The sequence below is a fragment of the Ascidiella aspersa genome, chromosome 3 (assembly GCF_963924565.1).
Source record: "Ascidiella aspersa chromosome 3, kaAscAspe10.2, whole genome shotgun sequence".
NCBI classification, from domain to species: domain Eukaryota; kingdom Metazoa; phylum Chordata; class Ascidiacea; order Phlebobranchia; family Ascidiidae; genus Ascidiella; species Ascidiella aspersa.
In genome coordinates this window covers 21,616,785-21,686,510 of record NC_139449.1, presented here as the reverse complement: position 1 = coordinate 21,686,510, position 69,726 = coordinate 21,616,785, and the positions used below count along the sequence as shown (strand labels likewise).

The window sequence follows — 69,726 nt, the reverse complement described above, 5'->3', positions numbered from 1 at the left end:
GATTTACCGATTAATAGCTCTAGCTACGTGTAAGTAGACGCTGGCTCTTAATGTGAAAGCCGACGGCTGCCTAATTCTCTTACACGTTCATTGTCAAAACTGACTCAAAATAAAAGGCCGATAAAATACCTGTCTTTAACAACTCTAGACAGATTTACTTCACTCAGTTGATATTGCTCGTTGAGTATATATTCACGAATCTCAGTACACACGATAAGTAACGCGGTGTTTCAAGCCGCAATTATCAAAGCCGTATAAAGAAGAATAGGAATAGCATCAAGAAGAATGAATTGCGGAACGACGGTCACGCTCGCTTTGTTCGGGTGCTGGTCACCTCAGTGGACACCGATCACGTGCATAGTGACGTTAAATTAAGCAATGCTGAGTAATAATGCTTTATAAGGCTACAGCGAAAACAAAATATTTTAAAACAACATGGTCAACAATAATATAACCTAAAATTTATCTAAAATTAATCAATATATTGCAATTTAGAAATGCTGCATACTTCGAACCTTTGATATGGTGAGATCGTCACCGAAGGAATATTGATTGCAAGTAGGCCTAATAAGATTCTGATTGTAGCCTACTGCTGTTCTATTTGGCACCGGCAATGTATCCAACATCCAGATTAGAATTGTTTTGAGTGTTGTCAGAACTATGCGACCTCCTCAAACACGTGTATTTAATACTAAAACACAAAACAAAGTTAATTGTAAGGTGCCTTGCGATGGGATTTTTGAAAATATGCCCAAATGTTTAGTAATAGTAACGTTATGGAAGATTTGAATGATTGTATAGCAGTAAAGCTCAGTTTTGATTTTTCCAGTGTTGTAGCCTAATAACTTAACTAAAGTGCACGTTAAGTAACTGTTTTTGAATGCCTTGACTTCGGTTTGTTTCGCACACGACTTGCTTGTCCTTCGGTCATTGAGTCAACTGAATTTGAATGAAATTAAGTGTTTTTATTAAGCATTTTTTTAATTGGGGTATTTATCCTAATTTTTGCACTTGAAACAATTTGCCTACTCTATATTATAGGTTTTGGTTATTTTTTAGTAAGGTTGTGGACATAATCGGATGATTTTACCAATTTTAAAAGTTTAACATATTGCTTTTTATTCTAACAACTTGAGTACTTGACTTGGGCAACTGATAACTTGGACTAGGACTTGACTTGTCATTTGACTAGGACTTTACTTGTCATAAACATCAAAATTCTTAATGCATGTGGTTGGTTACAACTTAAGTTGTAAGATTTTACAATTTTTTGGCAATCCCTATGTTTCACTCGTTATCGCACCAATTAGATGAGACACAAACAAAATGAGATGAGGTAGGCCTATAAAAAATGCACGTGTTTAATTTTAGACAATAAATATGACTAACTAAACTACTAAAGCATATCCAAGACAAACCGTTTGGTTTCAAGCGACAATGCTTTATCCAACGAGTCCGGTAATTCTTGGCCCGCAGTTTCTGGCAGAAGGGTACAAACACCAGAGCCAAGAAGAAATATTCCACCCATAATGTAGAAGGGCACGCTGATGTCAATCACTTCACCTATCAGTAAAACCCATTTATACATTAAGAATACGTAGGCTATTGCTCATTGCTGTTAGCAGACAACTTATGGTTATTAGTACTGTGGGTACTTGTGGCACCATCAGCAAAAAGTGATTCTCTAAAAAAAGATGCTTTTAACGCAATTTGTATGAAGCGGTACTTCTCATCGAGTCTCTGCCAAAAAATCTATGTTATGTCGAATTTTCAATTGGAATAAATTCCAAAACTATCACGTAATGCATCTTATATTTGCCTTTAAATCTTATTAAAATCAGTATTTTTTTCGGCCAACCCTATATTGTGGTAAATAACGGTATTGGGCTATAACTTATTCTAAAATACATAAACATGTAGCCTCTGATTATATAGTGTTTAGACGTTTGCCTATTTTGCGGCCTGAGAACACTTATTTCAATAAAATTTTGGCAATATTTGCCGGCTATTGTAAAATCCACTCTTGTATAATGTAACACCGCAATGGAACCACTAGAAATCGTTCTCACGGAAAACGCACAGCAACTCACGTGATCTCCGCCGATAAGGGTCTACTAAAATTGGACAAACAACGCCCAAACCTTAAAGTAATCACAACAGTAGGTTTTCGTGTTGATTTATCACCACTCGTGTTTCAGTAACTTACACTACATGGTCAAAACATAAGTAACGATTTGTGTGTAACAAGGTAGTTGTGATTTTCAGGTGTAAAAAACATTAGCTTTTTGACTGAAATATTAACTTTGTGTTTTGCAAGTATTTTAAAAAACGTTGAAGTGCTTATTAATAAATTATATTGGAATTTCTTAATTACACTATAAGCTGACCGGCATTTGGTGTTACCTCGACAAATGTTTGAAAGATTTCGACAGCTATTTAACATATATGTTACTCCTAATTATTTTCTAAACGTCCGTTTTTACATCTTTGTTCGTGTTTTATATCGAACTTTACGTCAAAGCTCCAGCCACAAAGTCGTAGGCTACATTTTTCTTGCTTGTTATAGTTGTCGCCGACACATGTTCGTCAGATCAAAAAGGTCGGTGAGGTGAGATATAAACGAAGTTTTTTATTACAATAAACCTTAGCAGTCGCAGTGATACCGAAAACTGAGGATGGCCTGACCCCACGTCAAAAAAAGCTTAGTAAAAACGTTAATTAATAAATATTAAATATTTGAAAAACTTTAGATTTATTTGCGGAATTTTGCAGTCCGTTGCAATAAGTAATATATCAATTTGCATGTTTATTTAAAATAACAGAAAGCTATATTATCTATGCTACAAGGTACTGAAATATATATAAACAAGCTTTTGGCGCTCCCAACCCCACCTCCAAGTTTCGCACGCCAAAATTCTAGCAGAAATTCACCTGCGAAGACAATAAACGGTGCAAAGATGGATGCGATTTTCGCCGACATCGCCGCCAGTCCAACTGCCGTGTTCCTCAATAATATTGGAAACAATTCCCCCGTGTGCTGGATCGTAATGCAAAGTGATATGTTGGTAAAATACTTGGCCAACATAGAGGTCACCGTGCCGGCCAGCGGGTTCACTGCATATATTAAAACTTTAAGCGTTTTCACCAAATGCTAAAAAACAACACTTAAAGCTCGGGCCAATTTGTCAAAACAAAGGATAAACCTCAGGCCATGCACGTGAAAATGATTAAATTACAATAATCAAAAACTAACTGAAGACGACCGCTGTCCCCAAAATACCAATTGTCGTTGTAAATGCCTTGTGCAAAAAATATTAATTTCTCACTGTGATGTATTGGTGGTGTAAGTAAAGCCAATATGCTTCCAGCTCCCATTGCGAGCACGTTAGACGTCCGACGGCCTTTGCGGCTAACAATAAACGCCATTGTGGCTGCAGAGGCTATTTCAACCAGTGCACCGATCGAGCAATTTATATATGCGCTCCCATGCAAATTTGAACTGTTTAGATTAAAAGTAAAGTACCCAAGGTAGCCGACAATCCTGCGACGACAAAATAGCAAATTTAGAAACAAAAACTGAAACGTTAACTTCTATGCAGGCTAATTTGTGTTATGTTTCCTGAAAAAGTCAACAACAATAAAGCGTTCTTTGTAGCCTATTAAACTATCAACTGTATCGTAATTTTACAAAATTTTACAATTTTAGGTAGGCCTAATTATAAATGTAGATTGAAACTCATCTGAATTACTTTAACAAGTTACCATGAAAAGCAGAGCACTAAAAAGCGGTTTCGTAGTACGGAATTCCGGAACAAAAGACTTGCACCCATCCTCACTAGTGGCGTTGGATCATCAGTTTTGTGATTCGGCTTATACTAAGAACAAAGATAACTGGGTAAATTTAGATTACGACCTGCACCCGGCATAGCCTTTTACCAGCAAATTGTCTTCACTTTCCATTTTGTTTTCAGTGGTGATTGAACTTTTTAATTGCTTCCCCTTTTGAATTTCTGTCTTCCATTTTGAAGATTCAGGAATAAACCTATAGGTTGGCAATAAACTTAATAAGCCTTTCAAAGGATTACTGTAAACTGCCTTTCGCCTAAACTTTAAATGTGTAACCTATATCATGGGGTATTTTCCTGGGCTCCTGGGAGAGCAACATTAAGTGTTACCCTCGGTGTAAGGCAAAGTTAAAAATACCTTTTTCAAATTGTCCTTTTCAAATTTGTGACAAGTTAAAAAATACTACTAGCTATAAACGACACCCATCAGTATAACTAACGACTTACAAATTACTATAAGCTGGCATCCAAGTGTCAAAAAAGTTTTGGGACTATTACACAATATGAATTTTACTATAACTATCTGCGTCTAACCATATGCATAATGTGGTTAGACGCAGATAGTTATGTAAATACTGTAAAAAGTAGGCTACACATACCAAAGCACGGGAATATATGTCGCTGTCATAATCATTGGTACCCTGACGGTCCATCTCCAATCTTTGGGCAGATAGGAGAATGGAACGACTAGCAAGTACCCGAGGGAATACATACAGTTTACCTCTAACGACGACAAGAGTAAATCGCTGGAGTCGGAGAGCTCTTGGGCTGCGTAGAACGAATCAAACCGTATCACAATTTTTTCACAGTACATGTAAAGTATTGGAAAGTCTATGCGAATAAAGTATTTAATTAAACCTCACATTGTACCACATTTTTTACCACTGTCGTAGTCCCTGTAGCAAAAAGTTTAAACGGGAATTTAAGGGTTACTTATCGTGCAATATATAGGCCCAGTTATTAATTTTTATGTGTTTTTATCAGAGCTGCGGAGTCGAAGTCGGACGAGGGACTCACTACTCGAGTAAGACTACCCGAGTCCGACGTGTAAAGTCCCAGATTTGTAAACTGATACGGTATGGCCGTAAACTGTCAATGGTAAAGTTCGAATAGCAAATAGAATATTTTCCAAACGCGTATTGCGGGTTCGTTATTATATAACAACCCAATAAGTGGAATGTTAAATAACACCTTATTTTAGATACGCAGATGGGTGAAATATAGGCTGTATAGAAGGGGACGGCAACCTTTTTCTAGTCGCGGGCCAAAACCAAACTCAGAAAACAGCCTATATTTCACCCATCTGCGTGAACGCGCTAACATTCAAAGTTAATTTAGCTTAGGGATGGCACACCGGGCGAGCGAAGCGAGCGCGATTTTTTTGGTATACCGGCATTTCTTTTAAATTTCTTGCAAGTTTTTATTACATTGCCGAAAATAAAATAAAATGTTAAAAAATATACTTCCAACATTTTAAATACGTTTTTAAACAAACCGGATGTAAAATGATGTCACGCGGAGCGCGAAAATTTTTCGCACTTACGTAGTTAAAATTGTATGTGAAACGGACTCGTGTCTAATTGTCAAAGAGGTGGCGGGCCGGATGAATATTACATCGGCGGGCCGAGTCCGGCCGCGGGCCGTGGAGGTTGCCGACCCTTGCTGTAGTGTAGAGTAAGCCAGACTCGGGATCCTACGAAATCGCACATTTGGCCGGAGTCGGCCCGGGTTATTTTCATCCGACTCCGCTGCCCTGGTTTGTATCAACTGGTTCTTGATTTAACATAAACTGAATAAACAAAATCTAAAAATCGAAATCTATAGGCCTATACCTAGTACATATCCAACTAAGAAATGAGAGGTATTTCCCACTCCAGTTATAAACTGTAATAAAACAGCAGCTTCATAAGAACTGACGAACGACAAAAGTCCTCTTCCGAAACCACCAACAAGCAAAGAAATAGAGAAGACCACCTTTCTGCCATACCTAAAATATTCAAGTTAATTACGTCTATTTTTTTGTGATTCATAAAAATATGAAAATAAGAGTGAATGGAGACAAACGAGCCACTCCGGTGATGCAAAATTTGTTTGTTTGTTTAGTGTTTAAAGACGCTTTAAAAATTAATCGACCAATTTTGGTATTTGCCCATGTAGCTTTTGTCGTTTTAGGTATGTAGATGTGCCGTCAAATTGTTTCTATAGCTCTGTTGGTGTGCCGCAAATTAAAAAGGTTGTAAAAAGTTGTGGCCTAATTATTTTTTTAAAACATAACATTTTATTCCCCTTATCTTTTTTATTTTTGTTATAATAACTAAATAAAGAGAAAGTACTTTTGATTTATATATAAGTTTTTATACCGAATTAAACAATGTTATCAGATTGTACTCAGAATCACTTAATACCACGTACGGTATCTTAACTACATTAGACCATACCTGTCAGTAAGCGGACCACTTGCTAGATTTCCCATTATATGTCCAATCAGAAAGGCAAACTGAATAAACGGTTTCTTCCATGAATCCTTGCAGACCAAATTGAACTAAAATAAAACGATTTGAATATTGCCTGGAAATTAAATACTCACGCTATGCACGCATTGCTAAAACTGGTATGCAACCACGCCAAATGCTTTGTATTTGTGTCTATTGCTGCGATCCAGTTCAACATAGTTCATGCAATTGAGTTCAACAAGTTAGGAGCGAGCCCAGCGGTTCCCAAACTAGGGTCCGCGGACCAACTGGGGTCCGTACAACAGTTTCTAAGGGTCCGCAATGAGAATTAGCCGTTAATTCTTTAAAAATTAGGCATTAGCGAATGTTTTTTTGACATTAGTCCATGTTTTAAACATTAATTATCTGTCATTGTTATTATTCTTTATTTATCCTTTATTAGTCGATAATAAAGCGTGTTTGTTCATGTCTCTTGTGACATCATAAAGCATCTATTTTGATGTACTACCTGCTATCAGCGAATCGTTAGCATTAGTTAGAAAGTTGTTACATTAGAAAGAATCGTGACTGCAGTAGTGTACTACAAGAAACATGGGTCAACTGACTATTAAATTTTTATAGGGCCGCGAAATATCGAAGTAATTGCGAAGGGCCCGCAAGGCAACACGTTTTAAAAAGTTTGGGAACCGCTGAGCTAGCCGGATTTCACCGACAGCCTTCTTTCAGGCTTGTTATGATTACCGCAATTGTTACATATCCGACCAAGTTGAAAAATTGATCAGATTACGCTCGAGTGTTAATTCTAATCAACTGTTGGAAAACAAGCATTTCAGCATCTTTTCTTCAAGATTTATCAAAATAAAAACACAAATCCTACTGTATATAGGGCAATGCGGTTCGAATTTTTTTCCAAAACTATAATAGAATCGTGTTTTTCGCCGCACTTTCAACCATTCTCTCTAGCAGTTATTTTGCTACTTATAGATCACATAGAAAAGTAACGTTCCTCTTAATGTTACACTGTCTTCCTAAATCTATCTTCGTACAGCGTAAATTACGGCGTTACAAAAAAGGCTTCGACACTATAAAAACGTATTAGGTGCGCATTGTTGCACTTGAAGCCGATATATTCGAAATGTTTCAGAAGCCCTATAATTCAGTGGTTCTCAAGCTTTTTCACCCCGTGGACCCCTTTGGCCGCTATTTAAAGAAAAACAGCAACTGTAAACTTGTCAATCGAGAGTGTATAACCCCTTAAAATTGCAAGCCTTTTAGCCGCTATAATTAGTTCTTAATTATTAGTAATCAACTTTACTGAATGATATTTTCGTGAAAACAAGCGTTGTAAACAAGTCATTTTTAACAAATACCAAGTCAGGTCCCATCAAGACATAGTTAGAGTAAGACAATTTCGTCAAGTCCTTAATTGTTATAAAAATTAAACGGTTTAAGTATTAAAATTGGTAAACTAGTGCGATTATAAGCAGTAACTCAACTAAAAAATTAAACAAAGCGCAACATTTAGCAAGTGAATTGTTTGATGTGCATAAATTACGTCAAATAACCCAACGTTTTTAGAGAAAAATGCTTAATAAAACATCTTATTTCCGCGTAAGTCATTTGTCTGAAAGAGTTTAGTCCAGTCAAGGTATTTGTCCAAAAGTCTTAAGTCAAGAAAGTCATTTGAAAACAGTGACTTAAGTGCACTTAAGTCAAGTCATTGACTTAAGTCATTACAACACTGGTAAACAGGGTGCCTTTTGTCTGTAAAGATGTCAAAAAAACTGCGTAAAACATACGCAAGATATATGAGATTAAATTGTTTACCGAAAAAATGTTTTGAAAAATCAGCCGCTGGCCGGGTTAAAACGCTTCGCAAGCCGTAATTTGCCCAGATCTTGTTTACACCGACGAAAATTATACTTTTTTTACGAATTTTGTATGTACTATTGATTGCGGCTTCTTACCACCCAGCTATACATACTGCACAAAAAAACGTAGACTTACGTCGCTCACAAAAGTGCTGCCATAGCTTTGATCATATCGCCAACGTGAACAAACGGAAGTCGCGTTTTCTTCACACGCGTTGTTCGCTAAAGTTAGGTTGCTGAAATGTAATGAAATCGGCTTTATACATTAGAGTTGAAAAACAGCCGGTCTTTGACAGACTTTCATTTCGCAATATAAATACCTCTTTAACACGAATTCACATTGTTTTCTATGTTTGTTGCCCATTGGCAATGTGTGGTTATCTAAAAACGCCTGCAAAAACAAAGGTCTGCAATGAGATATTAATATTTGGTTGATGGTATGACAATTAGCATGGGCAAGGCCTTGTGGTTAAACTTGAAATAAATTACAATACAATAAATTACAAAAGTACTTTGATCCTTAAACCCGTACATATAAACTGATAACTGCGTCAGTGACGCAAGCGTAAAAATCCTATGTTGTTCTGTCGAAGCAGTATTTCAGGCTGTCGAAATTTTATGATAGGCATCATATTTATTTTACCACTATTTTTTCAACTTACTTGGTCAGACACGCAGCATTCGTGTTTCGGCGTTATGTCAGTGAGAACAGAACTGAACATAACAAATCCGCTGATGAGAAACGATACCGCAACTGCAACGACATGTAACCGTGATTTCCGGGAATTACTGCCTTGCGTGGTGCTGGCGGCCACAGTAACGGCGGAAACGTTACTTTGCTTAGTAAAGAACCGTCCATCTTTGTCTGCAGTTTTGTTACCAGTCTTCGACATTACACTACGTTATTAATTCTTGGTGGGTCAGCTATGGTATGTTATTCAACGGTTCACGACGAAAAAAGACGTATTGCTGTCCCTATGCTTACAGCGAAGTTTATACAAGCGGATTAAACAAAAAGAAAAGAAAAGTAACGAAATAACATTTACAACAGTTTCAGCAACATCCAAAGTCGAGTGGGTTTAAAAAGGTCAAACCCACCACGAAATACTCGCTCTTGCTTAGCTGTGTTCCATATAATAACTATACTAATCCAATAAGTTGCAATATTGCTCAGCTTTTCCGTCACGAATGAGTAGACAGCATAAAACCAACACTGTAAGTATTTTCTGTAAAACCATAATGTTTTAAAAAAATAAGTTAGTCTTAGGCTTATCGCTTTTATTTGCAAAAATAGACAACTCGATTTCTACAAAAATAGTTATTCTGAAACTCAGACCTGCCAGATGTGAAAACAAATTAACAATTTTTTGCAACCATTAGGAATCACAACTAAGATTTCATCTAAATTTGTTTTGCCAATATAGTGTGTGATGTTACTTTTATTGCAAATTCGCAACGATAAATAGTGTTGGGGTTCAAGTCCTCGTCCTCTCACTCTCATCCAACCAAGGTTACCGCGACTATATCGTGTGACAAAGCTAGCCGCGTTCAAAGATAGACGGTTCTCTTGTATATTATTTTGTATAGCCCATGCTAGGGTTTTGCAAACAATAAAACCTTATTTAATATACTTTAAAGCTATTAATAAACTTTAAAATGAGGCTTTAGCAACACAAATGAAATAGTCTCTGGGTCGCGACCCCTTATTTGCAGTTTATACGCACATAAAAAATGTCTAAAACTGGCAAAACGAAAAATCATGAGTTATAGTAAGAGTTGGCAGCTATTCTGTGTAAATTAATTATTATCAATTGTTACAAAAAGGTACGAAATGTTACAAACAAAATGGTACCAAATGTTAAAAATCTGTTTAAATTAACTGTTACCATTTGTTACAAAAAGCTACGGAATGTTATCAATTGATACCAATTGTTAGTAATTGTTGACAAATAAATTGACAATTCGTTTGCTGTTAGACGTTAAAAAAACAAACACGATTGATTCTGTGTCGCGCGTCGTGTTAAATATAATTTGTTGCACGTCATCATTCATTTGTGTGGTATAAGCGCAACACTGGTTTATAGTTAAGGTGATTCATTATTACAGTTTATTTTTAACATATTTCTTTGGTTATCTACCTACGACTGAATTTTCGACATCCCTTTACCTGTGTTGTAGCATTTATATTTTGTTTTCTATTAAAACTTGAGCATGATAATAGAATGGCATCATATATTGTTATTTCATGATAATATAATATACTTTTGAGCTTATTTCTGCGAAAACTTTATCAACTGTTAATGATTTTCTGAAAAAACAAAAATATATAAATCTCAACCCTTTGAGAGGGTTTAATTAAAACGAAGTTACAAAATACATTACGTTGTTACGAAGAGAAACATATAGGCGCTATTGGAATATGTGTTTTAACTAATCGCTCTGTTTGAAATACGCGAGAGTAACTGCTGATTATTTTGATTATATAAATAATTTATTACAAAGTTGCTAACGTCCATGCTTGCCTAAAACATCTAATACTCACTTTACAACTGAAAGGGGGAACTTGCTCCCCTCTGGATTTCAAAATGCGATTATTATTATTGTAAAGTTTTATTATTGCTTATTATAAGTCTAATTAAAGTATTTAAAAAAATAATAAACAACGACCAACCTAATGAAAAATCGACCGATAATGAATATTAACTCAACTAAAAAAAAACTGAAAAAATTGTGTGTAGTGAGATAATTAGACTTTAAACAACGTGTGTTAAACAAGTGTGTTTTCACGGTAGGTTTAGCGGTAGGCAAATGATGTTACCTGAAACTCCATATTTGATGAAGAAATATATAACCTTGCTTGTTTAGGGTTTACCATCATTAAACTTGCAGTACCAATATGAAAAAAATGCGGCGTAAAAGTTTTTAACTAAGCTTACTAAAAAAGTAGAGCGCAAACCAGGGGTCGTCAACCTTTCGTACGCAGTGTGCCAGTTTATGAATAGTGTCAAAACATTAACAACTCGCGTGCCAAACATTTTTCTATGATTGGTTTCGCACTGGCAATCAGGGCTGCGGAGTTGTTAAAAACAATCCGAGTAATTTGGTACTGCGCATGCCACACACATCGGACTCGGGTAGTTTTACCTGGTCTTACTCGACTCCCGAGTCCGACTTAGCAGCCCTGCTGTGATGTGACATCTAATTTACGTATCTTTTTTGAAATATACTTCGATGCTTTTAAGCCGATACCTAGAAGTGTTAACTATCAGTTTCGCTTTTTGTTGGTTTCTCAGTCGCACAAAAACACACGTGCTTACTTTTAATGTAGGACAGTGGTTCTTTTATATGGCAAATGTAATGAAAGAATTGGTTCGGATCGGACGATGTATTTTTTACAAAATAGTCAGATCTGCGTTTTGGAATTGTATACAAAGTATCGAACATCTCACATGAATACATAAGCTGTTTTAAACTGTATGTATTGCAATCCCTTTCATTTAAACTTGTGGTTCCCTACTGCTATTACACCGCGTAGTAACTTGTGTGTGTTTGGCTGTGGCAACCCTATCTCAGATAGCCCTGCATAGAACCATTGCCTTCGTTAAACCAACGACATATAAAGAGTTTCTGTGTCGTTGGTTAAACTGTGTATCATACCTACCAAGTGACGGGGCGTAGCCAGCCTAAAATTTCTAGCGAGGCCAAAAAGTTTGAACTGTTTTTGTTTAGCTTTTGCTATTGTATGGCCCATATCGAACACAAATAAAAATAATATCAACCCGTTTCTAGCAGCAACTGACTGAGTTTTAACGCAATACTCAAAATCAATTCAAAGAGCAAAAGCAAAATGACTAAAAAGTAATAAAACTAGAAATAACTATAGCAAACGTAATAATAACTAAATCGTTTGTAACGTAACAGTGCACGACAATTGGAGGTGTGGCTTGACTGTTGTAGTGCTGCTCATAAATACTAGAAACCAAATTTTTAACAACAATTTCAATTTTTTTTTGTGGGGGTGGGGGGGGGGGGGGTGGAATGGTCCCTGTGGCTCCCCGGGATACGCCTATGTACCTACCATAATTGGTGGCATGTTTCCGTACAGCTGTGTGGATTTGATTTCGACGCTATATCACGCCTTCATAGATAACTGTGTGTCGTACCACAACTTGTTTTTAAGTGCGTAAACCATTTTAATATGCATATGCACTGATTTTACCGAATTAAAAAAATACCTATTTTGCGAACAAATGTTTTATAACTAAATACAGTACTAACAACAAACCTTGGCCATGCGATCAAAAATCTGCCGCTTTTCGGTTTAATTACCTCATTTAAAAGTTCCAGCAAATATTGCCTGTTTGAATTACTTGTAAAAAAATATTTTTAACACTGCAACTTTTGATGTGTTTAAGTTTAAGAAATCATTGGGCGTGACTCACTTAGGGAAAGTGTACGCCCTACGTCATAAGGTTGTGTTGCGTTCTTCTTACTTGGTTTATTGATAGCTGTCGCACATTACTCGCTTTAAATCATTTCGTCGTATTGAAAGTTTAGATATTTTGGCACTGGTTGGCGCTGGTCTAGAATCCTACCACAACGTTGAAATGATTATTAAGCAATGCATAATATGTGGGTTAGGGTGTCGGTTAGTGTTTGGGTGTGGGTAGGTCAAGTAATATTGTTTAACACTATTACTGGACTCACCCAAACGCTAACAGGCACCCTAACCCAAATAATGTTCGTTGTGGTAGGATTCTAGACGAGCACCCACTGGTTTACAATCCTACCACAACGCACATTTTTTGGTTAGGGTACGGGTTAGTGTTTGGGTTTGATTGATAAAACCACCCTAACCCAAAAATGTGCGTTGATTTAATAATTATTTCAACGTAGGGGTAGGATTCTAGACCAGCGCCAATATTTTTATTATTGCTATTTCTACTACCATTTTTTTAGTATTTTAAAGTGATTTGCACAATATGAATTTTAACTCGGCCATCACGTTTTAGAGCATATGTTTGCGGTTTGCCCACCAGAAATCATAAAAAATATAGCTTTCTTTGGGGTAGTACTAATTTACGGAATGATGAATGGTCGGAACGCTCACTAATTTACGGATTTGTCGGAATTGAATGAATAGGGCCGAAACTAATTTGATGAATGATCGGAACGGAATTAACTGTCGGAATGAAAAGAACGAACTGTAGGAACAGAATGAACTGTCGGAATGAAATGAACGAAGCTGTAGGAACAGAATGAACTGCCGGAATGAGATGAACGAAGCTGTTAGGGTTAGGGTTGGGGTTAGGTTAGGGTTAGGAATGAAATGAACGAAGCTGTATGAACAGAATGAACTGTCGGAAAGCTTCGTTCATCTCATTCCGACAGTTCATTCTATTCCGACAGTTCATTCTGTTCCTACAGCTTCATTCATTCCATACCGTCAGTTCATTCTATTCCGACAGTTCATTCTGTTCCTACAGCTTCGTTCATTTCATTCCGACAGTTCATTCTGCTCCTACAGCGTCATACATTCTATTCCGACAGTTCATTCTATTCCGACAGTTCATTCTGTTCCTACAGCTTCGTTCATTTCATTCCGACAGTTCATTCTGCTCCTACAGCGTCATACATTCTATTTCGACAGTTTCATTCCGTTTAGGAACAGAATGAACTGTCGGAATGAAATGAACGAAGCTGTAGGAACAGAATGAGATGAACGAAGCTGTTAGGGTTGGGGTTAGGTTAGGGTTAGGAATGAACTTTCGGAGTGAAATGAACGAAGCTGTATGAACAGAATGAACTGTCGGAAAGCTTCGTTCATCTCATTCCGACAGTTCATTCTATTCCAACAGTTCATTCTGTTCCTACAGCTTCGTTCATTCCATACCGTCAGTTCATTCTATTCCGACAGTTCATTTTGTTCCTACAGCTTCGTTCATTTCATTCCGACAGTTCATTCTGCTCCTACAGCGTCATACATTCTATTCCGACAGTTCATTCTGTTCCTACAGCTTCGTTCATTTCATTCCGACAGTTCATTCTGCTCCTACAGCGTCATACATTCTATTCCGACAGTTCATTCTAGTCCAAAAGTTCATTCCGTTCTGACCATTCATCAAATTAGTTTCGGCCCTATTCATTCCATTCCGACCATTCAGTAAATTAGTGAGCGTTCCGACTATTCCGACCATTCATCATTCCGTAAATTAGTGTTACCCCTTTCTTTGTCCCATATAATTTGTGAAACTATACCTTTTGTGTCAGGTTACAGTTGTTCACCCATATACAATATTTGTTTTAGGTTTGCATAAATAAATTGTGTCGTGATTTAACCAGCTGTCCATAATAATAGTAAAAAGTAACATAGGGGCGCAGGGTTACAAATCTATAAATGTTCAAAGTAGAATCCCAAGGTATTCAAGAATAATAAGTTTCGAATTTGGAATAGTGAATCCTAAAGAATTATTGAACTTTTATTTTAGGGGGAAGACTATTCGTAAAATACCTTTTGGCTAAGTGTAGAAAGTATGGCAAGAGTTTTTTTTAACAAACCCTACCTGCACCCCCAATATCAAATATGTGACCAATTTCCTATGTTACACTAGTGGGTGCACCTTTGACGTGTGGTGCACCCTGTCAACCAGGGCTGGGGAGCCGGAGCTGGAGCCCGGAGCTCGGAGCTAAGCATTTTCTCTGGAGCCAGAGCCGGAGCCGGAGCCATTGTTATTATTTTTGTGGAGCTGGAGCCGGAGCCGGAGCCATTTTTATTATTTTTGTGGAGCTGGAGCCGGAGCCGGAGCCCTTTTTATTATTTTTGTGGAGCTGGAGCCATTTTTCAATTTGTGGTGCTAAAGCTAAGAAATTATATTTTGTTCCATCTCCAATGTTAGTTAGCCAAAAGCAATTTGTAAAACTTGCCATTGAATAAGTGACTGGTGGCACCGGAGCTGGAGCCGGAGTCATTGGGTGTGTGTTTGATGGCTCCGGAGCTGGAGCCGGAGCCAAAGGATATGAGTTTTACTACTCCGGAGCTGGAGCCGGAGCCAAAGGATTATGTTTTACGACTCCGGAGCTGGAGCCGGAGCTAATGCAATTTTGCGGTGGCTCCCCAGCCCTGCTGTCAACCCAATTATTTTTGGCCCTTTTTCAGATTTTATTTTTCAGATTTTGTTGAGATCTGCCATACTTTCCAAACAAGCCTTTTATTGACCAAGCAGGGTCTATTAATTGCAAAACTATTCAACAACATAATTATAGTGTTACCGAAAAAATTAAATTACAAACAATTGACATTCTTAACAACTGCCATTTAAAGAAGTGCAATACCATGCTGTTTACAAATTCAGTCAGTTTTATAAAACATGGTTCTGTTTTAGTGTTACTATTATAAACTGATGATTTATTGAAGTAGTCAAACATTGTGCTGCTAAGAACTTACTATTGCTAGTAATGTATTACTATAACTTGACAATCCTGCTGTAGAGTAACCTCGCAGAATACTGGCTTAAAATTGACCTTGAATAACCTTCTAGCATACTGTGCATGTTTTACATGGGTGTGTACAATTTGTAATATAAACTAAAAAAATTGACAAAATTTAATACGGGTTCAACTGAGGACCCAATATTCTCATTTGAACATTTCTAGCTACAACTGGCCACACACTTCACCCTGACAAATAGTGTGCTGTTGTTGACTTTTAGTGTCATAGAATAAAAATTGATCTTTTGGTAATTTATGACAAAATTGAAAAAAGTTTCAAGCTTAACAGTAAGAATCATAGGCCTTAATCCCCATCCTCAGTAATTATTCCCCACTATTGCAAAGTAAGCTATTTCACAGTTAATTTACCAATCATTGGGAAATTTACATATGTTACTTGTCTAGTCTACAATGGAAAGTATGGCATTTGCACTGCAAGATAGTTTTTTCAAGATACCAAACCTGCCCATCAAAAAATCAAATATGCACCCCAATTTATCCATAACATTAAACAACCAGGCTGCACTTTTTACCTTTAAATCCCAATTTGTAAACAAAACCAGATTTCATTTATTAACTTCTAGTTTTATTAATATATCATAATTTTCTTTAGGCTTATTGTTCAGCAGTGTATCTGAATGTCATATGCAGTTTTACAGATTTTTGTTTAAATTTGTGTTTCAATATATAAAAATACAGTACTTATTAAAGGTATTACAAAATAGTTAAACAGAAATACAGTGTCTGGTTATGTGAGCTTTAACAGATAAACTCTGTTTTGGTTTTCAAACAAAACAAAAAACTCATAAACTTGTTAATAACTATTTAGGTAAACGTCATGTTGCTACTACTGTTTCTCGTCACATTAGGAAGTTCGTCTCATAAGTTGAACTTGTTTTTTTGGTTTTAGAAAAATATTTAAGCAGCATTGTTGTTGTTCTGCTGACGGTTCAACTATTCTCCACCATGATTGGTGGTTTGTTTCTTTACAACCATAAGGGGGAGGTTTTGATTTCAAGAATATATCGCGATGATATAGGGTAAGTGTCAAGTTATAAAAACACTTTGGTAAATTTGTAAGAAAAATTTTTGCTTTTTTAATACAGGAGAAATGCTTGTGATGCTTTCCGAGTGAATGTAATCCATGCTCGGCAGAATGTGCGCTCACCGGTGACAAATATTGCAAGGACAAGTTTCTTTCACACTAAGAGGGGAAATATTTGGCTTTGTGCTGTAAGAATATTATTAAGATGTATACTACTAATAGGGATAAAACCAAGCTAAAACAGTTTCTTGACAAAAACAAAATGTTGTATGAAAATTAATCCAGGCTTTATAAACATATTTGAAATAGGTTTTAAACTTTTTATTAATAATACTGATGGAATACTTAAACAACTGAACTATATTATAAAAATTTAATTTTGTAAATCCTGCAAACCTGATTAGCCAAAAAGTTTCTTACAATCTAGTTGAAGTGTATTTATGTACCCTGTTTAAACTTAGAATTTGCAGGGTAATAGTTTTGCACTTGTCCGCACACCAATATATTTATAGTTTGCCCTTAGTGAGTGTTGATTGACACTCACTCTCCCAATGCCTAAAGCAAAAACCAGGTGGTATGAGACCTATAAAACTCGTTTGTTGATTTGTGACAAATTATTTTAAACAACAAGGACTTCGGCCAAATATATTCAACTGCAAAAATAATTTAAACAAGTTTGTGGCACCTAATAAAATTTCTCACGCATTCTAAAGTCATTTGTAAAAAACAATTAGACAGCATACTGTCAATTTTGACAAGTGTTATTTCGCCTGGGCTAGAACTGAGTAGTAGTCAGTCCCCAACTGAACAGTGCAAGTTTGAATTTAATATCAACCCTGGCTTGTTGCAGGTTACAAAGCAAAATGTCAATGCCGTTTTGGTGTTTGAGTTTCTCTACAAAATGATTGAAGTAATGCAGAGTTATTTTGGCAAGATCAATGAAGACAATATCAAGAATAACTTTGTGTTAATCTATGAATTACTTGATGGTATGATTTATTTGCTTTTAATGTTTTAGTGGGCAAAATAAATTATTTTATTACCAATTTGGATGTTAAGTTTTGTTTTTTAGTCATTTATGTGTTTCCATTGTATAAATTACCAACCTAATTTTCAACAGAGGTTCTAGATTTCGGCTATCCTCAGAAAACTGATACTGGTATTTTAAAGACTTTTATAACTCAGCAAGGAATAAAAACCCAGGTTAGTTACTTACTTAACTGATATTTTTTTTAAATACTTTTATAGATATAATATGTTTAACTTGTCAGTTGTCACTGAATTTATTCCAAAAATAAATTATCTTAATTAATAGTGCTTAACGTTTTACTTTTAATTTTTAATGAAGTGTATTACTATCGTAAATTTATATTAACTTTTAGCTAGAATATACATTGGGAACAAAGGTAGATATTTACAAAATGACTATGTATGTCGTCTACATTTTGTTCACTTGATACTTTCATTTATGTTTGTATTCTGTTTTAATGTGTTTTGTGCTTCATTTATCTAGTTCAAAACATGATTTCATTGTGCCCTTTGTATTGTTTGTCAGTCGTCACATGATTCAATAAAAAATATTAGAAATCATTTTTTTCAACTTTACCTTAATTGATTGTGGAAAATTCATTGAATATAAAGAATACCTATTTGCCTTTATATGGTAGATAAATGCACTACATAACACTATATTTAAATACACAAATTAACTCTGTTTCCAAATTTATCTATGCTTGTCTGGATGATTTTTTTTACCTCATGGAATAGATTAATACTATTGGATATATTTAACCTATTTTGCCTGTTATCAGGATGTCTATAAAAGCCCCTTAAAAAAACTTTTTGTACCCCTAAATTTTAAATTAACTTTATTTTAACCTAGCCAATATATCAGGCCAAACAAAAAATAATAGTCTACAGAAAACACCACAGTCATAGCATTTCGAGTCTGTTTATCAGAGCATAACACAATGTTCAGACCAATACATTAATCCTGCATATTCCTATCAAATCTATATTTTCTTTAATTGCTTTAAATCTTATATTTGCCTTATTAGACAAAGGAAGAGACCACACAAATCACTTCACAAGTTACTGGGCAAATTGGCTGGCGAAGGGAAGGAATCAAGTATAGACGAAATGAACTTTTCTTGGATGTGTTGGAAAGTGTCAACCTTCTTATGTCACCGCAAGGTTTGTCAACTGTTTGAAATTGATTGCAATATTTACAGATGGCATCAAGCAGCAATAATTCACAAATGATTTCACAACTGGGTTTCCATAGTTTTCTCTTAACAGATATGTTTTTGTATGCTTTAATTTATTTCATAAACTTAAAGGCTTGAAAATATATCAAATTTTTATACATCAAAACCTTCCATAAAACAGAATAGGTAGAAGTTCTTTAGCTTAATGAATTAAATCAGTTGAATTGTAGGTTGTAGCACATATTGATAACTGACAACACAGAATAGTGCAGTATTGCCCTTGGGAGGAAACGGGTATTGATTTTTGTGTGGTTCTGTACCAGTTGACTTCATTCTCCTAATTGTTAAAACTTACTTGCTATTAAATAATAGTGGGCAAGGGAACACTAAAAACAATCCATGGTAATGTTAAAAGATCAACTAATCGAAATTTAATGTAGATTTCACTTGCATCATATATTCAATACCACTTCTTGCTTACATTTATACACTTGGTATAAGGTGGTTATGTCATATTTACATATGAAAGAGTTTGCTAGCTTCAATTTCTGTTTTTTTATGTTAGAAACTAATATCAAATCAATTTAGATTTAACCTCAAATTTTATTGATTTATACTAGGTCAAGTTCTGAGTGCTCATGTAGCTGGACGTGTAGTAATGAAGAGTTTCCTTAGTGGAATGCCTGAATGCAAATTCGGAATGAACGACAAGCTTGTGCTGGACAAAAGTGCCAGATCACTTGATGACGCATCCAAAAGGTATTAATTTTTAGTTTATTCATATATATGTTTTCTAATTTGAATTGTTCTGTAACTGTTTGACATTGCTAGTTAAGCATAAAAAAGTTTGATCTTTTAAAATGGACCATTTTTGCAATATATTCATAATTCATCAACGTATAGCATTTTTTCTGCAGTTAAGATAATATTGCAAATTTATTTTTGCTTATAGCCATTGCTATACATGTCATCCTTATTATGTGTTCCTTACATGTTAAACATACTAAATATATATGTGTTATTTCCACCAGTGGTAAACCATCAATCGCAATTGATGACTGCACCTTCCACCAATGTGTTAAACTGAGCAAGTTTGAATCGGAACGAAGCATTAGCTTTATTCCAGCTGATGGAGAGTTTGAACTAATGAGGTATTTATCAAAATGGAGCGACCAGTGTTTTTCAACAATTAATGCTCAATCACCTGATCTAAGTTTTACCCTTTTGGTATTTAAAAGTTTGTGATCCTGGCAAATATTTAAAAACACAAATCACATTCTTATGTAAAAGTAAATTTTTTTTTATTGATTTTGTATTTTGACTGATACTTAAATCATGGTTTTTGTTTTCAGATACCGAACCACAAAGGATATCAGCCTCCCATTCAGAGTAATTCCTTTGGTCCGAGACATTGCTAGAACTAAAATGGAAGTCAAGGTAAACTTCTTATGTGAAGCACAAGGCTTTTCCATATCTACAATAAAGAGATTTCTAATTATATTATTGAAAGTTATAGTTGCTTAGAATGATCAGATGTTTGTTTAAAGCTAATTCCTCATTAAGCCAACAAACAAATATAAATGATTGGTGATACTGTTAGTTAAATCAATGTAATACATATGGTTAAAGGTTGTGTTAAAGTCGAACTTCAAACCAACCCTTCTTGCTCAAAAGATTGAGATCCGAATTCCCACCCCACTTAATACCAGTGGGGTGCAAGTTCTCTGTATGAAAGGAAAGGCCAAATACAAAGCTAGCGAAAATGCTATTGTTTGGAAGTAAGTCCACCTTATATAAAATTTATTGTGTTTTTATCCTAAGAAATAAGATGCCCAATATAAGCAACTTAAATGTTACACTATTAAAGTATGGCGTGTACAAGCAATATCCAACACAAACTAGCATCAGTGCTAATGCAGTTTACATCATGTTAACCTAACCTTCTTAATGTCATATTTCCACCACCTAGCTTTTATGAAATAATCAGTAATATTTGTGATAAAATCACTGTCTAAAGTCTGTTTTAAAGAAAAGTAGTAGCAGTTATATACTCATATTTAATATGCCCTCAACACTTTTAAGAATGAAGAGAATGGCAGGAATGAAAGAATCTCAAATAAGTGCTGAGATTGAGCTCCTGCCAACCGCAGAGAAGAAAAAATGGTCCCGACCTCCTATTTCCATGAACTTTGAGGTAAATATTTTACTATAAGATAAGCCATTGTAAGACTGAGCTGTATGATTAACTATTGTTTTTTTAGCCAACTTCCTTACTCTGAAGTTGCCTAATCAAATTACTGAAAAGAATAAAAAAACTTTTTTTCACTCAATAAAAGTTTAACGATGCAGTTTTTATTTTGCTGATTAGTGTATTTGTCTTAAACCAAAGTTGTTTAGTAACTTTAATATATCAACTTGCCTTAAGTCAGTAAAAAACTACCGTATTTATTTGTTTTTTGGATTTCCTAGTTTTGTTAAGGTTATAGCCACCCATAGTTATATCCCTGGAAAAATCATAGTTATATCTCTGGACAAATGCCCATGGTATAGTTAACCATATGTCCTATTTGTAATACTACAATTTTTTGTAATATTTCAATGCTTTTTTCAAAGGTTCCGTTTGCTCCTTCTGGTCTCAAAGTTCGTTACTTGAAAGTCTTTGAACCGAAGCTAAATTACAATGACCATGATGTTATCAAGTGGGTGAGGTACATTGGGCGAAGTGGACTTTATGAGACAAGATGCTGATGTTTTCTGGCAGTTCTGTCAAACAAATATTAACCATTTGTGATATATATTATCATGTCAATCACACTGAAGTTGCTTGGTAGATGCAGATTACCTGATGTAAGCAAAATGTTCTTAGCTGTATTTTGTTTGTTTCTCTGGTATTTTATACCTTACACTAATTTGACAAAAAAACACATTAACTTTTGTTGTTCACTGTCCAGACCAAATATCAACTCTTATATCTACATTCACTATTTAAAGTCATTTACATACCTGAACTTGTTTGAGTAGATAATATGTATTGTATTTTAATTGACTTGCAATCATATTTGCGTTAAGGCAACTATTACAAATTGTATATTTTATTTCTTACGATTCTGTATCAGCACCTGTCAAATTTATTGCAAAAATAAGGATAAAAATGTCATTTGAAATCGCAATTGAACAACATTTATGCAACCAGTTAATTTCTGTTCATCAAATCACATAAAAATACTCTCAGCCTTTTTTTGCAAAATACCTTGGGTGATTGAATTTGGTGGTGGAAAATTTGTGCTGCTGTTTAGAAGTGAAATTTTATCTTTTCTATGTATACCTATTGTATTTCATGTGACAATAAATCAAATCTATAAATCACCATTTGCTGTATTTTTATTTTTAAGAAAAAGTAAAGGCTTTAAAATTTTTTAAAACTTTGGACTAAAAGCAGTTTTTATATACAGAAAGTTACCATGACTTATAAGTCTTTGCCATAAAGAATGTCATTAGAAATAGGTGGATGTATCGTTATTGGTAAATATGACTTAGTTTTAACCTTTCAAAAAAATGGTTTTAACATCATTGCATGTTAATATACAAAACGGGTTCAAGGGTAAACTGAAATGTAATTTCGATTTTTTAGTTTCAATTTATTCAAATTCTAGGTAAATAAAAATTGCAGTTAACAAAAATATAAAAGATTGGGTATCGGTGTTGGCCAAAAGTGTTATAGCAGTTTATCTGTAGTATTCATACGGTATTGTATTACCTTAGCCTTACCCCAACTGAACTGAGGGCATCAACTGCCCATTGAGGATATTTTAGTGCATCTTGATAAAGTGTTTTAAAACTATTGGAAATAAATTCGGGAAATTTGTCTTCAATAATAGCATGCTGAATAGATTTCATCAGTTGAGCTTGGTAAGTTAGATTATGTACGGTCAACATGTGGCAGGCGCTTGGATGGTTATTTCTAAATAGCATGTGTACATAAGCACGTGTATAAGTCTTACAAGTATTACAAGGACAATCAGATTGCACTGGGGAAAAGTCTTTCGCAAACTTTGCACTTTTTAGAGATAGTTGGCCTGTAGGTATAAGAGCAGAGCCAAAACGAGCAGTCCTTGTTGGAAAGACACAGTCAAACATGTCGCAGCCGAGGGCAACACACACAATCAAATCAACTGCGTATCCAACCCCCATCAAATACCTTGGTTTGTTTTGGGGAAGTCCGTCAGTGCTGACAGTGACCATTTTCCAAAAATCATCCTTGCATTCACCACCACTTAATCCTCCGACTGCATAACCAGGTACAGATCTTGCAGTCATCTCTTTCAGGCACTCTTTTCTCAGATCCTCATCCAGCCCACCCTGAATTATTGGAAACAGGAATTGATCCTTAGTTCTTCTGTGAGAAGTAATACACCTGTCAAGCCACCGTACTGAGCGTAATGTTGCCTCCCTGAAGCGTTTTGCATCTGTCTCAGTGCTACTCACAACATCATCCAGTTGCATCATAATATCTGCACCAATGGCATTTTGTATGGCCATAGATTTTTCAGGGGAAAGCATCATAAGTGAACCATCCTTTGGGTGAGCAAACTCCACGCCCTCTTCAGAAAGTTTTGACAGCTTGATGAGTGAAACCATTTGGAAGCCCCCACTGTCTGTCAGTAATGCTCTGGGCCATCCCATAAACTTGTGCAGTCCTCCAGCTTTCTTTAGAATCTCTTCTCCGGGTTGGTTTCCCAAATGGTAGGTGTTTCCTAGCATAATCTGAATACCCATATCCTCCAGTTGCTTTGGAGTAAGTCCCTTTAGACTTCCTTGTGTTCCCACTGGCATAAAAACTGGTGTGTTTACTGCTTGATGGGGTAAAGTAAAAACGCCAGCCCTAGCTTTTGTAGTGCTGCATTTTGCGAGTATTTCCATTATGTACTTTTATGTTATGTTTAAGAAAGACAAAACAAACCGAGCTCTGTGAAAATCAGATATGTATAGATATACTTTTAAACACAGTTCACTTTAAAAAAGACCACTGGTAAACACCCTGATTGCAAAACCCAGTGTGGATGTGATATGGCAAATCACATTGTATAATGAAAAAAGTATTGTTAAATTACAACCAGAGTTATGGGACCGTATTATATGCGGTTGTGGAATGTGGACAACTAAGATTCTTTAAAATTGCAAAATAGCCGAAAACAGCGAACCAAAACGGAAAAAATGTATTTGTATTTTTTTTAGGCTTTACAATATATATATATATAATATTATTTACAAGTATCTGTTAATAAAATGTAACCACGCGTAAAACATTTTTACACAAAATCAAATCAAATCAAATCTGTATTAGAATTGGTAAAACCCCTAAACTGATGCTTCTAGCTTTTTGAAAAGGAAAACAAATTTAATGAACTAAATCAAAGTCGTCAAATTTCCTAATTAATAGCGTTACAAACTATAATATAACAACTGGCTATCATTATAATATATTCGTAGCAACGTTAATTAGGTCTAATTTGAATCTTTATATAAAAGAAACTTTTTTAGTTCAATGTAAGTAATAAATATTCACAAAATCAACACATTTACGTTTAAAAAAATAGAAGGTGAATAAGGATAAAGTCAGTGTTTTGAAAATGTAATTGGAAAAAATGTCAAATCTACATAAGAAGGTTATAACTTCGAATTTGCCACCTTTTCCCCCTCCATCACAGCGTATTCCTAATTTGCGACAAAGGTAACTTTAATGATATGGTATGATAGTTTTATAGTCATTTCTAAAAAATGCTTTTCACTTTTCAAATTTAACTGCACACAATGTAGCATAGATTTATGAAATAGCTTGTATAGCATTTAAAAATTGCTGTACACCCACAGTGTACCCACAATATTTCATACACACCGTTTGTAATTCATTTATTTTATTTTTAACAGGGCAGCAAACAGAAAAGATTTCTCAACGAAAACATGGAGGGAATACTTTGATTGTGATGAAAATATTGTTGTAAATGAAAACTCCTTTCACATTTACAAAAGTGGAGCTTCTGGCCCATTAATATGCTATCTCCATGGTGGTGGTTTCTCTGGTTTAAGTTGGGCCCTCTTGAATGTAACTTTTAACTATTTTTAACATATTTTAGATATTTTTTGTTTTTTCAATTCTATGAAAAATTTGCAAGGGGTTCGCATTACTATAAGGGATGAAACAATGCCTATATGATTGAAAAAAATTACTTCAACTATGAGCAAAGAATTTGCTTAAGTTTTGAATTTTCATGTGAACCATAGAGTAATTCTTATTTTTTTACTTGAGGTTTGTAGCTTTTATTCCTTGGGTTTGTAGCTTTTAGGCAACAATGATGGTGTCTTTTTGACATACCATATTTACTGTTTTAATTAAAGTTGTTTTAGATCTTTTAAACCTTGTGTGTGTTTTATTTTTGGACCCTAATAAACAGTACAAATATATATTATACTTTAACCAAATTCGTACTAGTTTACATTTATACTAATTGAATAAATGTGCAATTTTACACGTTTTTGTATGATAAAATTGTCAAAAAAAGTATTCTGTACAAATGTTGGTAATTGCATTTTTAAATAATATTTCGAACTTCTATCCACTGAGTAGATAGTTCTTTTTATCATTAAACAACCAATAGTTTTCTTTACCTAACTTTTTTAGTTGCATATTGTTTAGAAATGTCTGTCTGATGAACTCGAATGTTCTAGCATTGCAATTGACATGAGAGGACATGGAAACACAGCAACGCAAAATGATGAGGATTTATCGGCTGACACTTTAGCAAGGTTGTTTGTATTTTAGTTGGTATTTTTTGTTATGCCTACATATGTTGTTACAAATGTGGGATGAAAAATCCTTTAATATAATTTTCACTGGTGACATTCAATACAGAAAAGTTAAGAACACTGTTTATATTTTTTTATACAGGGATGTTTGCAATGTCTTGGCAATGCTGGGGAACCAAAGACCAGTCATTTTAGTTGGACACAGCATGGGAGGTGCAATTGCTGTTCATGCAGCAAAAACAAATCTTATCCCAACTTTGGCTGGGCTAATTGTTATTGATGTTGTGGAAGGTATTAATCAGTTACATTTAGTTTTGAGTAAAATATCAATCTGTGACCATTTAAAATTGAACAGTCATTAGCTGTAAAATACGACTTACTTTTTAGGCTCTGCTATGGACTCATTACCTGCTATGCATCTTGTGCTTGCCAATCGCCCAACGATGTTTCAAACCCTTGAAAAGGCAAATCAGTGGTGGTAAGTGTAATGTTTTCCCGTATAAACAACCACAGCCAAAAAAGTTTACCATTTTTAGTCAGACGGTTACCTTTAGTGATAATGTCGGTAATACAATGCACGAGTTCAGCTTAATATTTGTTTTTGCAGTATTTAATACTAAATTTAGCGCCCCCAAGATGTCGCTGTTGATCAGCACCTTTCGACGGATGTTCAGCACAATACTGACTGTTTAATTAATGTTGTCTGCGCTGACTTTTAAATTTTAAAGCCCATGCTTTTTACGAAAGCTGGATAGCAGCCGCCGGATAGGCAATTCGTCACATCCATGTTCTATCCATTGGACAACGCTTTGTTGTCATTCGTACGTGTGACAAATCTTTTAACATAGGCAGAACCACAACGTTACTGATTTGGCCCAAACCTTTGCAATTATATCTAAATCTCTGATTGTTGAGAATTACAACCTTTGTACATTAAACGTAATAAATCGTAAACAAATATGCCAACTTTTACAGCCTGATAAAAAAATAGTTTATTTTAGTGACGAGGTTGGCACCAGTTGCGTTGTTTCCGTAGAATTCGATGCAACATAAAATCAATACATTTGGTATGTACATTCGGATCGGTAGACGAAATAACATAATCTATATTTGCAACAATTTATCATTTTGTCAATGTTTTGTTTGGACTGTTTTTTTCAATTTTATTACAAGACAGACGCTTACTCATAGTGATCGATATTACGTTATTGTATGGACGGTCTGTCATTTAAATTTTGGTAGAAATAAGGTAGACATTAGGTTGCCGTGCTAAACCTTGGTAGTAGTATACGGAACAAACCCGTGTACACCTTTCGTGTTCGATCATGCTTTGATGCAAATTTTGCATCTGAAACGAGAAAACAACAAGCCGTTGTCGAAATCTTAGGACAGTTTATGTGATCACTACAAAAAGTGTACAACTTATTTTTCTTATCTTTGGACGGTTTATATAGTCCATTGTAAAAGAAGCGTGCTTCTAACATTTGGGCCCGTCATTATTTTACTTTGAAAAAAGCCATGGTCTGCGTATAAGTGTTAGTAGGAATTTGTTTGTGTTCAGTTGTATTTCTGTGTTATCTGTTTGTTTTATTATCTCAGTAGCTGTGCGTGTGTCTGTGTATGTTTGTGAAATAATGTCTTAGTACCTTTGCCAAGTTTACAAAAAGTCTCTAGAGAGGTCCTGCTTGCGAAGTGACCTTGTAAACCTAGTCGTTTCCGGCACGGGCGGAGAAAAGCAAAACAGACGGAAAATGGACTGCCGTCGGCGGCCATTGCCCTTCAGTTTCTGCTAAATAAAGCACGGCTTCCGCGCGATCGTTTCGGCAGCAACACGATGTTGACAATTCGTTATTACCGACGCCGCCTGTCGTTTATTCCTGGATGCGCGGCCGTTGGTTCCGCACGCCGATCTACCTGTTCGACGAAAACGTGTTTACAAATTCGCCGCCTCCGTCGTCGACGCGCACGCCGACCTTCGCACCTTTGCTAAGGGCAATGCCGTCATCGTTACACCCTTTCTCAAAATATTTCGCTCCGGTTTGAAACCTGGGTTAGACCAGGGGTCCGCAAATACGGGGTCGCGACCCCAATTTGGGTCGCGGGATCATTCAGTTTGGGTAATAGAGGCCTATATTTTGTGCTTGTTAATAGAGAGGCCTATATTTTAAGTTTTCTAATTGTTTCCAGTAGGCCTACACTGAATTGTATACAAGATAGCCGTCTTACTTTGAGCGCGACTAAAATTGTCACGCAAAATATATACACTAAGCCCCGTAAAAAGTCATGAGTGTTCGTTCGATCCAGGTGATGGCAAAGAGCGCTTGCAATCCAACACTATGTTGGCCATTACCACAACAAACTGATCTGCTTACCGCAATCTGGGTTTACTTCTTGGTATATGTTTTAGAAAAAACTCTCTTTCATTTTTTATCCCGCTTCTGTAACCAAAGCGTCGTAAGTTCTCTTCGTTACATCGTGTCCCAAAATCCTTAGATGCGATCCTTATAATGTTGAGTTTCCTAAATCGATTGCGATGAGACGTCGGGAAATTTTAGTGATTCGCGCAAAAAAATCATTACACACCTTGCCAGTAATTATTGCACTAAGAAAGCGCAACAGCGGACGCGGGTTGAAGGGGTTATGGCGGGGAATTGGTGGGGCTGCAAGCCTGCCACCCATATTGGTTGCTAAATCATATTTGTCATCCGAATGAGACATCAAAAGTAGTCAAACTCAAGGCTTCTTTTCATTTGAGTTACAGACCCCTTTCTCTTTAAAAGCGCTTAACATATAGATCTGTCTTAATGAATAGAAACACAATAAATTACTGTGTTTTTTTAGCAAAGCTATTGCAATAAAAACAACTCGAAGTATTTGGGTCGCGAGACCTCGGTACTAGCAATGTTGGGTCGCGCCAAAAAGTATTTGCGGACCCCTGGGTTAGACAACTGTCAGCTTGGCCACTTTTTTTTTTTCTTGGGGCCAATTCTTCCTGACACAGTTTACTGGTAACATTTACACGCTATTTAAACGGTCAAGCACTGCTCCGTGATTTACGTATTTTATCCGCAATCGACCCTTAGGTTTGCCCCAGTTTTTGACAGTCAAGACACGTGTAGAAAGTCACGTATGACGTGGTTAGTTCACAAAAAACGTTGGTTAGTTCGTAAAAAAACTAAAGTTTTCGCTAAAAAATCGCAAAAACTGAAATGAATGGACAATTTAATGAGAATATTAAAGCCCATACAAAACTAGGTATCATTTTAAACGTTTTAAATAAATCTTTATTCATTTTTTAATATCAACGTTCAAAATGATACCTAATTCTGTATGGGCTTTGATAATTTTATTACGTCTTACTACAGCATCCAACCATTATGCTCTAAAATGGATAATTTATTTCGGGAAGAAGATTGACAAGAATGTTTTTTCAAGGCTGGAGCAAATATGCACAAGTATAGGCGGTAGTTTTTCTTATTTAAATTTATTATGTACAGTACTTCGCAAAACGCTTCATGTCGGACTAATTGGGCTTCATTCCAGCATTTTTTTGTGAATTAAACTGATATCGTCTCGTGGCGATTGCGGTAGCCATAAAGCCTACATCGCGGAACCAAACCGCAACTGACCCTTAGGTTTGCCCCAGTTTTTAACAGTCACGACACGCTTAAAAAGTCACGTATGACGTGGTTAGTTCACGAGTCCACTTCGAATACTTCCGACTCCCTCCTGAACCACCCCTTCATGCTTCCTTATACTACCCTTTGTTACAAGCATAGCTTCTTAAAAAGAAGTATAGCTTCTTAAAAAGGGGCTTATTAAGAAACAGACACGTAAACTATGTTTTTAGGATACATTGTTCGCTCTCTTCAGTGAATCTTTTAAAAAACACTAATCCATAGAAATCAGTGCATAAAATACGCGGCCAGCCATCGCCCTTCCGGTTTGTAAATGTATTGTTTTATTTCCGGTTAAACGATTTCTGCATAGAATTATGTGAAACTGTGTTCAACGCTTTTTATGACGTAGTCATAGATTGCCCACAAACTGAAGGGTTTTGCAATGACGTCGATCCATTGTTTCGTGATTTGCCACGGAAACGACACAGTGGCACGTTGTGTACCAAATATTAGTTTTCAATGAGTTTCCGCAGTTTTGGTCATTCAAATGACTTCGTGCGAAAAGAAGATATTTTGCTAATCAAAATAAACTCATTCTGATATTTGATCCCTTTCGCTGTTGAACATCGAACTTTATCGCAATTACGTGAATTTGTTTTGTTTATTGACTTGACTAAGAAATTTGTCGGTAATAAAGTTAAAATCAATATAATATTTGAAGTTTAAACTTTAAACCATTTTGCTGGTAAATACTAACACTATATAGTAAGTCTTTCACGATTTTAGGTTATTTCCGCATTTTGTTTGTAGCATTGTGTGCTGCTGCTAGTGTGCTAACGTGATTTAGTTATATAACCTACTAAATCGCTTTTTTGCCCTTGATTTGTGTTAGATCAACCTAAACATGAGTGGTTATTACAAAACGTTTGAGTTGTCTCTCTATGACGCTCCTATTTTGCATAGCAATAAAACCAAGGAAACGGACAAACTAGGTGTCACACATTAAACTAAGGGTTTTAAATATCTTTGTGTAGTTTTGATATAACATAAACCAATTTGTTTATTATGCACACACATACAACTAATCTCTATGTTTTATTTTGTAGTGAAATAATATCTTATTTAGCCTATTGTTCTCGCTAATCAGTTCAATGGTGGCACTCTTAGCTTTAACATCTTCGAACGATTTATTTTTAAAAACCACTAGTTCAGCAATTTGTACGCCCAGGGCCTGTAACTTCCCCTTTCCCCTTAAGCAACGTTTATTCCAAGCTGCTTTGGTCGCGTCACCGCTCGACTTGTAACATAACCTCCTTGTTTATAAGTTAAGTTGTTTTATAAATTATGACGTCACGATATGACTAACATATGACGCCACCCCTTTAATTTAATAGGTTTTGCAGGCCCATCGAAATTTTTAAAGTGGCAATGCGGCACATTCTACTAAAAGGTTGGTCATCCCTATATTAGGACATCATTTTCAAACGGTAGTTTATACGAAGATATTTTATCATATTCAGCAAAAAGGCTATCCGCGTTTTGGCGATATTCTCCAATTGGTAGTTTAGATTTTGTCATGATTGATCAAATTTCTCTATTAGGTAAACCAGCGACATTGTGTTGTTTTAATTCATATGAATTGTTCAATATGATATTTTTCCATTTAAAACTTACAATCGCTACCTTTTCACGGTTCAAACAAACACATAAACCTTTTTTCACGTTTATGTGTTTGTTTAATTTATATTTAAAACGGTTCTGTTTACCTTCAGTTTGTGGTAGCATTACTTTTCATTGCTCTTCGTTTTAGGTGAATATGAGAAAGTGCTAAGTTGGAGTTTTTATTTTGTTTTCCACAGCGTCAAGTCCGGATACATACGAAACCTTACTTCCGCCCGAGTCTCCATGGTTGGTCAACTGGTCAGGTAAGGTAGATATTAAAATGCCGCTTTTTTCAGATTTAGTCTTGTTGCGGATTTTCTTGTTAACGACAACATTAATTAATACTGCATTTTCCTGAATTAGTAATTCAAACGTTATAAGTATACCACCAATCCTGCCTATAATTGAAACTGCATTTGTTTGTGTGGCAGTGCACCACATTTGGTTTTTATTAGAATAAATATACATTTCAATCGATGGCGCATAGCATAAAGTGTGGCGTATAGGAGCTAAAACTGAAAAAATAAAAGGTGAACAAGAAAAAAAAACAAGAAAAGTTGTTGAAGTTCGTTAATGCATCGCATTTTAAGGGTAATATCTTACACCATCATGGACATATGTATATAGTTTACAAGCATTTATATATTATACACATATACGCGCCTGCACCATGGGTAGGCTGAGTAATTAGCGACTCGGCCTGGAAACGTTATAAAAGGCAATCTCCCTGACGCCGTCCACAAACAACTAAAGCAAAAATAAAACACTGCTGTGGCGAACGATGTCAGATGCGTGCTCCGCTTTGAAGGCAAACAAAACGTGCTTCTTTCAGTAGGTTTTCTTCGTTTATACGCCCAGCGGTAATAAGTCGGGATTGGATCGTAACAATTTCCTAGTTTATTATCCCTTCAATGGCGTTTTTCGAACGAGATAAAAATTGTTAGCACGTAATAATAATGGTAATACTTTGTTGTGCGGCGCTAATACTGTACTGCGACGGGGATTCGAATTTAAGGCGGCAAAAGAAAAAATGAGAAGAAAGGGAAAAGCACCTGGACGCAAAGCTCTTTGTATCCAGGGGTCGCGCGCGACATTACAAAAGAGAGGTTGTTGCGGCATTGAAGAACTCCCCGCCCGGGAAAACTCCCCTGAAACAACGGACCGCTACTCTCGGCGACGATCACTCGACTAGCGCTTCTTGGCCTCGTTGTTATTAACGCGGTCGAAGCTGCTGCCCTGCGAGCCGCTGTGTTCCGACTGGCCGTCGACGTACAGCTGCTGGCTGTTCACCCACTGGCGCACCGCCACCAGCTTCTCGGGGCCGAAGTTGGTCGCCGCCACAGCTGCGCTATGCTCGTGAGCCCGATCGAACACCTCGTCGTTTGCTTTGCTCGAGGACGGTGATGAACCGGAGCTTTTCCTGCTGGTGCTGCTCGTCAGGTCGCTGGAGATCTTTCTGTACAGCGTTGCGGTCAGGTCGACCTCGGAGCTACGCCTTTGCGCCAGGTCCTTGTGCCAGTGCCCGGTGATGGTCTTGATTTGCCTGCCGCGAAAGAGTAAAAACGTTTTTTTTTGTAGCTGCGCACGACAGTCAGTGAAAAACGTGTCAGGAAAAGCGCTTGTTGCGAAATTTGTCTTACGCAATTTACAGACAACGCCGTTTCCTGCTTGAATAGAATCTGTTTCAAGATCTGTTATATCCCTATACAAGACGACAACCCCGATTTCGAAACATCTTTGTGCACACCACTGTAGCCAAGAGCGAAAGTAGGTTAACAAAGAGCCAAAACTTACGATTCTAATTGCGGGCTTCGCTTGTCGTTCATTCGCTCGAGTTGGATGCGAACTGCGAGTTGCTGAATTCGTCGATCTTCGCGCTGCTTGATTCTTTCGTTTCGACGCAGCACCTGCCGAGACATGATTTGGTGTAAAAAGGTTGAAGCGATGCCTCTTTACCCTAATTAGAATTCCGAAATCTACTGGATCTTATGCAGCAAAAAAATACTGCGGTAATTTGTTGTTTTTTTTGAATTCTTAAAATGCAATGCCTGTCGTACGGTTATTGTGAAAAGCGTTTAAAAAAATAAAAGCATTACGAAGAGAGTGACCTTTCCGAGTTTGGGTTTTCAGAAACCAAAGTCCTCTTGTGCACGTTTTCTTATGACGTGTCACGCGGGTCTTCCAGCGAAATTTTGTCGCGAAATCATTTCCTCGCCATGCCCTGGCGTGACTAGTCATATTTTAAACAACTTGGAAAACGACTTATCATGTGTTTGGTTTGATGTGCGACTACTTGGAGCAGTTTTATACTTTAATGGTGTAGTACCCGGCGTATTTATATATATATACGCTTTAAATCATTTTTGTTCTCAATCTAGTTTTTTTTTTCATTTCTAGGCTAATTTATAGAAAGTCTTCTGTTTAACAAAAGTAATGACGCGTTTGTTAATTTGTTAAGTTTGAAATTTTCATTGTGTATTTTTTCAAATAAGACAAAGGGTTTCCCTCTTTCTTTGTAGTTGGTTTACGCTCTTGTAATGCAACAACGACTTTTCACACTCGAAAAAACATTCGAAAAATAAAGTCACAAGCAGTATCGTTTGATGAACGCAAATTGAGTCTGTGCACTCTTGATTGCAAACAAAATCATTTAGAATCAGTTTAAGCTCACGAGGGCTCTGGCTTTGCGAATGGCACTGAACTATTTAAAACACAATTTACATTGAACCAACCTGAAGAATGTGTAGTTTTTCCCAATCTTCAACGTGGGAGAGGTCGATCGCCATTGTAGTGTCGGGCAGCATTTTTTTACGTTTTCTAGCTAACCGCTGTTAATACAATAAACATAGCCACAGTCAGATAAATAGCATCAATTGCTTTATTCCTATATTGTGTTTTTTCAAACGATTCGTAGATACGCCTGCTTCCTAACTAAACAGAGATAATGTTTAAAAAAACTGCCTAAAATATGGTTTGTGTCGAAATTAAAAACAAAAACTGTTAAAGCGTCCATGTGGGAGTTTTAGCGGAATAACTTACTTTCAATCAATTACCAACATTAAACCGATTCGGTAAAATTGTGTAAGATTGCAGTTGGTTTGCACGCTTGACACTCATTACTTCGCACTCTGAAAGGCCATAATGAGCCAAAAGCGCAGTTCGCTGCCAAATCGGCTTGCAATTTGCGCCTTTTTCTCTTTTTGTCTAAAATGTACTTTGTTCTATGCCCCCACCCTGACGGTTACATACAGACGCACATCGACGTGTCGGCTTAAACTAACGACTTCTCTCGAAAAACTGTATATCGCATCCCGACCGACAGCCGGCCTTTATTTTAGCTCATTTCGTTTTGGGCCGTTTTTCTCGTTTCTCACCCAATACCGTACCTTTTTCCCCTTGTCGATCTCACCCTGATCGCAGCCAGAACGCCCAAAACCTTCTCTAGCTAGCTTGCGAGTGCCAGTTATAAAAGCGGACTGATATACTTTCGGATGTCACAGTCTGGGTAAACACGTCCCGGCGCACGTCGCACTCGTGCCACTACCGCTGATGCTGCGAAACGAACCATCCATCAGTAGCATCGACGCGCTCTCTACTCTAAACGATCGTCCATCAAGCGCGAGGCGCTACTGTGATTGGACGCCGTGCCCTCCCTCTCGACTGCTAAAAGGGGCGGTTATGGGGGCTGGGTGGAAGCGGTTGCATCACTGCCTATAGTTATTGCGACACCTTTGCGCAAAATCACGCTCCCGTATCGTGATTTTGGTGGGTATGACCGACGGTCGAACAATATTCTCCCGAGCTTTAGATCTATGCGTATACACGTTTGGGACCTTGCCCTTTTTTGATCTAAATTCCATTTGGCGTTGGACAACCGTTAGATACATTGAGTTTGTCTTATTACTACCTATTTTTTGGTAGGCCGCACTATTCAGAGAATCATCTGCCCTTGGATTGCTATATGCGATAAACTTCAAAGTTTGAACAAAACTGATGTTGTGCTGATGCAGGTTCCACGCAGTTGTCAAGCGCCGTCTTTTTACTACAAGACTAACACTGAAAAGGTCCAACACGTGTTTTTAAATCTAATTCTAAAGTCATAAATGGCGACCTATCACACCCACCGAAGCTTACTCTGCCGAACACGGCTATTGAATCAATTTCGCCCTTGTCTGAAAGCTGAGTAAGAATATAAGACAATCTTTATCGAAGCAAGGCATGCTTTTTGTGAATTAACTCTCCTACAAAAAACAAACTTTGTACACTACCCGCAGTACCCTAAAAGGTACGGTCTGAAAAATTTCACAGAATCGCAAATGCTATATTAAAATGATTGTTAACCTTCAAGTTGATAATGATCTGTTTTCTGCACAAAGGCAAACTCTCTCCGACCGCCACCTTCCGCTCACCAGCGAAAGTCATCTGACAGCAATGGACGTGATCAATGAGAACGAGGAAGCAGAAGAAAGCGTCACCAGCAGCACGCAACGTCAATTAAAGTAATAAATTATTTGTGGAATTTTCTTACAACCTCACCTATCGATGCAAACCACGCAAGTTCGACCGCTCGAAAGCATTTACTTGGCATCTCTTAATAACGCAATAACAATGACTATAAAGTTAGGGGAAATTTTCACAGTAACTTTTCCGGGAATTTAAAAACAATGTTACGCTATAGTTTACAAATGTTTATCCGGAAGTTTACGTCTAATTTACGCGCTGTATTTTTTAGATTTTTACACATCACTTGACGTAAGACTATAGCTTAAGGCCCATTTATAAACTGTCATGCGCAGTCCCATATAATTGCCTGGCGCACTTGGCTGCTAACATTTTAAGATGCTTACGTTAACCGCGATTCGATTAAGTGCATTAAACTCGTCTGAACCTGGTCGGTTAATTGATTAACCTGCAAAGTGACTCTTAAGTCACCACGAAATTGAACTTGAATTTGGCCTAACCACTAGTAAAGGTGCTAAACAGGCTAGGGAACAGCGCGAACGCCGTGTTAAGGTGTTCTTGAAAGCTTCGAGTTTAAAAAACGTTTCGGTAATGTAGGGCACTTTAAGCCAGCACGACCTTCAAACGATCGCGCCAAAGTTACGCTAACCATAACATCCTCCAAACTATCTGTATCCTTTATCTGCTCTGCGCGACGCCATCTTTAATGCCCCTTATTTTATAATTTCCGACCCCGGACGCTACTGTACGAGGAACCTCTGCAGCCTGCAAATTTCCCTAGCCTTTCGGTTCTTTGTGCTCTTACTCGCGCGAGACAACCAACTCTTAAGAAACTGGTTCGACCGCGTGAAAGTTTGCCGATTCACTGTGCTGATGTCACAAACCTATACCATATTTTACCATTAAATGTTAGTACTTTATTTCAAACACTCAAATATACATCCTGGTGAAAAGTGCTGGCAGTCTTGCTGTATGCCGTATATGCTCGCACAAACGCGAAACAATAGACACGTCGGTCTGCGAAATATGTGAACGCAATGTGACCTTTCGTCGATGCGGTTTCCAACAGGAGGCAACAAATAAGATTTAACCAATGCACCCTATGAATGGGGTCCAAACGACAGACGGCCGCAACTAAACCAGTTCGTGGCTCGAGAATTTTTTTGTTAGACTATATTTCGTATCTCGGCGTCAAAGCAAGGCTATAAATATCGATTTTATTATTTTGTCGACACGGCTTACGTCAAGAACGGTTTGCCGTGACATTTTCCAGAAACCGCGTCTGCCTCCAAGCTGTTCTTATGACGTCAACCATCTTCCTTTGTTTTATACCGATATTTGTTTTCCTGTATCAGAAAAAACTGATCCGATCAATGTCATTGGACAGAGAACCAGTTAAAAGCATTTTCGGTAATGTAATCAGAATTGTAAAACTCTTCTCAATCCAGTACTGTAAGAAAGACTTTTTCTAAACTAACAAAACAAACTGCGCATTTAGGAGCTGTCAAGGCGCTGAATTTGTTGCTTCACTAATGTTTTTTCGGTAATGTAATCAGAATTGTAAAATTCTTCTCAATCCAGTACTGTAAGAAAGACTTTTTTCAAAACTAACAAAACAAACTGCGCATTTAGGAGCTGTCAAGGCGCTGAATTTGTTGCTTCACTAATGTTTTTTAACTGCGCAACTGGAATCTTAAATAGCAACAGCTAACGTATTGCGTGCGTCGGCTAAGTGTGCCTTGCGTCGCCAGATGTGTCGCTAAAACCCTTATAGCAATCAACCAAGTCTTAATATATCCATTCTTTTTTAACTTCCCTGCCGCTACCGCGAATTTGAGCGGGTGTTCATCCAATAATCAGTAAACTCTACACAGACGATTTACAAGAGGACTATTTAAACCCATTGTCTCTGGTTTTGAATGGACCTATTTTGGCTATATATAATATGCACTTTGCTGCGGATAAATTAATTATTTATGTGATGTTAAACACATGTGCGGTGCCAATGAAAAATCAAATAGAAAAGGTTCGCATGCACCTGAAAGACTTCATGCACAATAACTGCTGTAAAAGCAAGCCATATCTTTCTAGCTTGACTCAACCTTGGTCAGTGTCAGGAAATGTTTTTTTACTGTACAACAATTGTCCATTCAAATTTACAATGTATCGCCCCTGATGAGTAATATAACCCTTTAACTGTAATAGCACACCCAACTGACTTCAACCAAGCTATGACGACGACCAAGTCATTGTGCTGCGTCACGCGATTATGTGGTATATTTAACTTAATTAATTCGTATGCAGTAGTCGGAACTCGGCCAAATTGGGGAGAAACTGTGCTATTTAAATTGATTTGTCTGAACATCGTCAAAATACATCATAAGGGAGCACATCTTTAATTAATATAACAAGTGGTTTGTTCAGCAGACACACAATTATGACGTTTAAACTGCTTGTATACTAAGTTTCTCTCGTAATTAGTTTAGTAACCTAAAACTGCAAAACGAAAACGGCAATCTACACCCACCTTATATGCTTTTGATGCAGTCCGCACCTGTTTAATATGGCACAAGGTATATGCTGTACTTTACTCCTACGCTTTCAATGAAATCAAAGGTGCTACGTACTAACGTTTTAGAATTAAGGAACTATTATATGATTGTTTCGGCAATCTCAATGAAAAAACACTTTCCTACTGAGAAAGTGGGGCTTGAAACCTGTTTTCTAGTACATTTTAAATGCCTTAATTGTACTACCTTTGGTAAACGCAGAACGTTCTAAATTTAAAGTAGCACTAAAAGCACATGTCGCTGTGAAACAAATTATTCGTAAAGGAGCAATATAGTTTCGATGAATTATCTTAGGGGGTTGCGAACCCCCAAAAAAGTAGCCGTCATTTTTCCAGTCCCTCACCAACACTTTCCTTCACTGAATGGTTGATAAAGCGAATAGCTGATAGGTGCGTTGTGTTTTGCACTAACGTTTAACAGAGTGCCGTGTGTACAGAAATCTGGCCCGAGGGCAGTTTTCTTGTCAGCATTTCTAAATCTAATTAGCGATTTGTCTAGCCTTTGCATCCGAGTCTTTTTGCATTCAAATTACAAGTGCAGTTACAACAAAGTAGAACGTTTGCAAGTTAAGGATTTAATTTTAGGGCGAAATACTACGCAGAAATTAATTAGGCCGTGACACTTTCTTGCTACATCGCTTAAAAACGCATTTATTAGCAAAAATGTAACCAGCAATACGGTAAATTTAAGACACTTTCTAGCAAAGTTTTTGCTCACTGTAGTTTTAATAAAGATATTGATAAAGTTAGTGTCAAACTCTTTTATTACTATTTTCTGACATCACTTGTGCTCTTTACGTGCTACTTTTCTTTTTCTGTGTAACTTGAGTATCCAGCCCGTGTTCTCCAAATCCCGCTACTACCTTCTCACTCTTTTATGGGCATTGGTGTCTGATCGCATGATCTCGGATTTTAAGTCCAGCCTGCTTGCACAGCCAACCCCTTTCTTATCAACCTAAAGGCGAGCTGCTAGGATTAGTAATACCCGAATGTTTAGTTCCCCTTGTGACACGCATTTCTCATTGTTTGATTGAGCTCTTGGTGCTTGTGCATGCCACTGGTTTTGCTCGCGTCATCGTTCTTATTTTAAACTCGGTTGCGCCCCAAGCACGCTTATAGCTAAATGTAGATCTTACTAAGTTTTCCAAACACTTTATATGGCGTATACGCGGTTGTTGTCACAAGTTAACGCGTCATAATGCCACTACTACACTTTCAGAATGTCGAATTCTAATTCTAGGAGCGCAAAAATAATAGTGCTCTACTATACAGCACGATGCAGTAAAACAAATCCCCTTAAATGCCGGTTCGTTTGCGACATTACGACTGAATGCAACTTAGGACTAACCTCGCCAAAACGTCTGAACCTTGCCCATAATCACGTCTGCATAAGCAGTCGCACATGTCAGGTTGCGTAAGTACAGTCACCTGATCGCATTCAAAACCTCAATTTTATATTGCAACAAAGCGTGGGCTGGTATTTGTTCCGCGGGGCCTGATTAGATTCATCGAAAAGCACCAGGTTTTAAACTATTCTACTCTGCGTTTATTTTGCCCACCGTATCGCTTTGCATTGGCAATCTAATATCAAACAGATCCTTGTAATCAACCAGCCCAGTTGCCAGAATACCGCAAAAAGTAGAAAATGAGCCTACCGCTTTTGATACAGTCATGTAAACTGGCCTATGACACGCCCCCGGACTCGCAAATTCTCACGCTCGTGGACCGTATTAGGTATGCGCGCAAACCACTGCATCTTTGTAGCACGCCAGAGGTCACGAACCTTGATGATTTGTCAACTATCAATTGACCTGTATACACGTACGTCGTGTCACGTCAATGTTCCAATTGCACAGTAAAACCTTGTTATCGTAAGTGACCTTAGCTTTCCACGATGCGCATTTTCTACCTTCGTTAATACGTTTGACGTTTTAAAGCACGTTGGTGCTTTAAAATCTTTTGCTGCCTTTTTCGCGTACTATGACTATTAAAGTAAGCAGCGATACTGATATTTTTTGGGATCCAATAATAAAGAAGCAGGAAAGCATGGATCACCCGCTTCCTTAATAATTCCGAAGAGCATACTGTCCGTTGTTAAACTGTAAAACGTGAGGTCGGGTCATGACAATAAAGTTCCCTATTTTTTATAGAGTCGCATTTTAACTTGCCAAAGCGAACCTTTTCATAGTTTCCCATATTCGGAATGGAAAAAATGCAGTTTCGGTACTCGAACAGTTGGGCAAGTGTTAAAATTCTTTTAAAATGGTGATTTAAAAGGTTTAAAGTTGCCTAGCAAACGAAAAATTAGTAATCTGTTTATTACGAATCTTAAGTGGCCAGTTTTTTATTAGTATATCAACTGTTAAATTTAAAGCACAATTTTTAGTCGCATTTATACACATAACCCAATATTTTCAAAAATGAGTTTTCTTATATTTATTTCTGGCTAAAACCTTATCAAGCGAAAACTGTTTGTCATTCGGGGTATAAACGCAAAAGTATCTGTGCTCTATCTACAGCACGTCGCAGTGAAACAACCCCATAAGATGCCGGTTTGCTTGCAACATTACGACTGAATGCCACCTAACCCGGAACTCGCCAACCATTGTGTTCCTTGACCAAAAATTCCGGGTCACGTCTGCATCACAGACGCACATGCCAGGTTGCGTCGGTGCAATCAGCTGATCGCATTCACAACCTTGTTTGTGTTGCAACAAAGCGTGGGCCGGTAATTTCTTTTCGAGGGCGGATTGGTTGGCCACTTCGAAAAGCGCCAGGGTATTGTTTAATTGTTCTTTTTTGTATTTTTGTCACTCATCGTATTGGTTTGCTTTGCGAATCTTAACGTAAGCGGATGATCCTTATAATCAATCAGTCCAGCTACCCAAAGACCGCAAAGCATTAAAAAGGTAGCCTACCGCTTTCGAATCTCTCATGTAAACTGGCCTATGACACGCCCCCGGACTCGCAAATTCTCACGCTCGTGGACCGTATAAGGCATGCGCGCAAACCACTACATCTTTTAGCACGCCAGAGGTCACGAACCTTTATGATTTGTCAACTATCAATTGTCCTGTATTCATGTACGTTGAGTAACGTCAATATTCCAATTGCACAGTACGACCAGGTCACCGTAACTGACGTAACTTTCCACGATGCGCATTTTCTACCTTCGTTAATACGTTTGACGTTTTAAAGCACGTTGGTGCTTTTAAATCTTTTGCTGCCTTTTTCGCGTACTATGACTATTAAAGTAAGCAGCGATATTAATATTTTTTGGGGATCCAATAATAAAGAAGTAGGAAAGCATGGATCACCCGCTCCCTTAATTATTCTGAAGAGCATACCGTCCGTTGTTAAACTGTAAATCGTGAGGTCGAGTCACGACAATAAAGGTCCCTATTTTTTATAGAGTCGCATTTTACCTTGCCAAAGCGAACCTTTTTATAGTTTCCCATATTGGAAATGGAAAAAATGCAGGCCCGGTACTCAAACACAAAACAATGCAAAAAACAACTGGACAAGTGTCAAATTTCTTTTAAAATGGTGATTTTAGTTTTTTAGTATACCAACTGTTAAATCCAGTTTTTTATTAGTATATCAGCTGTTAAATCAAAGTACGATTTTCAGTCGCACATCTACGCATCACCTAACAAGTTGAACGTGTTTTTTATATTTATTTCTGGCTAAAACCTTATCAAGCGAAAACGGTTTGTCACTCGGGGTATAAACGCAAAGTATCTGTGCTCTATCTACAACGCGTTGCAGTGAAACAATCCCCCTATAAGATGCCGGTTCGCTTGCGACATCACGACCCAATGCCACCTAACTCTGAACTCGCCAAACGTTGTGATTCTTGACCAAAATTGCCGGGTCACGCCTGCATCACAGACGCACATGCCAGGTTGCGTCGGTGCAATCAGCTGATCGCATTCACAACCTTGTTTGTATTGCAGCAGCAAAGCGTGGGCCGGTAATTTCTTTTCGAGGGCGGATTGGTTGGCAACTTCGAAAAGCGCCAGCGTCTTGTTTAATTGTTCTTTTTTGTATTTTTGTCACTCACCGTATTGGTTTGCATTGCGGATCTTAACGTAAGCGGATAATCCTTATAATCAACCAGTTTAGTTTCCCAAAGACCGCAAAACATTAAAAAGGGAGCCTATACCGCTTTTCAATCTCTTATGTAAACTGGCGTATAACACGCCCCCGGACTCGCAAATTCTCACGCTCGTGGACCGTATTAGGCATGCGCGCAAACCACTGCATCTTTGTAGCACGCCAGAGGTCACGCACCTCGATGATTTGTCAACGCACGTACGTTGTGACACGTCAATATTAGAATTGCACAGTAAAACCTGGTCAACGTAAGTCCGTAACTGACCTTAGTTTTTCCCTTTGCGCATTTTCTACCTTCGTTGATAAGTTTGACGTTTTAAAGCAGGTTGGTGTTCTTAAATATATTGCTGACTTTTAAAGTAGGCAGCGTGAGTCAAACTATAATCTATCGCACACTGATATTTTTTGGGATCCAAAATAAAGAAGCAGGAAAGCATGGACCACCCTCTTCCTTAATAATTCCGAAGAGCATACCGTCCGTTGTTAAACTGTAAAACGTGACGGTGGGTCATAACAATAGCGGTCGCTGTTTATTATTGAGAGTCGCATTTAAATTAGAGATAGACCAATATCACTTTTCACCGATTTTGTTATATTTTTGCTAACCGATACCCGATACCGATACCGATTTTAAATATACCTGGGATATGGTAATAAATTGAATTAATAAAATTCAAATAGCATTTTAGTTCATCTAGCCTTCCTATATTTATGTAACCCCTATTTTGCGTATTAGCACTGAATGATGCTAAACGATTTTTTTTGGGCCAAAAAAATTAGAAATCCATATGTTTTTCAGAAAGAGGTCTACTATATTTTCGTAAAAAATATCGGCTAAAATTTACCGGTGCCGATATGTCGGTAGGAACGAAATATCGGCCAATATTATCAGTAAACCGAAATATTGGTACATCCCTAGTTTTAATTGCAATAGCAATTTCCATATGGAAAAGAAAAATAGAACATTGCACTTTCGATATTCCACACATGACAGAAAAATAAATAAAACGCGGTTTAAATTAGTCGTGGAAACGAAAATTAATAATTTGTTTAGTAGGGATCTGTAGTTGCAAGTTTTACATATTATTAGTATACCATTTGTTAAATCAAATAATTCTATTTACTCACGTATACACATAACTTAATAGGTAAAGCGCAGTTTGTATTCTTTGTCTGAATAAAACTTCAACAAGCGAAAAAAAGTGTATATACGTTATCAGCCGCTTCAAATGTCTTGTCTGCTGTAACATTACCACGAAAACCGGCGTTGAACGACCCGGCAAATAACTTGCGAACGACATTTCTGCTTAAATGGTAGACTAATCTAAATTCGTAAAGCTATTAAGTTATTTAAGAACCATTGTTCAAATTAAACATGCTCCCTTGTGTGAATCGATTTGTTATCTGGCAAATTAGATAAATAATATTTCCAACTTATGACTTTTGCTTTGAAGCTACATTATATAACAAATTATAAAAGCGCTATTTAGTCGTCCCTGTTTAACAAGATTTTGTGCATTTTATCATTGATTCCCGAACTAACATTTGCTATAATAATCGTTTAAATGAGGGTTGTTAATTATTTTCTATTTTTCTTGATTTATGCCATTTTGCAGAAAAAAAATATTAGCAAAATTATTACAAAATCATTGTAAACCAACATACATTTTAACCTAATCTTCACGCAGCTCAACTGCTCTTGACAAAGTATTATCGCTTTTGTGGCAAATATGATTATGCAACTAATGGCACTGCAGTCATTATGTATACACAATAACCTCGAATTACAGGACCGATGATGGGTGACGTCACCCAAACCGAAGTTACCAGCAAATTTTGAATCGTTCCGGAATAAACGTATCATATGCCAGCTTACTTAATCAGTAGCCGTATACGACGCCAACGGACATTTGTCGTTGTGTGTTCGATTCAGATTTACGCTAATTGTTTGTTGCACAATCTGCTGCACAATCTTTCTTTAGTTTTCGTTCAAATTTTTGCCTTGGCTAATTCGAAACAGTGATTTCATATGTTTTGTACGCGAATCGAAATAAATTTTCGATTCAAATAATGGTAAATAATTGAATCATTTGAAAATGTATTTTTAATTTTGCCAATTGCTGTGCAGTGTGTAATTATCATCACAAAAACAGCATTTTGCCCGTCATTAGAAATCGTATAATATGTGGGTTACTCAAATCATAATACAAAACAAACTTTTAAAATCACGCCTAATTTTGTAATTGTTCTGCCCATAATTGGGTCTCCGACTACTTCGGCCTAAAAATATATATATATTTATTAGAACTTTACCCTAATGGCAAAGCCGGGTTTACCCTAATGGCAAAAGCCGGGTAAAGCAACTTTGGATGATAAAATTTCAAGTGAGCCACATTTAGTTTTATGTCGTTCAACCACTTTTCGTATAATACAGATTCTAAAAAATATTGTAAAGGTCTGCTATAACCCTAGGCCAGTGGCTAACAAAGTGGGTCCGTAAAGTGATTTAGGGGGTCGTCGAATGACATGCTCTTTGTCTGGCCAAACTTAAACCAAAATAGAATAATTAAATCAAAGGCGAAGCAGATCACCAATCTTAGTTAGTTCACTAAATCTTAACTTTGCTTATGTTTGTTCATATTACGGTTTTCATAATTTTACGTTAGTCATTTGGTATAGTAACGAAGGTGAAGAAAGTTTCTGCCATGCAACTAAGTGTAAGAGAAACAAATTTAGAAGCGTTTGCATCGGTGTTAGGTTTAACGATACAAAGGCTATTGGTGTTGTTGCCCATCAACTTTCTCTATGGAACAGACACTTAAAAAACAATTGTGGAAAAAATTATGAGGTTGCACAAATTAAGATAATCGCAGGCCTGTTAGTACGCCATCTGGAAACATTTAATCAAAATACTTTCAGCAGGTTAAAATATATAGCGTCAAATGTGTTTTGAAGTGACTTTTTTACGCTACATTTTATGATGTTTTTTGTTGGAGTAAAAATAAAAATGTTAACTCATTTCAGTGGCAAGACACGATACCGAAACCTAAACTGAATCAATTTCAGTCATTTCATGTGCTTTTCCGATGAAGTTTTCAAAGAACGTTTAGTGCTATTTATAAACAGTAGTTTCGTAATGTCCAACGCTTTGTTGATTGTGTCGGTGATAGGGATATACGATTCTTTTTTATTCCGATACCGATATTTTAAGCAAAAAGTTTTTCATCCGATTCGGTACCAAATGACGTCATTCAAACAAGCAAAATAGGTGTAAATGAAACGTTGAAACGTCTCTTTTTTTAGAATATTAGGCCAAAATTCTCTTTAGTTTTAGAAGAGAAGTTATCTTCAGTTGCGAATCTATTTTTTTTTTGATAAGTTTATCTTTTAATTGAAATAGCTATCGCAAATCAAGTGATTTGTATCGATACGGTACCGATGCCACGCTAGTATCGGACAAGTACCGACACCACTACTTGGCATCGGGTATCGGTTCCGATCCGATATTATCGGAAATCCCCATCTATTAATAGCTTTTTATTTTTCGCTCTCATGTAGTGCAAACAACGCCGCCACTCCCGGTCAGCAGGCCTACGTATGGAGGATCGACCTGACCAAGACGGAGAAGTTCTGGCGAGGATGGTTCACCAACCTTTCCGCCTCCTTCCTTTCAATCCCGGTCCCGAAAATGCTTATGTTAGCCGGTGAGTGCCCTTGTAATAACGTACTTGAATTTTTTTCGAAATTCCTTTTAAAAATGCGTCTCAGACTATCGTGGCCTGATTGCTGATTGCTCTTGCACTTTTTGGGTTAGCCCTAAACAGTAAATTCGGGAGTTTTTGTTTTAATGCAAGTTTAAGTTGCATTTCTCTCTAATAAACAATGCATCATTTTTTTAACAATTATTTGAAGTTGGAACTATCATGTGAAATCTGTTTTTGCCAGGACTGCGAGAATTAATGAGAAATGGATGATACGAATATATTATTTTTATTGTTTACCAGCGAGTATCAAATGTGTTAACGTTACTATATTTCAATAAAAGTTAGTGGCGTAGCTAAAGCAAAAATAATGTACTAATGTGTTTACTAAAAGCCTGTCTATTAAACGCGCGGATATTGATAATTTGTTTTCTAATAAACAGTGTACGAATTAAAACAAACCTGAGGCAAGCTTAGAATATTTTTAGCTGGATTGCGTTTAATGCCCGAAATGGCGAGATTGAAATCAACATTTATTTAATAAAACTCTTGTTTGGTGTCGGTCGCAGACCGTGTCAGATTAGAGCGTCCGATTTATTTTTCGAATTTTTATATCGAAATCGCCGCTTTGTGAGGGGTTGAAGTAATGTGAACGGGCGCTGGGTGTTCTGTGTATATGATTTCCTTTGCGTGAACGACACAATTTGTCCGTCATTTAACATTTCCACGGTTGCTGGCGTTTCTCCCTTTGCGAGCTGCCGGTAAAACAGCCAGAGTTGGCGCGCGGTTCTCGTTATGGGTACGAATTTGTGAATGGAAATCCACCCACGCTCGAGCATATACTTAATCACTGTGGTAAAAGTGTCACCGGTAAAAAGTGCAAAGGACAACCTTACTGTCTCCGTTAAACACTAGTTTTACCGTAATGTCGGTGTAAACAGGGAATAACAACAAATAAATCTATTAGCACAAGACAATGTTGATGTCCAAAAAAATCATCTAAACAACGCTTTTAAAAGATAACACCATGTGTTTAATAAAGATTAAAAAGTTTTATTTGAAAGAGTTAGGATTAAGAAGGACTGTTTCAGCACGGCTCATGCGGAAACCAGTAGTAGGCTTTTGCATTATGTCAGCGTTCTAACTTTGCTACAATATATGCCAAATAATAGTGCGCATTCGTTGCGTAATTACATCATTACATTTTACAGGGATCAACAATCTCGACCGGGAGCTAACCATCGGTCAAATGCAGGGAAAGTTCCAACTTCAGGTTTGTTGCGGCGCCACCATCTCGCTGTGTTAAACTGCCACACTGAAGTGACGGGCATGGTTATTTTGATAAACCAAATGCCAGTTTTGTAATGACTTAAATTAATGACTTGACTCCCAATGCTTTTTTACGATCAAAATACACTTAAGTCACTGTCTTCAAATAACTTTGACTTGACTATGACTTGGATCAAAGTAAAGCGTTTTATTAAGCAATTATTTATACCATTGGGTTATTTATCTTAGTATTTGCACATAAAACAATTTATTTTTTACTTGAGTCATTGCTCATAATCGTACGAGTTTACCAGTTTTAATAGTTTAAAGTTTTTTTTTCAAATATTTAACTGCATTTTTAACAGTGATTCAAGACAAAGAAAATTCCCTATTTAAATAACTAATTAAATTGACTGGAATGCAGATACATGACTTTAATTAGGTCATTACCACACCCCTGAAAATATACAAAATATTGACCTAACAAAACTACATATAAGGTTAAAAAATTCTGAAAAATACCAAGATCTAGTTTTCATGAAAAACTTACAAAAATTATTAAAAATAATGTTTTGCTAATACGAAACCAATGAGGCATTTAGACGTTGGCCTATAGTCATATATTGCGTTTAATTTGTGTTGTTTAATTTTAAGGTGCTGCCGAAAAGCGGTCATGCCATTCATGAAGATCTTCCGGACAAGGTGGCCCAAGCCATTTCTGCATTTTTAACTCGCCACAGACTCGCAAGGTCCAAAAGCGACGAGCCAAATCCTACGTAACGTTTCTGGCTACCTGTTCTTAATTGTGTTGTTTAACCTCCTTTAATGCCGTGCGGTATACTATGAAGGAAAAAAATTTAATGCAATTTTTTGTAGCCTGTAGTTTTTCGGAGGGATATGAAACTAGAGTATCGATAAATTCCAGGGCGCCTTCTGCAAGTATTTTGGTTTACTTTTCATGTGACCTTGCGTAGCCCAGGGGTCGGAAACCTATGGCCCGCGAGCAACATATGTCTCTTTTTGTGACGCCATATGGCTCTTTTGATGAAAGAGCGTTGCTTGCAGAAAAATCCAAGCTATCATTTCATGATCTCAAATAAAACTGTACACGGCCGCTTTCCTAACTTCTTTCCTTTTTTGTTAGACATAGTAGCAAATTTTCGGCACTTCGCGCGAATCCTATTTGTTGTTCGGAACTAATATCCCGTTAAATTTTTAAAGGAATCTTATTGGATCCAAAAGGTTCTATTCTTTCAACGGAACTCCGTAACAAAGTTGTGCAAACTTAGCTAATTCATTTTTGGTGTATAGCATGTTCATGTTCTGTCCTTTAAATGAGAACAAAATAAACGTAATATTTGACTTTTATGGCTCCCTTAGCTGAAAAGGTTCCCGACCCCTGCCGTAGCCTAATAAAATGACTGTTTCCAAAATTTAATTTCCGCTAAATTTATCTGGTTGAGGCGATTTGTTATCGCTTTCATTGAATGGCTAACATTTGTACACCGTGTAATGTGACTTTTGTATTGTTTCAAAAAACACTCTCCAATCAAAAAAATAGCAAAATAAACGCACTGTGTGGTGTTCTTACTTCTTTATGACTACACGTTTAGACATAGCTGTGTGGTGTCACCTGTTTACGTAACTTTGTGACGTCATATCTGAATTGTTTTTTCATGCACCCCTTCACAAAAATCCTGGATCCGCCCCTGGTCATGTGCTATTTTTATGTACATTTTTATTCGAACCTCTTTTAAATATAAGAGGAAGTTATATTGATAAAAAGGCTTTAGAGCCACGTGTAAAAACTAAAACGTAATAATTATTCAATAAGACTAGATGTATCTGTCTTTCAAATTCATGAAAAGCATGATAACAAGTAACAACGAAAAGCGCCTAGAATCAGACAGGACTTTGTATGGCTCGAGTAAACATCAAAGGTAATTCAAAGTATACCTTTTATATATTAAGCTTAATGTCTGTTTTCTGAAACCATTCAGCGGCGTTGGTCAAACTTTCTGTCGTCAAGTTAAAATTTAAAAATCAGACTCCTGGAGTGGATTAAAGATTAACGTATTGTTAATATTTGTTCAACCGCGACGAAGTACGCGGGATCAAAATATTGCGTGGCCATAACACAGTTTTTAGAACATGGCGACAAATAACTAGTATTATTGATTTTCATTAAACGGTTATCTTTCAAACCTTCGTACGAATATTGTTCTGGTTGTCACAATGCAATGTTACGTGACAGCTAAGAAATATTGTTTTGTTTTAAATAATGTAAATTTAGAGATATACTTTGCAGCTATATAAGCCACAAAATTAACAATTGGATAGCCGTGCGCGGTTTCTGCATTGCACCAAGTTATTCATGTTTTAGTGCACAGCTGGCGGCTCGTGTTAATCGCCACCATCCTCATTCATGTAACTGCATCACAAATCGTTCGTGTAAATTTTTGTTGGATTTTTCCTCTTAGAATAAAATAAAACGATGTCCAATGCTTTGCATCAGTCTGTTGTAGATTTGGCAGTGCAAAGGGGTGTAGATGATAGATTTAAAAGTCCTTACCACTGTACCTCTTAAGCGCCACCTAGCGATCTAATACAATAATGGATAAACGTTCCAGGTAATATCCTTCGAACGAAGCTAACTTTATTTTTATTCTTAATACAAAACACAATCTTAATATAATTTTATACAATACTTCGGTACTTTTGCATATCAAGCATTTTGTTTACAAATAAGATCGTTCTTCCACTAAACGAGAGTATTTTTGTCAAAATTGGCCTAAGAATGCAATATCTTATAAAAAGAAAGAATAAAATAAATAAAAATAATGCAATATCTTAAGCTGGTACGGGGTCGTAACAATTCGTAGGGGGGCGCTAGCTTTACTCCAATATTTAACTTTTTATAATGATTTTAGTGGTTCCATGTTGCGTTTGATTTTGTTAATTCTACTTTAATGCTGAATATGCTCACAATTACAATATTTGCTACTTAATACCGCCATTTTGAGCTGTGTTTCATTGGGGCTGTGTTTAGTAACATAATCTCTTTGATTTATCACTAGGGCGATTATTTTTTGACCTAAAAATGAGAAATTTTGACCTAAACAAATATTCTTTTGATAAAATTTTAACCTATTACAAAATCATTGATTTAAACAGCATATTGTTGTTAAGCGTCTCGGCGTCGTCAACGACACGTTTTTGATATTTTACTGACTACCGGTCGAACACAAATCATTTATTTTTTCGGGTTTATGCAAAACTCATGAAAATGCTTAGTTGGTATTTTTGTCATTTTAAAAAGACAAACAACTATTAAAATGCCAAAAAAAAACGCTAGTTATTTTATAATGTTGTGTACACAGTTGAAAATAATTGCTGAAAATGAATGCAAAAAAAGCAACGAAGGACAATAAATTTGTCCAGATCAGAGATAAAAACAATATAATACAAAAACGAAGTTCGAGCAGAATCTAATGCGATAAATTTGACCTGTTTGTTGAATTCTGCCAGCTCGCGTATACCAATACTTTTTAAATGTTGTTGAATTTAACTCAAAGCTATTTTTTTTTGATAAAAATTTAACTTAACGACAATTAAAAAAAAAGCTGACTATAGTTAATTTTTTTAGTTTGTAAACGATTTAGGTGCATTTTTGATCGATTTTGAGTTTAACCAATTTTGACAAATTCTGACCTAACCAATAAATTTGAAAAAAAAATTTTTTTGACTTTTTTGACAAGTCAAAAATTAATTGCCCTATTTATCACAATTGGTAAGCACCGAGGAAGCCAGGCTATTTGCACTTCTTTTGTGTTATTTCCAATATGGCAAGTGTATTGTGTGTCATCACACCTTTGAAAACACGTTTGACGCAATGTTCCATTTTTGCGCAGTACGCGAGATTTTTTACGTGGTTTCTATGCAGCTGTCACCTGTGAAGTCAATGCCCTCAAAAAATGTTTGTCAAAATCAGCTCGATAAAAATTACTATATAATGCACGAGCAATTTTTGTGTGCCCAATGCTACAGGTTTCCTATATTTAAGTTTGCTCAATCAAAACCAAATAAACACATTTTTTTTTATCAGGAGTCAACCTTTGTATTGTCATGGTGTCTCACTGATATGTAATCCAAAAATACCGAAAATGCTTTTGGTATGATAAATATTTAAAATCTAAGAGCGGGGCGGAGGGGGCGCAAGGCACAGGGCGATTGCCAAATGGGGGCGCAATAGCAAAAGGGCCATTGAGTAAAATAAACACGAAAATGGTACATCAAGGCATATATTGTGACTTTAGGCTGCAATAATCCAAGTGTTACTTTATGAACTTTCCTTGATATTTAAAACAACTTTTAACTAACTTAACAATGCAAGAGTAGGCTATAAAAATAAAAATGGGGTTATATTCCGATGGGTTTAGGACTTTGGACGTTATTACGACTATTAATTGGCTAGTTCTCTTTTGGTCTTATTCCGAAATGTGTTTTATTTCGACGTTGATGGGTGTCTTAAGATATTTAAGGAAGACCATAAAATAGGAAAATAAAAGAATAAAATGCTGTATACTGTCGATCGTCATATATTTCGTTGGTGTGTCACAACTAATAAAAGGCTGCGGAGCACTGATATACGCGTTAGGTAAACAATGAACCGACATATATTGATTAACAAACTGTACTAATATACCAAAATGAATTGTTCGTTTAGGTATGTTGCAGTCTTGAAAGAAACTTTGTCGCTTCTACTAAAAATTTGTGAGCAGGAAATCCGACAACATTTGTATAATCTCCATCAATTTTCTCCACTAAAAGTGCACCCAGACTTTGTATTCCATAAGCACCAGCCTTATTTCTACAGACAATTGTACGTTGAAGTTATATTGACTAATAGGAAATAATAGGCCTATTTAGTAAAATAATTATATTGTTAGGCTATAGTTGTAATCAAAGCAGAGCCGTTCTGTTAACTCAGTGGTTCCCAACTGTTTTTGCTTGGCTTTATTTGGTTTAAATTGGCAAAACTTGCAACACAAAGAGTAAGTAACGCATTAGGCACACAAAATAGACTTGCATAATGCACTCATTCGTAGTTTGTTTTTAAAAAGGGCATTTTTTAGGAGTGGCATAATAATACAGTTTTGTCCGGGTTACGTACGGCATATGGTTTAATAGAATTTACAGAAAATGACCATGACGTAAATAAAAGACAAGATGCTCTGTTGAATGGCAAGTCTGGTTTTCGGCTCAATTTTTGGCACCTGTGCTACGAAATATTTCTCAATTTATTGTAGTATAACCAATACAATACACAAGTAGTTGAATAAATAAACTCATAAATAAATCAAAAATTGAAATCCTAAATAATTGAAAATATCCATACGCGCACTCTTGGGCTTTCAGCTTGGCACCAAAGTGTACCGGGCGACATGGTTAGGACTTGGGAACCACTGTGTTAACTTATTTTTGAAAATTCTGGCCAGCTATACATTATTAAAATTTTTTTGCAATTGCTTTTTTCAGCTAAGCTTTACAGATTTACATATTTACTTTTAGGAAACCTCTTATTTTAAAAGGTTATAACATATTAAAAAAATATCCGAATCACCTAAAAGGTAAACTTATTTGTTGAATTAAATTACTAAAATTAATACTAATAATTGAATTGTAAAAACTGCATGGATTTAAATTAACTATAAACTTAAACATCAACTTACAAGGGTTCACCACTGTTGACATAGCTTTGAATCATTTCATTTGTGAGGTTAGCGAATTTGACCTCTGTAGATTCACAAAAAATGGCAACCCCAAAGTCGTCATTTGGTTCAACCTCCACTATTGACACACCGGTACATACAGAGTGAGTTTGACCACTAAGTTTTTGGAGAGTTTCCCTTGCAACCTCAGGCACATGGGGTTTTCCAATAATTTCATCTTTGAAAACCTAAAACAACAAACTTTGGGTGCAGCAGTGCAAGAGACAATATTTTGAAGGCCGGTGTTGTACAAGGCTAAAATGAGTACATTAATTGGGTGTAAACCATGAAAATTTGCACTTTAAACTAAGACTGATATGACACTATTTATGAGTTTTTATATAAAAGGTTAACATAGTTGTATAGAATTTTCTGTATTTAAAATAATGGGTTGTTTTCCAACATCCTTACTATCACAGTGTCAGCTCCAATCACAAGGTATTTTTTGTCATTTTTCTTCAGTTGTTCAGCAACACAGAGTGCCTTTTTGTGTGCTAAACATTTTACAAAGTTTCTTGGGTTAGAAGCATCTTTCTTTATCGAATCCTCATCAAAGTTGGAAGCTATCACAGAGAATTCAAGTCCCTTGAAGCAATAGGTAGATGGTAAAATTTTATATATGCTTATTTTTGTGCCATAATTTATGACATACTCTATTTTGTGTGTAGAAGGATTCGTGAGCTGAATCATTTTGACAAATAAAAATTTACACTGTGTGTTGTCAGATAAAAGTAATCATACACTTTGAAACATACACTAGGGCCTTCAGTAGTCACATAGACACACTTAATAAAGCCAAATCTCAAGTTTAGATTGTTAAAACTACTTGATTGTTTGGGTATTTACCTTAACTACAGTTTTGGGGTAAAATGAATTCACTTGAGTTGTTTGGACAACATACTTGGCAGAACCTAATAGTTTTTTTCTGTTTAATAACATTAAGGTGAACACAACCATACTTTTGTAAACATAGAACAATTTGCTTGCTAGGTTTAGTGTTGGATATTTGTTTGATTTTATCAAACAGGTAAGGTAATGAACACATTTATACTGTTATAATTGTATATCTTACTATTTGCTCCAAAATTGCTTTTCTTTGCGGTGACGAACTCGCCAAAACTAGATTGTAACTTGATAGCAATTCTCGCAAAGGAGATAGCATAATAAGTTGAATAATAATGCTGATAAAGAGTTTTAAATTGATAAACACTATTATGTTACAACGGGGCTGTAAAAAGGGAAAATATTTTTATTGAATGTTAGGTACATCTCAGGCAGGATAAGGTATGGTGAATGCGTACTGCAGCTGTTTACTGCAGTCTTCAGCTATAGGTGCAACAAAGGTAAAAAAATGCACCTCGGGTGACGTTCAAAATTCCGGGTGAACTTTAGGATTTTTAGATGCACTCTGTATTGCATGCATTCCACTGTAAACGTATGCTGCCAAGCGTTTACATATTTAGGGTGCAGTTCAGATTTTTTTCGGGGTGCACACTTTTGAAAGGTAGAAAAAAACTCGCGGGTGCACTTGCCATACTTTCAACAGTGGGTTAAGGGTTTGGGTGGGGGTGGGCACTGGGTTGGGTCAAGTGTTATTATCATTCTATGGTTGCATTAGGCATTGCGTCATACGTGATCCAGTTTTGGACTAAATATTTAGTCAAAGGGTAAAAAGCCAAGCACCAAAGTTGTTCCATGGTCAGTTATGCATGACGAATTAAACATAATAGGGTAGTAACCTGCGGACTTTCCCTAAATGGATTAGCGTTTTTAGTGTTAGCATTTTTATTACACCATGCAGGTAAGCCTTTCAATACGTTTAAATATATTTAGTAATTTAGCGAATGAAGGTACAATGATGATGTACTTGTGTAAATTGTGTTTACCAGTTTTAATTTCGATAACCATTTGACGTAGGCAATATTGTACGTGGGCCTAACATATTTTTTAAGTACACAAGGATCGCAAGGTACGATTATAATATGACTTGTTTGGAACACTGAAACGAACCGTTTGACTTTTCAGTTACATGAAGTAAACAAGCAGCTCGTTATTGAAATATTTAAAAAAAAATCGTTTTATTTAATCAGTATTCATTTTTTTCATAAAATTTTGAACATGGGATAACTACGCTCTGTAAAATAGAGGTTGTGACGTCATGCTGGAGTGAACCGCATTTGTTGACAGGTTCGGGTTCGGTTCAGGTTCAGGTACTTTCAAAATATTGTGTTCAGTTCCGGTTCAGCTTGTTAGAATTTTACGTAAAGCGGTTCAGGTTCTGTTACGGTTCGGGAAAATTTTGACCAAAACCGGTTCATAAAGTTCCGGTTCGACTCCCTGTCGAAAAGTCAGTTGACTTAACTGCGGTAAAATGCCGATAAGTCCTTTAAAAATATTATTCTGTTGAAAATCAAACAAGAAAACAATTTTTTTAACAAAAAATACACTTGGGCATTTTTAGTGTCCATTTATTTTTCTTTAATAAAGAGGACAAGTCGTGTTAAAAAAAACATTATGCAGCTCTAATTGTACGGTGCGTCGTAAAACAATTTTATGACTGTCTAAAAAAGGTGTGATATGTGACATTTTATTATTTGATGCTAATATTCAAAACTAAGTTCTATACCCAAACTTTATGACGTGACCCAATGCAGCCCTCGTCACCGTAAAACATTGACCGCGCGAAGTAACACGGAGATGTTATTTACCTCCCGTTAACATTCCTCTGCTAAAATATTGTATACCTATAGTGTACAAAAGGGTTGGCAAAAAGCCAATGACTCTTGACTGGACAACCATCACAACTCACTGAACTACCAGGTATAGGTTCAATATAAGAGACAAAGGTTATAATTATGCTGACCGTTAAAGAACCAAGGACTTTGGCACAAATTAGAACAGACATGGGAAACTATACAATACACTTTAACAGGCGCCATGATTAGTGTTGTATATTGTCGTATATAGTAAAACACATTGCACTTTAATCAAAATAAATTAAAAATGAAGAAAATAAATTTTACAAAAGTCTTGTGGCATCATTATGTTACGAAATTGGCTTTAACGAAAAATACATGTGATCCACTTTGGCTTGCTTGGTTTTGCGATACACTGCGTCCGTATTGTGAAGACGATCAAGAATTCCCAAAACTCCAAAGCACTGATTAAATCTAAAACAGAAAAAAATATAAATACAAAGTCAAAATTAAACAAACAGTTAAAAAAAAGTAGACAATTCAACCTGTACAATACAAAATGCTAATCAATGTTGTTTTTGATCAAAAATCTTGCCTTCTGGTGTAAAGCACGATTATAAACTGACATTAATCCAGCGGATATCAATTAAATAGACCTTAACAGGGGAAACAGTTAAACGGTGACTTGTTTAACGGTTATCTACATAAAGATTATTTAAAAAAACGTAAACGCTTAACAGATTTTCTTCAAAATACTTCTACTAATAAATTTTTCAGGTCGCACATATATATATAATTTAGGTCTTTTACTGGTTTAAACAAAGTTATATCCTTGTATATATCGAATTACCCCACTATGAGCTAGCTGTTATATATAGGTAAAGTAGATATATGTCATACACTGTATTATTAGGTCAACAAACGATATTAAAACAAACGTCAAGCTTCATTATTGTTATTTCAGTAGTCATTTAATTTACTTTAGGTGGTGATAATCGTGAAACTCGGGTGATGGCATGAAGGGAAAGTGATAACCACTGTGATGCAAAGTAGATATCACCGTTATGGTGAAGAAGCAAAACCAAGACGTTGCAAGGTGAAGACGAAAGATAATCGGAAACGCGAGTGTTGGCATCATATTAACAATCTAAAGCAACAAGTAAAATATTTATCTTTTCGTTGTTGCTTTACCAAGAATGTTTGAATTTATTTCAACTTTTTGTGAATCGCGAGTGTTTTACTGCTTGTTATATGTGCGGGATAACTCGGAAAATACGCCCAGGCTAATAAGAGTTGTTTACTTTCGGCATTGCCGTAATAAAGTCATTATAAAATAAATTTAATCCAAGATTATTTTTGAATAAATAACAAGTCAAGTCCCAGTCAAGTCATAATTAGAGCAAGTCAACTTCAAGTCACGTCCTTCACGAAAATTAAACTATTAGAGGTTTTAAACCGGTATGATTATGAGCAATAACGCAATTAAAAACATAAATTTTAATTAATAATGAAAAGCATTAAATGAAAACTACCCAAAGTTATTTTTTCAAAAGACTTAAGTCAAGTCAAGTCATTTTGCCCAAATGACCTAAGTCAAGTCAAGTCTGACTCCCAGTTATGCTAGTCTAACCATCTGATGTACCGTACTAAATTTAAAGCCTTAAGCATATTTTAACTCACCGTCTAAATAACATTGACAGATGTTTACTTGTACTTAAAAAATCAAGTGAAACATTTTTTGATGTTTGTAAAGATATACCCTGATCGAAACTCACCACGTGTTCGAAAGGGTGAACGTAAACAACGGCCAAACTAATGGGCGCTGTCCATTCGTGATGCACTTTGTGAATTCGCTTGTACAAATAGTGATGGTGCATCAACCTGAAGTTGAAAAGAGAAATGGTTTGACCTATGAACTACCACCATTTTAATATAAAACAATAAACCGTATAAATTAATCAATATACAATTTGTACACTATTTTGGCAATAGCTATATAGCGAATGTTTTTAAATTGTTGTCCAAAGCTGTCTTGTTTTACTTTATACAAAAAGCTTTATATAACGCTAAGGAGAAACTTAGCGGAACAATAACGGTCGTAAACCTGTGCAAGTAGTAAAAGGAAATCTCGTGGAATATGCCGAGCATCACCATCACCATTAACAAGCGCCAAATGCTGGGCAAGTCCTCGCTCTTGTAAGGTTGATCTCTCCACAATGTTAATGGATATATCGCCAGTATCATAATGGTTGCGATTCCCTGGTTTCGATTTACGACTCGAACGCATTTTTTAAAAAGCTTCCAGTCGACCTTGAAACAATCAGCAATTCCAATCACCAATCAAACATTAACGCGCGTTCAAGCGACGTAGGCTAACGTGCTTTTGTAGACTTTATAGGGGCGTTTCAAAGTAATTATGTATGGGGTTTTCTGCTCAAAGGGGCTACTCCTGAATTAAGATAGTTTCATATTGTCATAAAAGTCCTAATATTCAGTATTTATGTAGTACATGCAGTTTTACAAAAATCTACTTCACTCCAGGAATTTATAGATTTAACGCCTTTTATGTTTAACTAATTCCTAATAAACTAGGTGTATTTATTGGCTTTTAAATGCATGGACCCCGCTTTAAAATACGAGAGCTAGTTGGCTGCGTTTACCGGCACGTTTTGATTTTCTTGAATTTTGTAAGCACGCAAGAATCCGGGTTTGCCTGTGACATCAATAAAAATAAAAAAGGCGTTGGTCAGCCAGAACGTCAAACCCAAAGCAATCATACTTCCTGCAAATATACCAAGTCTGAAAAGATTAAAAATAATTTAGTTTTTGTACAAAGTAAAGGTTTACATTGCAATAGCACGGTCTTATCTTTTAAACCAAGATTCTGAAGATAGGAAACATTTCGTTTAAAGCTGAAACATTAGACCACTTAATAATACCGTACATAAACAGTAGAGGAGTATTACTAAGCAACTGCTTGCTTACTAAACTGCGTTTCATTTATTTAAAGTAGCGTGACTTTAAGCTTGTGAACAATGACAGAAAATAGCAAAATAAAATAAAACTGTAGAACTACACAAAAAAAAATTAAGAAGCCTGTTAGAATAAAGTTATAGGCCTATTTAAAAAAGCCTTTTAGATTCACGTTAATTTAACTAAATATCCAAAAATGTGACTATAATGTTGTCTTACCAATCGTAAATAGGAGAAAATGGCTGTGACCAAAGCAGTCCAATATCGATTCCCAAATATTACTTATCATATTTTGACTAAGTTTCACAAACTCCCTGTATAAAACAGAATACATTTGTCAAAATACTAAATATTGTAGGCTACGAACAGTAATTACAGGATTGCTAATTGCAAGCTGACATTCCAACCGTCAAAATGCGTGAAAGATTCACCTCGGGTTTACGAATAACACATTTAGGACAAAAAAGCTATCGTTCCGTAACAGCTATAATAAATTCATGTTACCAACATACATGGCTGCAGTGTTTTTTTAAGGTGTTTTGGGGAACCGAAACGGTGTCCCAAATTTCTCCAGCGGTTTCCCAAATTTTGGACTTGCAACTTTTTGGTATTTAAATGAAACACTTGCGGTCTCTTAAAACTACTTAGCGGTCACCCAAACCAAACCTTAAAAAAACCTGCATGGCTGTATATATGCAATTATCTTAAGTAATGTAAAGTCATTCCCCCTCCTAAAAAATGAAAAAAACTGTACTTTTTCCCATTTTAACTGTGTGAATGCAAAAAGTTTGCACACAAATTATGTTTTCTCGAACCTGAATTATGTTTTTAGTGGCTCGTAGCCCACTGGTATAAAATAGGTTTAGCCAGTGGTGGGATTCAGCCGGTTCGCACCGGTTCCATAGAACCGTCTCGCGTAATTTTATGAAATTAGCGAACCGGTTAGCATTAAACAAAACAGTATAGACTTTCTTGTCTCAGTCAAAATCAGTCACTATAGGTTCTAGTTTATAAAAATGAATCCTTCATTCGAATTAAGAGACTGATGATGCCGTGATTGGCGAAATATATTTCTCTTTTATAAACTAGAACCTATAGTGACTAATTTTGACTGAGACAAGAAAGTCTATACTGTTTTGCTACCATTCGAAGTCATTGTCGTCACTAACGTGCATTAGGGCGAGGAGATATCTTCTTTTTCAAATATTCGGTTTGCGGTTAGCATTACTGGTTACTTTCAATAGATTTTTGCATATCTCTTACATTGCTTTTTGAGATCCAATTAGCTCACGTTATGTTTTTTTAAACGTGCAATGGTCAAGGTCGCATGTAACAGTCATACATTGTGTTAATTTTTTAAATTGTAGTAATTTTTTTTATGAGTGTTTGTCTGAAAATTTAATTGTTGCGTCATCAGTACATCCTGTTTTTCCAACTAGTTTAACTATTTCCCGCAAACTATGACTTTTTGTAACAGAACCGGCTGACAAAAATTTGAATCCCACTACTGGGTTAAGCCTGTACGGTATCGTGCGTCTCATCGCATCCTCGAAAATCAATGTTTGGCAACTTGAACGAACGCGAATCTATAACATCCTTGAAAGCCTATATATTGAAATTAACTTTTAAACCTAAAACGTTAACAAAATAAATGAACTGTATGGTGCGCTTAAGATTACTTCCTAACCTAATGACGTCTCACTTAGGTATAACGTTTTGACGTAATGTTGTGCTTCTTATCCCAGAAGTCATGCCCCCGGCAAACTAAAATCCTAGATCTGCGCCTGGCATATTTATTAGGTTTAAGGCAAATGGTTTAAAACAAAAATCAAGTTCAACTTGATCATCTTGTAAAGTTAATTATCATTTAAAAAATGCTAAACTCTTACCATTTGTTAAAATGTATAAAAACAGTGTTTTCTAAATTAATTACTGCGCAAACTAAGCTCAATACTTCAAGGCTGAGTTAACAGCCTTGAAAGAAGTGCAATCATAAATAAAGTCCAAGGAAACGTTTCGCTACCTGAACTTACTGGCATTTAAATTGCTGAAGTAAAAAACCTTGTCTCCCTGTTGCATATACTTTTCCAAATACTTTGCAAAATGTCTCGCACGAATGGCCTTCGAAAAGCCGAAGGCCTTTCGTTCGTTAAATATTTACCAATGTGCTTTGAAGCAAAGACGGTCTACTTTTTGTTTTGGGAGGTCATGTCATGCAACATATTAGAGTAGACAATGTGACGTAACTTAAGCCACTACTTTTGCATCACAAAGAAAGGGTTCTGAAAATAAAACAAGCAAAGGCACTAAAACTTTACAGAACATAAACTTTTTATCTCTGAACTTATTTTTGAACTCTTAACAGTTAAATTGGAATTTTATAAAACACTAGAACGCTCGGGAATTAGACATTAACTTACGCGCAATCCTGAAGGAATTAGCAATGCCATAGAGACCCTACAAGGCGCGGCAACAATTTTATTATATAAATAATGACACAAAATAAAAATTAACAAAAATAAAATGCAATAATGCAATTTAAATAGCAAGTCTAATAAAACATCTCTTTTATTGCTTAATAGCTTATTCAGGAAGGCAGTCATCAAACACTATTTAACTTAAAAACCCATTAGTGTTTTATGTGGAGGATGATATGGCTATCTGAACTCCAGCCATAAGACCGAGATAAGAACAGCACCAACGTCAGAATAAAACACAATTCGGAATAAGGTCAAAATAGGACTAATACCTAATGGTATGGTATACCTAATGGTATTAGTACCGTCTAAATCGGAATAAGTCCTTAATCCGGCGGACCCGGAATAATACCTAAAAGGTCAGAATCAGGACTAAACTTTAACGAACCACAAACCCCACCCCGAAGTACATCACTAACTCCACCCATTACCCACCAATAACAACAAACAGGACCAAAAATCCGGTGCCAAATCAGCGGCGCCCTGACGGTGCCGGTCAGACTAGGGCGTCCAAACGTAGTCACCAAAACGGCCAATGCCAGACCAACGGCCCCCGATCGTCCCATACCCTCTACCCATAGGTTTGGGCGTTATTTAACCCTTCTTTGAATTTAGGACTTATTCCTATGAACTTGGGCCTTATACCTTGAATTTAGGACCTATTCTGATGAATTTAGGCCTTATTCCGATAAATTTAGGCCTTATTGCGATGAATTTAGGCCTTATTCCGAAGAATTTAGGACTAAATCCGATGAATTTAGAACTAATTCCGATGAATTTATGCCTTATTTCAATGAATTTAGGCCTTATCCCGACAGATTTGGGTCTTATTCAGGCGATTTTGATCTTATGCTGTACTGGATATTACTGCGTATTTGGCTGTATTATGTCGTTGGTCTTAATACTATGGTTTTATAGATATTTCTGCTTTAGGTATTGTTGCTCTTTCGGTCTTATTGTGTGTACCCGGTTATCTTTAAATTTTCTTTAATAGAATTATTAGTATTGAAATATTAATAATGCAGGTGATTTTATCCTGTGAATTTATAAAACCAGCCACAAAACGGTGTAAAATTATTATAGACTGTTCATCTCCGAATGAGCTTAGTTTTCTGAAAAAGCCAAAATTAAACTGTGAAACGACTCCAGTATCTGACGAGTAACCTAACAGGTCTAACAAGTCAAGTCAAGAAGGGTATACACAGAAAAGATAGAGCCCATTTAACACAATACACTCTAGATAAATCCCTTCGTCATTACATTGTGACTAAAGCCTGCTGTTAATTAGTTTTATCACCAAAACGTTTACTTCTTCTTTAACGCATACGACCGAAATGGTTTCGATCCCATTTGGTTTATATATGTGCGCACAAACTCCTGTTTAGAGGTACTTGCCTGGGGGTTCACCATTAAGTTTACCTACATTTTATGGAATGCCATAAACAAATCCTTACGAAACAAACATCCGTTGCGTACAAATATATTTTTTCGTACTACAGTACTACAATTGGTTGGATAACACGTGTATTAAATGTTGTTTGCTTGCAGTTAGGGATAACCGATAATAATTAACATTTTGATCCGAAACGGATACCCGATATTTTGGAAACCAAGTATCGCAACCCGATTCTATACCAATGACGTCATTACTTTGATCAAATAAAAAAAAATGTTAACCTAGTATTTTTTTATAAATTGCCTTTTTTAATGTGAAATTGCTGCATTGTATTGAACATCGTGCAGTGATACGACCCTAGTATCGGATGAGTAGCAACTAGTAATACTACTACTTGGCATCGGGCATCGGATCGGATGTTATCGTACATCCCTACATTACATCAAAGCAAAAAATAACAAATACAGAAACATGTACAGACTTGATAACGCTATTAAAAATCGCTGACCGTGATATAAAGACCACAATTCATTTAAAAAGATATAAATTATTTACATAAAATGGGCTAAATTCAGGGAGTCGAACCGGAACTTTATGAACCGGTTTTGGGTCAATTTTTTCCGAACCGTAACCGAACCTGAACCGGTTTTTATAAGATTTTAAGGAGCCGAACCGGAACTGAACCGAACAATTTAAAAGTACCTGAACCTTAACCGAAACCGAACCTGTAAATAATCTATTTTACAGAGTCAAGTTACGCCATGTTCGAAATTCCATGAAAAAATATGAATATTGAATGACAAAATCGTTGATTTTTAATTTTTTAGAAATTTCAATAATGAGTTGCTGTTTTTTTAAGTCAGGTAACTTAGATTAAATGACTTACAATTCAAAGATTATTCTCTACATTTATCGACCCAGATTTTGAGATTTAACGCAAATTATATTGTATCTGGACTGAACCGGAACTTTATGAACCGGTTTTGAAATAACGATGGTTGAACCGGAGCTGAACCGGAACTGAACCGGATTCCGAAAAAATCCTTGAACCCGAACCGAACTTGAACCGGAAAAGTCAAACGGTTCGACTCCCTGGTTCTGATACAGATTTGCATTAACAACAAAAAAGCTTTTAATTGACATTGGATTTAAGTTCGTTTATTGTATAGTCGAGGACAGCGTATACGGCCACTTAAGCCGTCGCTGTAAAATCTCAAAAACGCCGAAAAGTCAAACGGTTCGACTCCCTGGTTAAATTGGGTAAAAAGACAGGCTAACAATTCAAGAAGTGCATATAGATAGAGAGAGAGCGTATACAGCGCAACACAGATCGATTTAAAATTGAAAAAAGTTCTTTGACATGATACAAATTTGGTGAATTATGTAGCGATTTAAAAAGCATTAAACTTATCTACTCAAAACCTGAGCACCTCATTTATTGGCTGCATTTCGTAAGTTGGCCTAATATATTGTCCAATTGTTGTATGCTGGTGGACAGAAAACACAGCCTCGGTCAGTTGAAGAGCAGTATAGCTGCTCATTACTTCCGACAGGCTTCTTTCAACTGTAAATGTACAAACAATTAGCCTGCAAAAAAGTGCACTATCCTACTTAAACACTTAATTATTGTAAGTGGCGCTTGACGGACAGGAGTGGCCGTGATGTGTCTGACTGAAATAACACATTTTATAGCCTTTTGAAAACTGACAAGGACAACATAGAATGCTAGGGTTTGATAAAAATAACAACAAAATATTTAGTTTCTGTGGTTTGGCAGATTCCTAATGAATAAGATACGCAAACAGTTTGGTTATTGGTTCACAAAGAAGACATACCAGTGATTGCAGTTGGTCTATTATTATCAGATTGCCAGCAGTTCTGCATCAGATCGATCATCAAATTGATATGGCCCTGTTCAGGTTGAGACATTTCATTATCTGGGCGACAGAGCTCAACGTTGGGTCTCAAACCTTCAGCAATCTGATGGAAAAGTTGGTTTTCATCAACACCCTCATAAGGTTGCTTTCGTGAGATGACCTCAAACAGAATGATTCCGAGACTAAAAACAGTGTCAGCATTCATTAGGATGGTTTTGTGCAAATTTAGCCAACATTGAATTAATTATTTAACCATATATATATATTATATTTCCATATATATTATACATATATATATATATAATATATTTTACATTTTCCTTTAATTTTCCCCAGAAAAAAATGTGAACTGCAGTGCATAACTGCCAAAATAAAATTAACACCTGTATATGTCTGAAGCAGTGCTACTGCTGTTGGTCTGCAGGACTTCAGGTGACACATATCTCAAGGTATACTGGATGCTTTTTCTCTCCCCTCCTCGACCCTGAGTTTGTTCGGAAGTTTTGGTTCCAATGCTAGCAGCACCAAAATCTCCAATTAAGGCATGAAGATCAGAAGTCAGCAAAATGTTCTTTGGCTTCAAATCATTATGGATGCACCTGAAACCACTTTAATTAATTTTAAAGAGACACTTTATTTAGAAAGGCTTCACGCCTAGGAATTATAGTATACATGATCAGGGTAAATTTAGAACTGGATATGTGATAATAAAAATCACCTTGATGTCGACCTTAACTCCTGATCAGTGACAGCAGAATACTCTAGCAAACCTAGCAATTCAGATTAGACACTATTAAAAGATCTATACATATTTCGACAGTAAAGGCATCGTCAGTATATCTTATTTTGAATCATACAAAATAATTCATTCCAACTAAGAAGATATATATATATATATTATGATCTTTTGGTAGTGTCTGACCTGAATTGCTAGCTTTGCTATAGTATTTTGCTGTTAAGATCAGGGTGAGTTTGGGTTCCCTGAAACAGTAGTTTAAACAGTTTAATTTTATTTTTTTATCTTTATAAAACTAAGGAGAAAAAAAAAACAATTTCTTTTCATAAAACCATAAAGGAGAGACAGTAAAACAGTTATATACCATATTTAACACAATAAAAAAAAGCTAGTCATCCAACAAACCTTTGGTCAAGACCAGAGACAGTTTTGTGAAGATATTTAAGAGCTTTTGATATTTCGTGCAAAATTCTAAATCTCAGAGTATATGGAATGTCCTGTAACGGTAGAGAATGTAGGAAACAATTGAGGTCCCCACCAGGAAGGTAATCCATAATTATGACAAAGAAATTGGACCACAATAGAATTCCATGACACCGAACAATATTCTCATGGTTTAGTAGCACCAATATTTCCGCTTCTTCTTTTACCCTACAAAACAAAAAAATATTTTCCAAATCACGTGTTTTATTGTAAACAGTATTGACAAACAGTATTACTATCTACTAAAAACATACCAGTATTACTATCTACTAAACTTACTTCTTTATTACTTGAGTTTGCCTATCCCTCGACCCTGTAACCTGAAAAACTTTAACTGCAGCAATTCCAAGCTTCTCTCTGTGGAATACCCTTCGTACAACACCATAGCTCCCAGTTCCAATTACATCCTGCCTCAATGGGCTTGTCAATATTTCATTTTCATTGTATTGTGGAGGCAGCGGGGTCATTATGCAGGTTTTTGTGCTGTTATGAAAAAAATAAACCAAATTACTTAAGACTTTAAAAAAAGTCCTTAAACAATATGTGTTGCACTTCGACAAAACCGTGTCATTGGGGTAACTCAAGTATTTATACTCAGAATTCTATAAATGACACAATCCGGTTAAATAAAAAAAGGATTGGGAATTTTAATGTTCTGTACATTGTTTTATTTCTTTTAGAAAAACTAAACTTTACCATAACTTGCAGAATGGAAACTTTTGAATATAAATGTTTTTTACAGTAATACCTAGTAATGGCTGCTGATTGATTAGTTAATTGTTTTGCTGTACTAGTTAACTCCTGACAAACATTTGAATCCGAGTATTATTAAATGAGATGTTAATTTAGAAATGAGTAACCTCCAAAACTATATCCGATTTAATAAATTAGTCTTACCCAAGCTACCCAGTGAAGTAGCCTAATAATACACCGAGCTATGTGGTACGCCAATAGAGGAACTGATTGTCGTTATAATTGACCTCACAACAATTAGATGAGTTTCACAACAAAAGCACGAAATTTAGTCCATCTTCTTCTAATGTTTAGTTCCTCTTAGCATGCACTGAAGCGTGCGTGCATTAAGCACAGGGTTGCCAGATAGAAAAAATAATAAAAGCCAAATCTACTACAAACTCTAACAAGCATGTTTTTCCTTAAATAAATAAAAAATGCAATAAATGGCCATACTGGTACATTGAATTTCTCTTTTTGTGGCAAATTTTCTTAATTTTTTTCTTCTTTTGTAAATTTTTCTTGACAATTTTTTTCTCTTTTTGTATATTTTTCTTGGCAATTTTTCTCTTTTTGTAATGTTTTTGGAAATTTTTTCTCTTTTTGCGTTAGTTTGATATTTTCTTAACATAACACTCATGACATTTTTAAACAAAGCAAAAAAAGCCAAATTTCATAGGATTTTTTTTTGAAAAAATAAAATCCAAAGAGGTTCAAAAAAAGCCTAAATTTTCAAATTTGGCTTTAAAAAATCCTAACTGGCAACCCTGATTAAGCATGCCATCCACTTCGTACGCTAAAGCAGTAAAGCAGAGACCCGCAGAAAATTTTCCAGGGGGGTGGCAATGTTACTATATACACATAATTTAACTTCAATACCCTTGATATTTATATGTACATACAATTTTCCAGAGAGGACAAATGCCCCCCTGCCCGCGCCAAGTACGTTTTTCAAAAAAATGGTAAAATTCGTTTCGCGCACTCGCGCAAAGCGGCGTTTTTGAGATTTTGCAGCGACGGCTTAAGTGGCCGTATACGCTGACCTCGACTATGCAAAAAACGAACTTAATCCAATGTCAATTAAAAGCTTTTTTGTTGTTAATGCAAATCTATATCAGAACCAGGGAGTCGAACCGTTTGACTTTTCCGGTTCAAGTTCGGTTCGGGTTCAATTATTTTTTCGGAATCCGGTTCAGTTCCGGTTTCGGTTCGGAGTAATTTAAAAGTTCCGGTTCAGCTCCGGTTCGAACATCGTTATTTTAAAACCGGTTCATAAAGTTCCGGATCAGATACAATATAATTTGCGTTAAATCTCAAAATGTGGGTCGATAGATGTAGAGAATAATTTTTGAATTGTAAGTCATTTAATCTAAGTTCCATGACTTATTAAAAAAACAGCAACTCAATATTGAAATATCTAAAAAATAAAAAATGAACGATTTTTTTATTTCAATATTCATATTTTTTTCATAACATGGCGTAACTTGACTCTGTAAAATAGTTGTAACGTCATGCTGGAGCGAACCGCTTTTGTTTACAGGTTCGGGTTCGGTTAAGGTTCAGGTACTTTTAAATTATTCGGTTCAGTTCCGGTTCGGCTCTTTAAAATCTTATAAAAACCGGTTCAGGTTCGGTTACGGTTCGGAAAAAATTGACCCATAACCGGTTCATAAAGTTCCGGTTCGGTTCCGGTCCGACTCCCTGATCAGAACTAGGTTAACACCAAAACATTGGATAATAAATGCTTTTAAATAAATTGATGAACGAAAAACAATAGGTATACGAAACGTATGCAAATAATAGGAAATAAGCATATTTAGGTGTAGGCCTATACAATGAGAAGCAATGCCCAAAAAGAGAAGTCGCCTTTCACAAGAAAATATTCTTTCTTCTTGACGACTTATTCGCAAATGCATTAATCATTTCTTCCGGCTTCGAAACTCTATCGCGGTGTGTTTGTAGCAACAACAAGGATATACTCTCCCTCGACAATAATTACTGGATCTAGAAAACTTGGTTAGGCCTATTTAGTTGCCGCAGGTAAAACATCAGCCCCAGTGGACCCTGATACAAAACACGGCATTAGCCTAACCGTGAAAGAGTGATCATCTTTTTTGGTGTGAGCCAAACCTTGCTCGCATATCCTGCAGTATTTTATCCAAAAATAAAAAGTAGGCCTATACGTTTACGCGATAATAATCTGCAGCACTCTGACTTGATTTCGCCAGCATTTGTCGGAACTTTGATCTGCCAGCAGCGCGTGGACGTATGTCGTAGCCTATATCCATTTCATCCTCACTTACGCCAAGTTTTTCTGCAAGAACTTCCGCTTCTTTAAAAAATGATTTAAATGCGTGGTCATCGTCATTGCATTTCATTTCAATGGTTGACTGTGTTGTTCCAATAGTTGAAATCGCATTGACAAGATCACTCCCGACATCCTGCAAAGAACGAGAGATGGCTGTAGGATAGCAGACACCCTTTCGGCTGTAATAAGAGAAATTATAAATTGTGGGTCCTGCACATTTTTTAACAATTTTCTAGCACATTTTCTTGTTTCAGTTGAGTACCAGGTGAGCATTTCAGAGAGACAAGGAACGATATGTGGTAACAGATCTCTTATAACAAGTAGAGATTTGAGCCTTTCTACGAACCGAGATTCACAAAGCCCGACTAATTGCTTGCATTGCATACTGTTAGGGGATTCTTTTTTATTCGTTTTAGGTGACTGATGTTTCTCTTAGCAGAAAAATAATTAAAGGTCTTTTATATCATCCACGCAGTTTCGGATCGCAGTTACCTTGGTGGCTTTGCAAAGACTCAGATTAAGAACATGCATACAGTAATGAAAGTAATCGGCAAGAGGAGCGATATTTTTAATTACAGAACAGACGCCAACTCACTCACTGGACATTGTTCGATAAGATATCGTAGTTCTAGCCCAAGCTTGTGTACATTGTAAACTATAGCCTCTCCTATTGCCTTTCCATTGAGTTTTATTTCGTTGTGATTAACACATATCATCGTTGATTGCGATATCACGCATCAAATCCAAAATGGCAACTGGGTCTTCTTTATTAATTGTTGTAGCAGAACTTGTTTCAACATAGCGGATGACAATACCAAGCTGTTCTTTTTTGGCATCATCCTGTGTTTCGTCCGCCATAATTGTTCAGAATTTCGCTTGTTTTACATCACTCACGATTTTGTTTGGACAATTTCTCCTGCACACGTAATTAAATCATTTTGTGTTGTTTTGCTTACTAAGATAGAGTTACTTGTGCAATTATTTACAGGATTTTACAATTCGCTATCCCCTCCTCTCAGCCTGAAGCACAATAATGCTCTAAGTCTAAAGTTTCCGTCATTTTGTTATGGTTCTGTTCCATTACAATCTATTGGGTCAACGTCCTAATGACTATACGCATTGCGATATTTTGCCTGACACATGTAAGTATCGTAACAATAATAGGT

At 36.3% G+C, this 69,726-nt stretch overlaps 8 protein-coding genes across 10 annotated transcripts; 2 read left to right on the top strand and 6 right to left on the bottom strand.

Annotated features, from left to right (window-relative positions):
- Positions 1-597: 597 nt before the first annotated feature.
- LOC146160803 (solute carrier family 22 member 13-like) lies at positions 598-3,433 on the bottom strand. The gene is made up of 4 exons (XM_083385022.1): positions 3,327-3,433; positions 2,932-3,114; positions 1,419-1,563; positions 598-667 (listed from the first exon to the last, which is right to left on the bottom strand). Exons 1-4 carry the CDS (start codon positions 3,424-3,426, stop codon positions 598-600), a joined length of 498 nt encoding a protein of 165 aa, XP_083241148.1. The 5' UTR covers positions 3,427-3,433.
- Positions 3,434-16,316: 12,883 nt separating this feature from the next.
- Positions 16,317-22,269, top strand: LOC146160802 (AP-2 complex subunit mu). Its single transcript, XM_083386031.1, has 11 exons — positions 16,317-16,697; positions 16,764-16,890; positions 17,553-17,691; positions 17,823-17,905; positions 18,760-18,895; positions 19,530-19,668; positions 19,941-20,060; positions 20,262-20,346; positions 20,539-20,687; positions 20,992-21,103; positions 21,523-22,269. Exons 1-11 carry the CDS (start codon positions 16,624-16,626, stop codon positions 21,655-21,657), a joined length of 1,299 nt encoding a protein of 432 aa, XP_083242157.1. The 5' UTR covers positions 16,317-16,623; the 3' UTR covers positions 21,658-22,269.
- On the bottom strand, positions 21,993-24,008 carry LOC146160801 (queuine tRNA-ribosyltransferase catalytic subunit 1-like). Its single transcript, XM_083386032.1, has one exon. It carries the CDS (start codon positions 23,827-23,829, stop codon positions 22,663-22,665), a length of 1,167 nt encoding a protein of 388 aa, XP_083242158.1. The 5' UTR covers positions 23,830-24,008; the 3' UTR covers positions 21,993-22,662.
- A 496-nt stretch (positions 24,009-24,504) lies between these two features.
- LOC146160799 (protein phosphatase methylesterase 1-like) lies at positions 24,505-48,689 on the top strand. Of its 2 annotated transcripts, XM_083383362.1 has the most exons (10): positions 24,505-24,640; positions 24,838-25,012; positions 25,604-25,713; positions 25,856-26,004; positions 26,101-26,191; positions 31,193-31,258; positions 35,372-35,494; positions 45,700-45,845; positions 47,054-47,115; positions 47,766-48,689. In XM_083383362.1, the coding sequence occupies exons 1-10, from the start codon at positions 24,555-24,557 to the stop codon at positions 47,889-47,891; spliced, it is 1,134 nt and encodes a 377-aa protein (XP_083239488.1). In that variant the 5' UTR covers positions 24,505-24,554; the 3' UTR covers positions 47,892-48,689. The 2 variants fall into 2 exon arrangements, with proteins under 2 accessions (XP_083239488.1, XP_083239489.1); XM_083383363.1 differs by lacking the exon at positions 35,372-35,494.
- On the bottom strand, positions 31,420-33,822 carry LOC146160800 (uncharacterized). The gene is made up of 3 exons (XM_083383364.1): positions 33,728-33,822; positions 32,790-32,902; positions 31,420-32,538 (listed from the first exon to the last, which is right to left on the bottom strand). The coding sequence occupies exons 1-3, from the start codon at positions 33,797-33,799 to the stop codon at positions 32,184-32,186; spliced, it is 540 nt and encodes a 179-aa protein (XP_083239490.1). The 5' UTR covers positions 33,800-33,822; the 3' UTR covers positions 31,420-32,183.
- Positions 48,690-51,247: 2,558 nt separating the features above from the next.
- On the bottom strand, positions 51,248-54,106 carry LOC146160798 (uncharacterized). Its single transcript, XM_083385418.1, has 4 exons — positions 53,955-54,106; positions 53,294-53,467; positions 52,844-53,070; positions 51,248-51,981 (listed from the first exon to the last, which is right to left on the bottom strand). Exons 1-4 carry the CDS (start codon positions 54,042-54,044, stop codon positions 51,834-51,836), a joined length of 639 nt encoding a protein of 212 aa, XP_083241544.1. The 5' UTR covers positions 54,045-54,106; the 3' UTR covers positions 51,248-51,833.
- Positions 54,107-55,928: 1,822 nt separating this feature from the next.
- On the bottom strand, positions 55,929-58,840 carry LOC146160797 (fatty acid hydroxylase domain-containing protein 2-like). Its single transcript, XM_083385021.1, has 6 exons — positions 58,771-58,840; positions 58,239-58,360; positions 57,683-57,888; positions 57,354-57,459; positions 56,559-56,725; positions 55,929-56,052 (listed from the first exon to the last, which is right to left on the bottom strand). The coding sequence occupies exons 1-6, from the start codon at positions 58,838-58,840 to the stop codon at positions 55,929-55,931; spliced, it is 795 nt and encodes a 264-aa protein (XP_083241147.1).
- Positions 58,841-62,498: 3,658 nt separating this feature from the next.
- Positions 62,499-66,668, bottom strand: LOC146160796 (receptor-interacting serine/threonine-protein kinase 2-like). 2 transcript variants are annotated; one of them, XM_083384672.1, is made up of 6 exons: positions 66,418-66,668; positions 65,800-66,003; positions 65,443-65,688; positions 64,685-64,909; positions 64,260-64,483; positions 62,499-63,988 (listed from the first exon to the last, which is right to left on the bottom strand). In XM_083384672.1, exons 2-6 carry the CDS (start codon positions 65,985-65,987, stop codon positions 63,840-63,842), a joined length of 1,032 nt encoding a protein of 343 aa, XP_083240798.1. In that variant the 5' UTR covers positions 65,988-66,003; positions 66,418-66,668; the 3' UTR covers positions 62,499-63,839. The 2 variants fall into 2 exon arrangements, with proteins under 2 accessions (XP_083240798.1, XP_083240799.1); XM_083384673.1 differs by having other exon boundaries at positions 64,685-64,900; positions 66,418-66,667.
- Positions 66,669-69,726: the final 3,058 nt, after the last annotated feature.

What these genes read in the sequence shown, in the direction of transcription:
- LOC146160803 (XM_083385022.1), bottom strand. Translation starts at nt 3,426, where the DNA reads ATGGCGTTTATTGTTAGCCGCAAAGGCCGTCGGACGTCTAACGTGCTC. An exon ending in TACACCACCAATACATCACA is followed by an intron (nt 3,115 to 3,326) that starts GTGAGAAATTAA and finishes TAATATATGCAG; the next exon opens with TGAACCCGCTGGCCGGCACG. An exon ending in ACCGTTTATTGTCTTCGCAG is followed by an intron (nt 1,564 to 2,931) that starts GTGAATTTCTGC and finishes TTTTACTGATAG; the next exon opens with GTGAAGTGATTGACATCAGC.
- LOC146160802 (XM_083386031.1), top strand. Translation starts at nt 16,624, where the DNA reads ATGATTGGTGGTTTGTTTCTTTACAACCATAAGGGGGAGGTTTTGATT. An exon ending in AGCAAGGAATAAAAACCCAG is followed by an intron (nt 17,906 to 18,759) that starts GTTAGTTACTTA and finishes TTGCCTTATTAG; the next exon opens with ACAAAGGAAGAGACCACACA. An exon ending in GAAAATGCTATTGTTTGGAA is followed by an intron (nt 20,688 to 20,991) that starts GTAAGTCCACCT and finishes AACACTTTTAAG; the next exon opens with AATGAAGAGAATGGCAGGAA.
- LOC146160801 (XM_083386032.1), bottom strand. Translation starts at nt 23,829, where the DNA reads ATGGAAATACTCGCAAAATGCAGCACTACAAAAGCTAGGGCTGGCGTT.
- LOC146160799 (XM_083383362.1), top strand. Translation starts at nt 24,555, where the DNA reads ATGTCAAATCTACATAAGAAGGTTATAACTTCGAATTTGCCACCTTTT. An exon ending in TCGGCTGACACTTTAGCAAG is followed by an intron (nt 25,714 to 25,855) that starts GTTGTTTGTATT and finishes TTTTTTATACAG; the next exon opens with GGATGTTTGCAATGTCTTGG. An exon ending in ATGGTTGGTCAACTGGTCAG is followed by an intron (nt 31,259 to 35,371) that starts GTAAGGTAGATA and finishes TTCTGCACAAAG; the next exon opens with GCAAACTCTCTCCGACCGCC.
- LOC146160800 (XM_083383364.1), bottom strand. Translation starts at nt 33,799, where the DNA reads ATGCTGCCCGACACTACAATGGCGATCGACCTCTCCCACGTTGAAGAT. An exon ending in AAAAACTACACATTCTTCAG is followed by an intron (nt 32,903 to 33,727) that starts GTTGGTTCAATG and finishes ATGTCTCGGCAG; the next exon opens with GTGCTGCGTCGAAACGAAAG. An exon ending in CGAAGCCCGCAATTAGAATC is followed by an intron (nt 32,539 to 32,789) that starts GTAAGTTTTGGC and finishes CTTTCGCGGCAG; the next exon opens with GCAAATCAAGACCATCACCG.
- LOC146160798 (XM_083385418.1), bottom strand. Translation starts at nt 54,044, where the DNA reads ATGCTATCTCCTTTGCGAGAATTGCTATCAAGTTACAATCTAGTTTTG. An exon ending in TTGGAGCTGACACTGTGATA is followed by an intron (nt 53,071 to 53,293) that starts GTAAGGATGTTG and finishes TTGTTGTTTTAG; the next exon opens with GTTTTCAAAGATGAAATTAT. An exon ending in GTCAACAGTGGTGAACCCTT is followed by an intron (nt 51,982 to 52,843) that starts GTAAGTTGATGT and finishes AATTGTCTGTAG; the next exon opens with AAATAAGGCTGGTGCTTATG.
- LOC146160797 (XM_083385021.1), bottom strand. Translation starts at nt 58,840, where the DNA reads ATGATAAGTAATATTTGGGAATCGATATTGGACTGCTTTGGTCACAGC. An exon ending in TCCTTTTACTACTTGCACAG is followed by an intron (nt 57,460 to 57,682) that starts GTTTACGACCGT and finishes TTTCAACTTCAG; the next exon opens with GTTGATGCACCATCACTATT. An exon ending in TTCACCCTTTCGAACACGTG is followed by an intron (nt 56,726 to 57,353) that starts GTGAGTTTCGAT and finishes TTGTTGCTTTAG; the next exon opens with ATTGTTAATATGATGCCAAC.
- LOC146160796 (XM_083384672.1), bottom strand. Translation starts at nt 65,987, where the DNA reads ATGACCCCGCTGCCTCCACAATACAATGAAAATGAAATATTGACAAGC. An exon ending in GTCTCTGGTCTTGACCAAAG is followed by an intron (nt 64,910 to 65,442) that starts GTTTGTTGGATG and finishes AATTAATTAAAG; the next exon opens with TGGTTTCAGGTGCATCCATA. An exon ending in ACTGCTTCAGACATATACAG is followed by an intron (nt 64,484 to 64,684) that starts GTGTTAATTTTA and finishes CACTGTTTTTAG; the next exon opens with TCTCGGAATCATTCTGTTTG.